The sequence below is a fragment of the Panthera onca genome, chromosome A1 (genome assembly GCF_046562875.1).
Source record: "Panthera onca isolate mPanOnc1 chromosome A1, mPanOnc1 haplotype 2, whole genome shotgun sequence".
NCBI classification, from domain to species: Eukaryota; Metazoa; Chordata; class Mammalia; order Carnivora; family Felidae; genus Panthera; species Panthera onca.
The window spans coordinates 45,166,351-45,238,439 of record NC_138339.1 but is presented as its reverse complement, the minus strand read 5'-3'; positions in this window follow the sequence as shown (position 1 = coordinate 45,238,439).

The following is a 72,089-nucleotide window of genomic DNA, read 5'->3' as shown; positions in this document are numbered from 1 at the left end:
TACCCCTACCAACAATACTTCTAATTGCTGTTGGTTCCAGATGTACCAGGCATTTCCTGTTGGGCATACATCACATGTGTTGTTTCCTTCCTGCCTCATTAGTCCCACATTGATTTCTGATTCTGTCTCTTTCTACAGTTCATGTTAGCCCAGCAATGAACACAGGGCTTGCTAAAGAGAGCCAGTGACTCTTCCTTTGGTGTACAATGGAAAGCATAAAGGTTATTCCAACTTAATACAATTGGACTCTGAACAAAGTTGCTACTTGTCCCTAATGGGCTTTAGAAATAGTTTTTTTGTTTTTTGTTTTTTGTGTTTTTTTTTTTTTGTTTGTTTGTTTTTTTTTTTTTTTATGGCAGGGTGTTCATTACTCTTCCTGAATAGATTTCATTAATATCTCTCCCCTCCCTTCCCTGATTCCAGCAATTCTTTTATTGTTCACTTACCCTCTAGGAAACTGAACTAGGTACTGGGAATACAGTGATGTATAAACATGTCCCCCCTCCATGGCACTTACAATGTAGGAAGAGAGACCAAAAAAATGTTAAGAATTTACAGTACTACATATCTGATGGAGGAAATTGAAATTGCTAAGAGAGCACAGAGGGGGCACTTAACAGCATACAGTGATAGCTCACCTGAGGAATGAAAGTTGAGTAAAGGTTATCTAGGCAAGGAGAAGCTAGTTAGGATTTTTTAGCGAGGAGAAAATATGCCAATAGATATCAAATCATTCTTGTAAGTTTGCCCCTTACCGTGAGAATAACAGGGATCCATAGAAGGTTATTGAACAGGAAGGTTATATGACAAGAGAAATATTTTAGTATTATTAGTCTGTATGCAATGAATAAGAGAGCACAAGCCTTGAAGAAAGAATATCACTGTGGAAGTCTCTGCCATAAACTAGAGAGCTGGTAGGATTTGAAGTGGAAGCCACAGGATTTGGTGTTTGGATGTGAAGTTGGGGGCAGCGTAAGAGACAGTGAATCATCAGTATTGACTGGGTTCCTGTACTGGGTGAATGATAGTGCTTTCTAATAAGACAGGGATCCTGAAATAGAAGGAAGATTTGAAGGGAAAATAAAGATCTTAGCTTTAGATGTTGAACCTGAATTGCCTGCAAGACTTCCTTTGTGGGTATATTTGGTGGAAAATGAAGTACTATGGTAAGTATTCAAGAAGGTGCTCTGAAGCCATAGATTTTGGAGTCACCAGCAGGTAGAAGATATATTAAACTGTAAAAATAAATGACATCATTTATATAAGGAAAGTATGGAAGGTAAGAGGGAGGCTAAGAATGGGACTCAGAGTGTTACAGCATCAAAGTTCATGAAAAGAACTAGAAGAATAGCTCAGAGAAGAAAGAAATCAAGGACTTGTTGCCAGACAAACTTAGAGGTAGATTTCCTTTCGGGGGGATGGTCTAACAGGAATATTCTAATAACTCATGGGTGTAAACATAAAGAGACCTACTGGTCTGTCAGCCACAGGTCTTGGATTTTGTGCAGAGATGGTAGCAAGCTGAACACAAAGTCATCGTTATTGTCAACATTATGGTCAAAAGCAAATGTGGATACTAAACCCTTGAAAGTCAATTAACTGGATGATGTGGGCTATATTTATATGATTTAATGCTGACAGATTAATTTCCATTATAGCTTAGTGGCTTTTTTTTAACAGTTTATTTATTTTGAGATGGAGAAAGAGAGTGTGTGAGTAAGCACATGAGTAGGGGAGAGACAGAGAAAGAGGGAGAGAGAGAATTCCAACCAGGCTCCACGCTTTCAGCACAGAGCCAGGATATGAGGCTCAGTCTCACAGACTGTGAAATCATGACCTGATCCTAAATCAAGAGTCAGACCCTCAACCTACTCTGCCACCCAGGCACCCCTAGCTTAGTGTCTTTATGACTCAATATTTTCCATTTCCTTCTTAGTAAGTTGAGCTTCTAACAAGCACCCTCCACTCCAACTCTAAGTGATTGACGAGTTTGGGAATATGTTTTTCCCCCAATATTTTAATTATATTAAATATACGGTTATATCAATGAAGAAAAAGACTACAGGCATTTATTAATGAGGTATAAGATATGGAAGAAGAATTATGAGCCTTTGAAATGTTGGGTAAAATAAATCTACACGGTGATTCAGAAGAATTAGTTTTAAATTCTGACTCTGCCCTTCTTCTGTGGGAAGTAGAGCACTTCTCTAGTCTCAGTTTACCTATCTGTAAATGTAGAAGACGGGATTCAAGGATCCTCTTTGTCAGTAATATTTTGTGATGTCTGAATGTCCTTACATTACTTACTGCAAAATGATGGGTGGGCAGTGTATTTAGAATTCCGTGTGGTTCCTATCCCTACCTAAGGCTTATGACTGTCATTCCTGGACATTAGAGCTGGACAGCATGTGCATTCATGACCTCCTAAACTTCTGACTCTTGAAGAGAATACATTTTTTAAATTGGTTATTTAAAAGTTAAAGTCATCTTAGTCTGCAAAAAATGGGAGGTGTGTGGTATTTTCCAAATAAAAGGAAGTGATAAATACGTTATTCTGTGCTGAACACACACTATGTCCCCTACTTTATTTTTTTCAAATAAACAAGTGAACATACAGCACTTATTATATACCAAATACTTTCTAGGCACAGGAATGTGAATATGATTAAGACATGGCTCTTAAGACTGCAGTTTGATGAGAGAAAAAGATAACCAATAATACAGCATAAATGTTCTGACGGATATGTAAATTACTTTGCTATAGAAAATATGTGATATTTAGTCACCCATCCAATCAACAAATACTTAGTGCTGACTATGTACAGATCTTGCTCTAGGAATCTTGATATGGTAGCTATCAAAATAGAGAAGGTTCCTACTTTAATGGAGCCCAAAGTCTAGTATAGGAAGAGAGAAAATGAATCAATAACAAATGAAATAACAAGGCAATAAAGACTTCCAGATGATTGTAAGTACTATGTGGAAACAATATTAAGTAGGGAATAGGGAATGATGGTGAGGATTATAGTTTTGTATAAGATGACCAGAAAAAAAATTGTCTATAAGAGAAGGTTTAAGCAGAGAACTAAGGAAAGTTAGAGTGATGTGAGGTCTAGGAGAACACTGGTCCAGGTAGAAGGAAAGGCAAGTGCATAGACCTTAAGACACAAGTATGCTTGACCTGTGTGAAGACTAGTGAGGAGAAAAGTGTGGCTAGAACAGTCTGAAAAACTAGAGGGATGAATTTTCCATTGGCTGTGGGAAAAGCAACTGTGTCAGGGAGGGGAAAACAGGATTTTGACTTTGAACATGTTAAATTTGAGATTCCTGTTAAATACCTAAAAGAGATGATATAAAAACATATAAATATATGATTCTGGAGTTCATGTGAGGGTGTCCTGTCTGGAGATTTGAATGTAGGTGCTTTCAGCATATAAATATACTTAAATATTTAATATGACTGAAAGTTATCTATCAAGGAATGACTATCAGTAGACATATAAGAGAATCAAAAGAACCAGCAAAGATAAACTGAGACAGTCTGCTCAGGAATGTAGGAGGAAACTGAATAGTAGTGACCTAAAAGCCAAGCGAAGAAAGAGAAAGAGTTTTGAGAAGAAGGGAATAATCAGTAGTGTCAGTGATTCTGATGGCTCAATACTGACACAGAGAGGGGAGAATTGCTGAAGAGCAGTGGAGGAGGGACTTGAGGGGTTCAAGGTTGAGGGCTGGATGCATGAGAGACAGGTGGCCTGAGGTAACTGGTTGTGAAGATGGAAAAGAAGGGGCCTGAACAGGAAGTAAGCATGATGAGGCTGACCAATGGATTGGATACTGCGGGGGTGTTTTAAGGTCTAGAGAGGAAGTGTAGAAGATTCCCAAGCTTAATATCTGAGTAACTAGAAGAATCAAATGATGATTCTGTTCATTAATGGAGGAAACCAGTGGCAGAGGAGCTCTTTTAGAAGGGGAAGAAGATGGTAAGTTTTTAGGACAAGCTGATTTTGATATCCGTTTAGGACATCCAAGTGAATTTATACATTGGGAAGTTGCATATGGAGGTGAAGTTCAGGAGACAGCTCTGAGGGGTTTCATGTGTATTTCATCATTACTGATGTACAGGCATACAGGTGGATGTCATTACTGATGTACAGGTATACAGGTGAATGTTTGGGAAAAGGTGTCAGAGGATCATGTGATCCAGAAGTCCTGTGATAAGAGGGAAGTATGGAGAAGCTGGGAGTCAGCCGTCCTGAGTTCTAAGCCCAGCCTATCATGGACCAGTTGTGTGAGTTTGGACAGTGGTGTGGTCAGTGAGTTCTCTCCTGTGTGAGGTATGGAGAAGAGCAACTGTGAACTTTTTGAGGATCCAGAGTACTAGTAGATGGAGAAAGTATTCAAATTTATTCTACATGCTTATGTCATTACAACTACTACACACACACTAATGAGACTGCTACTACAACAAACACGACTATTAATTTTATTAACAATAATAAATGCCCAAGTATATGTTATAAATGAGGGGAAATCAGTCTCTTGAGGTGAAATTTGTAGAAGGAATCTCTTCTCCCTGCCATTAAAATGTATGTCTCCAATAAACATTAAAAAAAAAAAAAAGGTGGGGGGGAGGCACCTGGGTGGCTCAGGTCATGATCTCAAGGTTTGTGGGTTTGAGCCCTGCGTTAGGCTCTGTGCCGACAGCTCAGAGCCTGCAGCCTTCTTCGGATTCTGTGTCTCCCTCTCTCTCTCTTTGCCCCTTCTCCACTTACACTCTATCTCTCTCAAAAATAAATAAACGTTAAAAAAAATGGATGCCTCTCTGTCTCTCTCTCCCTTTCTCTTAAACTCACGGGAGATGTACTGCATTTCAGTGTATCCAAGAAACTAAGCACATGCCCATTAACTCAACTGAATCATTTTGGGAGGAAACAGACAGTTTATAAGATGGCTTTAATAAGAACCCACTAGGCTGAATTCCCCTTTGCTCATTTCACTCTGTCCTACAAAACACCTTTTAAACCTCTGCTTTTGACAAACACTTGGTTTGGGTTTCCTTAGTTTTCCTAACAACTTTGCCTCCCTGATGTGTGCTGTCTTGCTGTGGAGGAACAGAGGCAGAAGGTGGTGGAGGTGGCTGTGCTTTTCAGTGCTCACCAGCCTGTCTTCCCTCACTGTCACTTGTCAACCTACCATAGCCAGCTCAGAGCTCAGTCCGAATATCCTCAGCAGCTATTCCCAGGACCGAGCAGGGATGCCCTGCAGGTGAGAACTGAAGGCTGGACCAATTCCTCTTGTGATTATGTGGATCTTATTGATTGATTGATTCACTTCTTTTTTCAGTGGGCAAAGGTAGCAGGACAACTATAATGATGTGAATGAGGATGATGATCCCTAGCATTTAGCACCAATGGCAGGTACTGTGCTAAGAGGTTTAAATACAGTTTATCAACTAAGTTTCACAAGAATAATATGTAGACTCATGATTATTGTTCTCAGCTGAGAAAAATGAATTAAAAAAATAGTGTTTTCAGGTACACCCCGTAGTTAGTAGAGCTGAATCTTAAATCCAAGTCTTTAAAAAAAAAAAAGTTTGTTTGTTTTTTTAGTGTTTATTCATTTTTTTACAAAAGGAATAAATGTGAATAGAAAACAAAGAGCTAAAATAAGAAAAATAAAACAACATATCCCTACTATGCAGAGATTACCATTATTTAGGCTACATTCCTTTATGCAGCCCCTCCCATCCCCCCACTCCTCCCCCCCCCCCCCCCCCCCCCCCCCCCCCGCACACACAGATTTCCCATTGCTTTCCAAATACTGACCTCCATGCTATGACACCTGGGTATAAAAAACTTTGGCTTACTCATTGAGTTTCATCTACTTCCTACCTTACAGACAGGTAAGTGCTCTTAGGGAAAAATCCTGTAATTGCAAACCTTAACAAGGTTGAATTCCTTCAGCTTCTGCCTACTCTTGTTTGCATTCTAGCACCTTCAAATAGTCAGTGTTGTATATTGTCCAGAGTTTATAATTGTTAATTGGCAGGAGTACCAATTCATTACACACTCCCCAGCCCTTTCTGGCACCAAAAACTCTCTCATATTGTTTCAATATTTGTTTCTGTTACAACTGAGGTTAAGTGTCTGTTTCATATAGGGTCACTGTATATTTCATGTGGACACTCTGTTCATTTCCTTTACCAATTTTTTTCTATTGTGTTGTTTCTCTTTTTCTCTTGTTTTGATTGTTCTTTATATATTAAGGACTGTTCTTTATATATATTAAAGATTAATGTTTTATCTATGACATCAGTGAGAAATATTTTCCCTTTAAAATATTTTTATGTTATTAAATGTTGAGTTATAAAGTTATTTTAGGGGTGCCTGGCTGGTGCAGTTGGAAGAGTGTGCAACTCTTGACCTAAGGGTCGTGAGTTTTAGCCCTCAATGGGGTGTAGAGATTACTTAAATAAATAAGACTTCAAATTTTTTTAAAAAATAAAGTTATTTTGGGGCGCCTGGGTGGCTCAGTCAGTTAAGCGTCTGCCTTCAGCTCAGGTCATGGTCTCGCGGTCTGTGGGTTCGAGCCCCGCGTCAGGCTCTGTGCTGACAGCTCAGAGCCTGGAGCCTGCTTCCGATTCTGTGTCTCCCTCTCTCTCTGACCCTCCCCTGTTCATGCTCTGTCTCTCTCTGTCTCAAAAATAAATAAACGTTAAAAAAAAAGATTAAAAAAATAAAGTTATTTTAATTATACTAAAACTTACAAATATTTTATATATAGGTTTTCAATTTTGGATGTATATTACAAAGGCTTTATCCACTCTGATTTTAAAGGAGTATTCTCCATGTTCTCTTCATGTACTTAATACAGATTCCTTTCCCTCTTGCATTGTGACCTTTAATCCATTTGAAGATTTCCTTGGTGTATCATGTGAAATGATGATCCAACTTAATCTTTTTTTTTCTAAAATATATTCATTTTCCTTAGTATCAGTTAAGAGTACATGTTGAGCTCACTCATTAGAAATGTCTCCTTCAGGGGCGCCTGGGTGGCGCAGTCGGTTAAGCGTCCGACTTCAGCCAGGTCACGATCTCACGGTCCATGAGTTCGAGCCCCGCGTCGGGCTCTGGGCTGATGGCTCAGAGCCTGGAGCCTGTTTCTGATTCTGTGTCTCCCTCTCTCTCTGCCCCTCCCCCGTTCATGCTATGTCTCTCTCTGTCCCAAAAATAAATAAAAAACGTTGAAAAAAAAAAATTTAAAAAAAAAAAAATAAAAAAAAAAAATAATAAAAAAAAATAAAAATAAAAAAAAAGAAATGTCTCCTTCAGTATATACTAAACTTTTGTATGTTTGAGGGGTAATTCTGGATTTAATGCTCTTTTCAATGGGTATTTCTGTCTATTCATGTACGAATATAATTTTAAGTATTGAGTCTTTATGGTGGTTTTTAATATTTTATAAGACTATTCTACCTTATTGCTCTTATCTTTCAGCATTTTCCTGGCAATTTTTTCCTTGTTAGACAAAGTTTTTCCTCCACCAAATTCCATACTTTCATCTAGTGTATTTTATTGTCAGGTACTGTGTCCATTCGTGTATTACATGATTACAGAGAAATTTATTGCAGGCCTTTCTATGCTGGCCTTTGTGTTAAGTATAAGAAATAACGCATCTGTGTGAGGCACCTGGGTGACTCATCTGGTTAAGCATCTGACTCTTGGTTTCAGCTTAAGTCATGATCTCATGGTTCTGTGAGTTCGAGCCCTGCATCAGGCTCCACACTGATAGTACAGAGTCTGCTGGGGATTCTCTCTCTCCCTCTCTCTCTGCTCTTCCCTCCCTCCCTCCCTCACACTCTCTCTCTCTCAAATAAATAAACTTAAAAAAAAAGAAAAAAGGAAAAACACAGGTGAGAGTCCTTATTCACTGAGCTTCTAGTAGATCCGTGGTACTTTTAAAAATGTGGAATATGCAAGGAATAAAAATATTGTGAGCTCTGTTGTGTACATCTGTAGTCTCAGACATTCCAAAGGTTATTGTGAAGAGCCATCATGTTTGAGAACCAATGGCCTCTGAGGAAAACCAACACACTATGGCCTCCTTCTGTCTGACCAGAAAATGTCTGGTCATTTCTCTTTAGTTTCCATGATGTCATAAATCAGTACGGTCAACATGGAAAGGGGCATCACAGATCCTAATCCAGTCTTCTTACTTATGGAGAAACTTAAACCCAGATGTGATATGATCTACTTAAAACTGAGTCAGTGGCCTATTTGATCAGAAACCCAACGTTTATCTTCAGTTCCATTTTTTTTTCCCTGACAATTACACCATGCAGAGACCTCATTGAACAAACCAATATCTCATGATTGAGAGGTGTGAAATTAATTTAATTCATATGTAAACATTTGAAATCATTCACCAGGCTAGGATTGTTTTCACTCAATATTTTGAACATTGTTCCTAAATTTACTCATTATCTATTTGTTCCTACATTTATTCATTTATTGACCAACACAGTTTCTGAGGGTTATATGTTCTGGTTGATGTAATGAAATATCAAACTTTGAATCTGTATTCAAATGATTTTAATTTGAATGCATATGTAAGATACATGCACATGAACTATTAAACTTACAATTTGGGTAGAGTACAAGACAATTCAAGGAATGTTACAAAGCATTTACATGCTACATGAGTAAAATAGATAAAGTCACTGTTGGTTGGGAGTAGAGAATATGCTGTGTAGGAGGTGATTATTTAGCTAAATATGGAGGGGTGATGAAGGGCACTGATACGAGGAGATATTACACATATAAACTCAGCAATTATGAGAAGCACTGAGAGCCTTTTCTCTCCACATCTGTCCTTTAACAGAGCTTTTCTGTTTGTAACTATGTACATTTGTTTTGCAACATCTTTTGTCTTTCCAAAAGTGGAAATTATTTGATAAAAAGTTATTGATAAATACACTACACAAATAGAAAAGCCTCCCTAAAGAACTAACATCATCAAGGCAGATAGTGTTTGATAAGAGTGAACTTTCCAGATTATTGAAGCTTGCCCTCAAGAATGTTAAGACTATGCTTTAAAAAAAAATTACCCACTGTGGGTATAAATTTGTGTATAATGAAATTTAGACTTTTATCATGCAACTTTTGAACTGTTCCTGGAGATAAGAATAAGAAATATGTCTTCTTGTACTCTGCTCAATTGAATAGCCCTGTTTGTCTTTAATTTCTGTCAATTGCAATGCGGATTAATTTCTTTTATCTTTTAAGTTTCTCTGTCCCCTCCCTCACTGTTATATACTTCAATATTTTAGATATTTATTTCTAGCAATCTGGTTTCTCTTCTAAACTGTTATTTTGTCCCCCCTGTTAGCTATACAAATTAATGGCAAATGGATCCAGGATGGTTTGTAGCGTAGGGGAAAGGGGCTGGATTGAGAGGTAGGAGTTATTGATGGCTTTGCCAACAAACTAACTGGGGATGTATAACCTTGGGGAATTTACTTTCATTTTCTCATGCCTGGGTTTTTCAGTTGCAAAATCCTGAATGTGATTATGTATGGTTTTCAATTTCTTTAGGGATCACACTGGATAGGACGCAGGGGCTAGGTGAAGGTACTCTTAACTTTTCATACTCCCTCTCACCATATTATAGTCAGTCTATTCTAATTTATCTTTTGTATCTTGAATATTTTTATGACAAGCACTCAATAACTTTTTAAAAATTGTGAATGCTACTGCATTAGAAAGTCAATGGCTACGATTTATTCATATATTGAAAATCTCTATTCTCCAATTTATCATAGGCTTTTACATATATTATCTCTAATTTTCACAAACTCTTACAGGATGGTAAAATACTGTCATTTTCACTTTACATTTGAGAAAACTGAGCCTCAGCATTAGAAAAAAAAAAAAAAACAACCAACTTTCCTAAGACCATATAGCCAGTAAATGGCAAAAATAAAATTCTAGCTCCATGCTACAGTTTGGGGGAAATTTCACCTTGTCTCCTAGTATGGCTCCTTTCACTTGCGTATAACTACTATTACTAGATGTGGTATAATTATATCTATTCTGAAAAACCTCAAAGTGAATTAGTCTTCTATGAGAAAATTCTGTTAACTTTAATGACATTTGCCCATGCTTTTCTTTGACCTTTCCTTGTCTTTTTCTCTGATTCATGACCATGCATCTAAAACTGCATTACATTTGTAGTTTAAAACATTTATAGACACATCAATTGACTATAAGGGAGAACATGGACAGACAGAAGAGGAATACATGTTTGAAGGAGGACAAAAAAAAATCCCAAATTATATACTTAAGATAACATGAATACTACTTTTGTCAAAATAAGTCTTTTTTTTTTTTTTACTTTGAAAACTAGATCTTCTATGTAGTGGGTAAATTTCCATCCCACAGTGAACTTTGATGTATTTTCTGATTTGTAACTTGGGTTTGCCAAGTCTTAAGAGAAAGTTGCCTCTGTTGGCAGGAAGGAAGAATTTAAATAATGAACTGAATCCAGAGAATTGTGAATACACAATTGTGCTGTGCACACATGCGCCTGCCTTTGTCTCTGAATAGCAGTAATTACTAGTTCCCTGTACCTCTTATTCTTTTCACCCTGAGCTGTCAAACTTCTCACCTACCTCTTAAAAAAAAATCAGGAGTGGGTAATGTTCTTGCCTTTTCAATGAAACAGCTCCAATTTAAGAGAGCAACCAAGAAACGCCCAGATACTTTGTCCCCAGTCACCTGGCTTTCAGCCTAAAGAAACGTTTTTTTGTGTTTTTCTTGTGTTGTGTGTGTGTGTGTGTGTGTGTGTGTGTGTGTGTGTGTGTTTTCTCCTTGTCAAGAGATAGTGTAAAGTCATGACTTGATCTTCAGTGCTTTAATAGAGCATCTTACTGCTCTTTCTTCATTTTTCTGAACTCTGATTTACACAACCAAGCCTGATTATGGTCTCCTTTCCAAGGTTTCTTCACTTGGAAAGTATACCCTTGAGTGAGCCCTATCTTCTCTATTCTACTTTGTGTTTCAGGGAGTCATGACCCAGAATTTCTGAGCATCTTTTACAGTTCGCTGAGGTTCCTGTCCTCCATAAAGCACCACTTTCTTTAGAAGTGCATGGAGGCTGAAAATAAAATATAGTATGGCCATATTAAATACTTTATCCTACTCAAGTCTCCTAGGCAGAGTTCAAAAACCTAGGAGGTACTATGGCATAATAATCACAGAACTTAGAATCATATAAACTTAATTGAAATCCAAGATTAATCTTCACTACTAGTTGTATGTTCTTGAGAAATTCTTCTTATTCTTAAATAACAGCTTAATGGAAATATAATTCATATACCATAAGCTCATTTTTTTAAAGTGAACTGCTTAGTGGTCTTTAAGATACTTAAAAGGGACTTGTGCAAGATGGCAATGTAGGAAGATCCTGAACTTACCTCCTCCCCGCAGACACACAGCTACATATGGATCATTTCCCTCAGAAAAAAATCTGAAAACTAGATGAACTACTTCACCAAAACAAAGGACAAAAAGACCATATCACATAATAGGGAGGGATCTCAACAGTACAGTGCTTTTCCCAGGGAAGTGGGAAGTCAGTGTGCCACATTAGCTACCACAGCCCCTGGGATCTGCACTGGACAGACAAGCCCCTCAAATGTCTGCCTTAGAAAACAAATGGGGTTAATGTCAGTGGAACCCTAAGCACTATAGGAAACTGGAATTCTCTTTTCAAAGTGCTTGCATGTGGTCTCACTCACCCAAGGTCCAGTGACAAACCAGCAGTTTGAAAAGCACCTGCATGGTACTTGAAGGAGATTCATTTGCTAATCTAAAAGCATTGCCGGAGGGCCAGAGGACTGTTGAAACTCCTTGGAGATGGAGGTACTGATAAATGCCAGTTTTGTACTCTTCACCTGCTCAGCTAGCATGGCTGCACAAGCTCATGCAACACCCTTCTGTTACCTTGCTAGGACAGGTAGGACAGGTGGTGGCAGCTCTCTCAGCTGCCTTGCTGAAGCTGGAGAGAGTGGCAGGAATAGCATCCCCCCAACTCCCTGACTGGGGATGGTGAGCATGAGCAGTTGTGCCATTTTCTCATTCCCAGCCTGAAGCTGACATGTGTGCATGGACAAAGCACTCTCCCACTTCATTTCTGAAGCCCACAGTCCGTGCAGTCAGGACATTCTCTTGCTGCCTTTCTGAAGTCCCATGAGTGTACTCCATTGCTAGCTAAAGCAGCAGGCATATATAGTCAACATGGGGGGTATCCTTTGATCACCTGGCCCTGATGGCCAAAGAAACTGGTTTTCCTCCATGAGAAAGTAACAAATGGAAAGACGGTTGTTGGCAGGCCAAGGCACTGCACAGAAAGCAGACTGAAACACAAAGCCAATCATCCTGTGAAAATGGTCTGTTAACTAACCCTGGAGCTTCAGTCTAAAGGATAATCTTCACAGGCCCATACATCTAGAGACTAAGGTGGCATTGCCCAGGAATGTAATCAGGGAGACACCATCCTTGCACATTCACTTGGCTTTATTAGAACTTGATGAGACCTCCCAGAAAGGGACTTATACACTTGTGTGGAGTACTGATATTTGCAACTATTGAACACAGAATACCTCCAGAACTCTTGGTATTGTGTTCCATAGGACTGTATTCCACAGTTCCCCAGGACTATATACATTTACATGCTTTAAAAGCTGCCACTTGAGGGTCTGACTTCCAATCAGCCTGAGACTGGGCACTAAGTGAGATTCCTCCCCTTGGAACACTGATAGTTTTTGGCACACCCTCAACAACAGGTGCACATCAAGAACAAAACAGGTGATTTAGGCGATTACAAAAGTTTGAGAGACAACCAAGAGCTAGGGCAAGGTTAAATGGGAAGGTGAATTACCTACACAAAACCATTTCTCCAAGACTGAGAGAGGTAGCTGCTTTACCTAATGGATAGAAACAAACACAGAGTCATGAAAAATGAAGAAACAGAAATTTTCCAAATAAAAGAAAAATAAAAGACATTAATGGTACAAAAATTATAATTTACCTGGTAAATAATTGAAAGTAATGGTCATAAAAACGCTTACTGAACTCAGGAAAAGAATGGATGGACACAGTGAGAAATTCAGCAAGATAGAAAATATTAAAAAGTACCAAACAGAGGTGCCTGGGTGGCTCAGTCAGTCAAGCATCCAATTCTTGGTTTTGGCTCAGGTCATGATCTCACAGTTTTGTGGGTTTAAACCCCACATCAGGCTTGGAATTCTCTCCCTCTTTTTCTGCCCCTCCCTGACTCATGCTGTCTTGGTCTCTCTCTAAATAAGTAAATAATCTTTTAAAAAAAAGTACCAAATAGAAACCACAGAGCTGAATATTATAATAATTGACATGACAAATATACTAGAAGCGTTCAATAACAGACTGAATGAAACAGAAAAACATGGATCAGTGACATAGAAGACAAAGCAATTGAACTCACCCAGACAAAGCATCAAAAACAAAAGAACAAAATTAGTGAAGGAAATTTAAAGTATCTATGGACAATGTCAAGCAGCATAACTTTTGCATTAGAAAGATCGTGGAAGAAGAGCAAGAAGAAAGGGGTAGAAAATATATTTGAAGAAGCAATGGCTGAAAACTTCCCCAACTTAGGGAAAGCAACAGGAATCCAGGTCCAGAAAGCCCAGAGATTTTCAAATAAGATGAATCCCAAGAGATCCATAACAAGAGACATAATAATGTCAAAAGTTAAAGAAAAATTCTTAAAAGCAGCAAAAACAAAACAAATTGTTAAATGCAAGAAAAACCTCATAAGCAATTAGCAGATTTCTCAGCAGAAAATTTGCAGGCCAGAAGGGAGTGGCATGACATATTCAAAGCCCTAATAGGAAAAAGCTTACAATGAAGAATACTCTACCCAACAAGATTATCATTCAAAATCGAAGGAGAGATAAAGAGTTTTCCATACAAGCAAAAGCTAGACTTCATCTATACTAACTTGGCCTTATAAGAAATGTTAAAGGGACTTCTTTAAGCTTCTAAAGAAACTTGTTTAAGAAAACATGAAAGTAAAAATCTCACTGGAAAAGATAAATATATAGTAAAGGTAGTGGATTAATGACTTATTAAACTACTGTATAAGTTAAAAGACAAAACTAGGTTAAATTAACTAAAACTATAATAATTACATAAAATGAAAAGATATAAAATGTGACCTCAAAAACATGAAACAGTGGGAGTAAAAATGTAGTTTTGAAATGCATTCAAATTTAAGTTGTTATCAATAACAACTTAAGTTGTTATAATTTAAGTTGTTAAAATAGACTTATATAGGAGCACCTGGGTGGCTCAGTCAGTTAAGCATCTGACTTCGACTCAGGTCATGATCTCTCAGTTTGTAAATTTGAGTCCCATGTTGGGCTCTGTGCTGACAGCTTGGAGCCTGGAACCTTCTTGGGATTCTGTGTCTCCCTCTCTATCTGTCCCTCCCCCACTCACACTCTCTCTCAAAACTAAATAAACATTTAAAAATTAAAAAAAAAAGATTTAGGGTAACTAAAATGGATTAAAACAACCACATATACAGTGCTTATATGAGACCCACTTTAGAAGTAAAGACACAGACTGAAAGTGAAGGGATAAAAAAAGATCTTCCATTCAAAAGGATCTGAAAAGAAAGCTAGTATGCTTATACTCATATCAGACAAAATAGACTTTAACACAAATAATCTAATAATAGACAAAGGGGGTGCTACCTAATGATAAAGACCTCAATATAGCAAGAAAATAAAACATTTATAAATATATATGCACCTAACATAGGAATACCAAAATCTATAAAGCAAATATTAACAGACATGAAGGGAGAAACTGACAGAAATACAATAATAATAGGAGACTTTAATGCAACACTTACATCAATGGATAGATCATTCAGGTAGAATATCTACAAGGAAACATAGACCTTAACACATTAGACCATATGGGTTTAATATATAAAAAGCAGCATGATACAGATTTTCCATAAGTGCAAATGGAACATTCTCCAGGATAGATCACATGGCAGGCCACAGAACAAGTCTTAATAAATTCAAGAAGATTTAAATCATACCAAGCATCTTTTCTGACCACAATGCTATAAAACTAAATATCAATTACAAGAAGAAAACTGGGAAAACTACTAATATGTGGAGATTAAGCAACATGTTACTGAACAACTCCTGAATCATAGTAGAAATAAATGCCTAGAGACAAATGAAAACAGAAATGTGACATAGCAAAATCTATAGGATGCAGCAAAAGTGGTTCCAAGAAGAAAGTTCATAGTACTACAGGCCTATCTCAAAAAAAAAAAAAAAAAAAACCCACAAAAAACCAAAAAAAACCCCAATAACAACAAGAAGAGAAATCTCAAACAATTTAACTTTACTCCTAAAGGAACCAGAAAAAGAAGGATAAATAAAGCCTAACGTTAGTAGAAGCTAGGAAATAATAAAGATCTGAATGGAAATAAATGAAATAGAGAATAGATACTAGTAAAGATCAATAAAGTAAAAGCTGGTTCTTTAAAAAAAACAGAATAGACAAATCCTTAGCTAGATTGCCCAAGGAAAAAGGAGAAGCCTCAAATAAAATCAGAAATGAAAGAGAAGTTACAAATGATACACAGAAATATAAAGGATCATAAAAGATTACTATGAACAGTTATAGACCAACAAATTTGACAATCAGGAAGAAATGGATCAATTCCTAGAAACATACTAAGACTAAACTACTAAGACTGAATCATGAAGAAATAGAAAATCAGATTAGACCAATTACTAGTAAGGAGATTGAATCAATAATCAAAAGCCTCTCAATAAACAAATATTCAGTACCAGATGGTTTCACTGATGAATTTGACCAAATATTCAAACAAGATTTAGACCAGTCCTTTTCAAACTCTCCCCCAAAAAATTAAAAGTGAGGGAGCATTTCCAAACTCATTTTACAAGGCCAGCATTGCTCTAATAGCAAAACCAGAAAAAGATGCCACAAAAAAAAGAGAGAAAAATTATATGTCAGTATCTCTGATGAACACGGGTGTAAAAATCTGCAACAACATATCAGAAAACTGAATTCAACAAGATATTAAAATTATCATATCCAATGGTCAAGTAGGTTTTATGCCAAGGACGCAAGGATGGTTTAACATCCACAAATCAATATCATGATACACCACATTAACCAAGTGAAAGATAAAAATATGATTGTTTCAACAGATGCAGAAAAAGAATTTGATAAAATTCACCACTTAAGATAAAAACTCTCAACAAAGTGGGTATACAAAGAATTTACTTCATCATAATGATATATATTAAGCCCACAGCTAATACCATACTCAGTGATGAAAAACTGAATTTTTTTCTCAAAAAAACAAGACAAGGATGCCCACTCTCCCCACTGTTAATTAACACAGTATTGGTAGTCCTAACCATACAAATTAGGCAAGAGAAAGAAATGAAACTATCCAAAGTAGAAAGAAAGAAGTAAAACTATTTGTGGGTGACGTAATACTATATATAGAAAATGCTTAAGACTCCAGAAAAAAAAACCCAAAAACTGTTAAAACTAATAAATTAGGATACAAAATTAATATGCAAAAATCTGTTGTTTGTTTAATAAAAAAACCATCAGAAAAAGAAATTAAGAAAATAAACCTATTTATGGCATAAGAAGAATAAAATATCTAAAAATAAATTTACCCAAGAAAATGAAAGATCTGTACATCAAAAATTATAAACACTGATGAAAAAATTGAAGACAACATCAGAAAATGTAAAGATACTCTGTGCTCTTGGACTGAAAGAATTAGTATTGTTAAAAAGTCCAAACTAGTGAAAGCAACCTACAGATTCAATGCAATTTCTACCAGAGTATTTCACACAATTAAAATAATTCTAAAATGTATATGGAATCACAAAAGACTGCAAAAAGCCAAAACACTCTTGAACAAAGCTAGAGGTATTATGCTCCCATATTTCAAACTGTATTACAAAGCTATAGCAATCAAAAAAGTATGGTATGGCACAAAAAAAGACCTGTAGATCAATAGAACAGAATAGATAGCCCAGAAATAAACCTATGTGTATATGGTAAATTTTTGACAAATACACTGGTAAGAGGACAGTCTCTTCAAAAAAATTTCATATACACTGGTAAGAGGACAGTGTCTTCAAAAATTTTTGGGGGGGAAAAACTGGGACAGCTACATGCAAAAGAAGGAAACTGGTCTGCTATCTTAGACCATATACAAATACTAACTCAAAATGAATTAAATACTTGAACGCAAGACCTGAAACCATAAAACTCCTAGAAGCAGACATAGGCAGTAAGTTCCTTGACATCAGTCCTAACGATGTTTTCTTGGATCTGACTGCACAGGCAAGGGGAATCAAAAGCAAAAATAAATAAATGGGATTACACCAAAGTATAGAGCTTCTGCACAGCAAAATAAGTCATCAGCAAAACAAAAAGCAACATACTGAAAGGGAGAAAATATTTTCAAATCATCTGATAAGGGGCTAATATCAAAAATCTATGAAGAATGTATACGACTCATTACCAATTAAAAAACAATCCAATTAAAGAGTGGGCAGAGGATCTGAATAAAAATTTTTCCAAAAAAGACATACAGATGGCCAATAGGTACATAAAGAGATCTTCAACATCACTAATCATCAAGGAAATGCAAATCAAAACCACAATGAGATTTTACCTTACAATTAGCAGAATGGCTATTATAAAAAAGACAAGAAATAACAAGTTTTGGTGAGGATGTGGAGAAAAGGGAACCCTTGTACACTGTTGGTGGGAGTATAAACTGGTGCATTCACCAGCAAAGAAAACAATCGGCAAAACTAAAAGGCAACCGACAGAATGGGAAAAGATATTGGCAAACGACATATGAGATAAAGGGTTAGTATCCAATATCTGTAAAGAACTTACCAAACTCTACACCCAAAAACCAAATAATCTTGTGGAGAAATGGGCAAAAGACCTAAATAGACCCTTCTCCAAAGAAGACCTCCAGATGGCCAACCGACACATGAAAAAATGCTCAACATCACTTATTATCAGAGAAATACAAATCAAAACCACAATGAGATACCACCTCACACCTGTCATAGTGGCTAACATTGGCAACTCAGGCAACAACAGATGTTGGTGAGGACGCAGAGAAAGGATCTCTTTTGCACTGCTGGTGGGAAAGCAAGCTGGTGCAGCCACTCTGGAAAACAGTATGGAGATTCCTCAAAAAACTAAAAATAGAACTACCCTATGACCCAGAAATTGCACTACTAGGTATTTATCCAAAGGACACAAAAATGCTGATTCAAAGGGGCACATGCACCCCTATGTTTATAGTAGCACTATCAACAATAGCCAAAGTATGGAAAGAGCCCAAATGTCCATCGATGGATGAATAAAGATGTGGTATATATGTGTGTGTGTGTGTATGTACATATATATGTATATATACATACACACACACACAATGGAGTATTACTTGGCAATCAAAAAGAAAGAAATCTTGCCATTTGCAACTACGTGGATGAAACTGGAAGGTATTATGCTAAGTGAAATTAGTCAGAGAATGACAAATATATGACTTCACACATATGAGGATTTTAAGATACAAAACAGATGAACATAAAGGAAGGGAATCAAAAATCATATAAAAACAGGGAGGGGGACGAAACATAAGAGACTCTTAAAGATGGAGAACAAACAGAGGGTTACTGAAGGGGTTTGGGTTGGGGGATGGGCTAAATGGGTAAAGGGCATTAAGAAATCTACTCCTTAAATCATTGTTGCACTATATGCTAACTAACTTGGATATAAAGTAAAAAAATAAATTAAATAAATTGGTGCAGTCACATGGGCAATAGTGCAGAGGATGTTTTAAAAATTTTTTTAAAAAGAATTGCCATATGATTCAGCAATTCCCCTGCTGGGTATCTATCCAAAGAAAATGAAAACAGATTCAAAACAATATAGTACCCCTATGCTCATTACAACATTATTCACATTAGCCACAAGATGGAAGTATAGAAACAACCTAAGTGTGAATGGATAAAGGACATGTGATCTCTCTTTCTGTCACTCACTTGCTCACTCTGAAATAAGTGTTGCTCAGCCATAAAAAAGGATGAAATCTTGCCATTTGCAACAACACAAGTGGACCTTGAGGATTTTATGTTAAGTGAAATAAGTTGGAAAAAGACAAATCCTGCATGATTTCACTTATATGTGGAATCTTAAAAACATCAGACACAAATGAAATAAGACCTAGCCTCGTAGAAAAGAGAACAAACTGGTTGTTGACAGAAGAAAGTGTGAAATGAGTGAAGGGTGTCAAGAAACACAAACTTCTAGGTATAAAAATAAACAGGTCATGGGAATGTAATGTATAGCATGGGGAGTATAAACAATAATATTATATTAACTTTGTATGGTGACAGATGGTAATTAGAATTGTGATCATTTTGCAATGTATACAGATGACAAGTCAGTATGTTGTACACCTGAAACTAATAAAATGTAAGCCAATATCTCAATGAAAACAAATGAAAAGTACTCAGTTATGCATCCATCGTCACCATCTATTTCCGGACTATCCCATGCAACCCGTACACATTAGTGACTACCTGTACACATTAGTGACTACTCAAAAAAGCAACCCGTACACATTAGTGACTACTCGTGTTCTTTCTTCCACCCACCCCGTGGAGCTACTAATCTATCACTTCGTCTATTCCTGACATGACACGTATATGGAATAATAGAATATAGCAGTTTTTATGTCTGGATTCTTTGACTTGGCATAATATTTTTGAGGTTTGAGTATTTCATACCAGATATTAGTGCACCATTCCTTCATAATATAGAATATTTGGTTACCACATTTTGTTTATTCATCAGTTGATGGACATTAGGGTTGTTTTCACTTGTTGGCTATTACATATAATGCTGGTGTACATGTACAAGTTTTGTGTGAATATGTTTTCCATTTTCTTATGTATGTACCTAGGAATGGAATTCTTGGGTCATATACTAACTGTGTTTAACTTTTTAAGGCATGCCAAATTGTTTTACATAGTGGCTGAACTATTTTATATCCCCACCAGCAATGCATGAGGATTTCAAGTTTACCATAGACCCCAAAGCACTTGTTTTCTGATTGTATTATAATAGCCTTCCTAGTGTGTGTGAAATGGTATTTCATTATGGTTTTGATTTGCATTTCCCTAATGACATTGAGCATCTTTTGTGTGCTTTCTGGACATTGTATGTCTTTATTAGAGAAATGCCTATTCAAATTCTTTGCCCACTAAAATTGGGTTGTCTTTTGTTAAGTGGTTAGAGTTCTTTGTATATTATAGATAAAAGTCTTTCATCAAATATGATATGCATACATTTCCTCCCTTTCTGTGTGTTGCTTTTTTTTTTTATACTTTGATATCTTTTGTATTGAAGTGTAATGAACACACAGTATTATTATTTGTTTCGGATGTATAAGGTAATGCTTCAGCAATTCTATGCATTATTTAGTGCTTACCATAAGTGTAGTTATCACCTGTCACCCTATAATATTATTTCAATATTCTAGATTATATTTCCATCTGCTATACTTCTCATCTCATGACTTATTTTATAACCTGAAGTTGTACTTCTTAATACCCTCCACCTATTTCACCCACCCTCTCACTCACCTTCCTTATATCAACCACCCATTTGTTCTCTGTATTTGAGAGTCTTGCTTTTTTTTCTTTGTTTTGCTTTTTAGATTCCACATATAAGTGAAATCTTATGGTATTTATCTTTTTCTGTTTTATTTCACTTAACATAATAAATTCTAGGGCCATCCATGTTGTTGCTAACGGCAAGATCTCATTCTTTTTTATGGCTTAGTAATACTCCATTCTGTGTGTGGGGGGGGTGGGTGTGGGTGTGGGTGTGTGTGTCTACACACACATCTTTATCCGTTCATCTATCAGTGGACACTTGGGTAACTTTTATACCTTGGCTATTTTAAATAATGCCACAATAAGTATAGAAATGTAATACTATAAATTGTTAATAAACAAAATGTAGAAAGAACTTATACAATTCAGCACCAAAAAACCCAAATAATTCAGTTTACAATGGGTGGAGAACCTGAATAGACATTTTTCCATAGAATACATCCAGATGGCCAATAGACACATGAAAAGATGCTTACCATCACTAATTACCAGGAAAATGCAAATCAAAACCACAACAAGATAATACTTTGCACCTATCAGAATAGCTAGAATCAAAGACGAAATAAATATTGAAGGGGTGACTGGCTGGCTAAGTCAGTTAAGTGTCAGACGTCGGCTCAGGTTATGATCTCACAGTTCATGGGTTGAAGCCCTGCGTCAGGCTCTGTGCTGACTGACTGGAGCCTGTTTGGGATTCTGAGTCTCCCTTTCTCTTTGCCCCTCCTCTGCTCATGCTCTCTCTCTCTCAAAAATAAACATTTAAATAAATAAATAAATAAATAAATAAATAAATAAATAAATAGATTGAAGAGGATGTGGAGAAAAAAGGAACACTTGTGCTTTATTGGTGAGAATGTAAATTTGGTGCAGCCACCATGGAAAATAGTAAGGAGATTCCTCAAAATGTTAAAAATGCCTTATGATCCAATAATTCCACTACTGGGTATCTACCCAGTGGAAATTAATTGGAAGCGTGCCTGGGTGGCTCAGCCGGTTAAGTGTCCGACTTTGGCTCAGGTCATGATCTCATGGTTGGTGAGTTTGAGCCTGCATTGGGCTCTGTGCTAACAGCTCAGAGCCTGAAGCTTGCTTCAGACTCGGTGTCTCCCTCTCTCTCTGCCCCTCCCCCGTTCATGCTCTGTCTCTCAAAAATAAGTAAACGTTAAAAAAATAATTTAAAAAAAGAAAATTAATTGGACATTAATTTTATTTATATATTATATATAATTAATACATATTGATGATATATATTTAAACAAAAAAAACTTACAAAAAAATTTGGTGAAGCCCAAATTATATTTCTTCTTGTGTTATTTTTGTTATATATCAGAAACTATTGCCTAATCCAACACCATGAAGGTTTACCCTATATTTTCTTATACAAGTTTTACAGTTTTAGGTCTGTGATTTACTTTGAGTTAATTTTTGTGTTTGGGATGAGAAACCTCATTTTTTTTCCCTATATGTTATCCAGATGTGTCAGCATTATTGGTTCAAGACTACTCTCTTACCATTGAATTGTGTTGGCATTCTTGTCAAAAATCAACTGACTATAATGCAAAATTTTATTTCTGAACTCTCAATTCTATTCTGTTGACCTACATGTCAGTTCTTAATGCCAATACCACACTGTCTTGATTACTGTGGTTTTGTAGCAAATTTTGGCAGACTGTTTTGGGTATTCAGGGTTTCTTGCATTTCCATATGCATTTTAGAGTCATCTTGTCAATTGCTGGTGGAAAAAAAGGCAGATGAGATTTTCACAGAGATTTCATTGAGATGTAGATCAGTTTGTGGAGTATTGCCATCTTAATGGTATTGAGTCTTTTCATCCCAGGGCATGAGATGTCTTTGCATTTATTTAGGTCTTTAAAATTTTTGTTCAATGGTGTTTTACAGTTTTAGTGTAAAAATCTAATATTTCTTTTATTAAATGTATTCCTGAATATTGTATTTTTTGTATGACATTATAAATGAAATTGATTTCTTTTTCAGTTTCATTTTTATGTTATTTATTATTATTGTAAAGTGATACAATTGATTTTTGTAGATACCTATTGTAACCTGAAACCTTGCTGAATATGTATATTAGCAATTATACTTTTTGTTGATTCCTTAGAATTTTCTAGATGCAAAATTATATTAACTGCAAATAAAGATATAGTTTTACTTCTTTTTTCTAATCTAGATCCTGTTATTTATTTATTTTTTACTCAAAATCTGTTAAGAACCTCCATTACAATTTGAATAGAAATGGCAAGAATGGATAGTCTTATCTTGTTCCTGATCTTATGGGGATAATTTTTAATCTTTCACCATTAAATGTGATTTTAACTGTGGAATTTTGCAGCTGTCTGTGTTTGTTTCTGGAGGATACTGTTACCAAAAATGAGGTAGCTTAAACAAGGGAAGCATATTCCCTCATTGATCTGTAGACCAAAAGTTCAAAATCTGGTAAAGCTCCTTCAGGGGCTGTAATGGAAAATCAGTTCCTTGAATTTTCCAGCTTCTGGTGATTGCCCTGGCACTCCTGGACCGTGGCCCCTTAGCTCTTATCTCTGTGTCTGTGTTCATATCACATTTTTTGCTGTGGGTCAGTATCTTACAAGGATATGCACTAGATAATCCAGGATAAGCTCCTCCTCTTAAGATCCTTGACTTAATTACATATTTTGCAATATAAGGTAATATTCATTCTTTGGCCATATAAGGTAAATTGGTCAGGTTCTGACACTGTGACGTAGAAATATCATTTCAAGTGCCATCATTCAACCCAGTACAATGTCCTTTAGTGGATTGAGGAAGTGCCTTCCTGTTCCACAGTTGTTGAAATTTGTATTTTATTTCTTATCATGAAAGAAACTTGGATTTTGTCAAATGCTGTTTCCACATTGAAATGATCATGTGATTTTATTGTCTGTATTCTGTTAGTGTGCTGCAGTACATTGGTTAGCTTTGGTATGTTACAACAACCTTTGCATTCCTAAGATAAATCCTACTAAGTTACAGTGTATAATCCTTTTTATATGTTGCTGAAATCAGTTTGATAGTAGTATGTTGAATATTTATTTGCACATCTATATTCATAAGGGATATTGGCCTGTAGTTTTCTTTTTTTATCATTTCTTTGTCTGGTTTTGGTATCGGAGTAATACTGTCTCAAGAAATGATGTTTAGTCCTCTTCTGATTTTTGGAAGAGTTTGTGTAAAATTTCTGTTAATTCTTTCAACATCTGGTAGAATTCATTCATGAAGCCATTTATCTGGACTTTTCTTTGTGGGCAGTTTTTGTTTACTAATTCAATTTTTTTACTTGTTATTGGTCTGTTTATATATTCTAATTTAAAACATTTTTAATGTTTATTCATTTTTGAGAGAGAGAGAGAGCGCAAGCAGGGGAGGGGCAGAGAGAGAGGGATACACAGGATCCGAAGCAAGCTCCAGGCTCTGAGCTGTCAGCACAGAGCCCAAAGTGGAGCTTGACTCATGAATCACAAGATCATGACCTGTGCTGAAATCAGATGCTTAACCAACTGAAACACCCAGGTGCCCCTATATTTTCTAATTATTGATTCAGTTTCAGTAGTTTGTGTCTTTCTAGAAAATTGTCCTTTTCATTTAAGTTGTTTAATTTGCTGGCCTACAATATTCATAGTATTCCATTGTACATATATTTGTAATATCTGAAAAGTTGGTAGTGATATCCTCTGTTCAGTTCCTTATTTTAGCAAACTGTATCTACTTTCCTTCTCTCTCCCCACTCCTCCTTGATCAGTCTAGCTAAATGTTGGTCAATTTTGTTGATTTTTTTAAAACATCTTTTTAAAAATTTTTTTTAAAGTTTTTATTTAAATTCCAATTATTTAACATACAGTGTAATATTAGTTTCAGGTGTACAACTTAGAGATTCAACACTTACAATATCTAGTGCTCATCACAGCAAGTGCAAAAAAACCCTTCAAAACCAAAAAAAACAACCTTTTAGATTCATTATTTTACTTATTGTTTTTCTATTTCATTTATTTTATCCTCAATTTTTTTTATTATTTCCTTCCTTCTGTTTGCTATAGGTTTAGTTTCCTTTTCTTTTTACTTAAAGTGTTTTTTTTAAGTTCATTTATTTATTTTGAGAGAGAGAAAGGGTATATGTCCAAGCATCCATGGAGGAGGGGCAGAGAGAGAGGGAGAGAGAGAATCCCAAACAGGCTCCACACTGTCAGCACAGAGCTGGTCACAGGGCTTGATCCTCAGAACTGTGAGATCATGACCTGCACCAAAATCAGGAGTCAGATACTTAATGGACAGAGCCACCAAGGCAGCCCTACTTAAAGTTATTTGTAAAGTAACAAGTCAAGATTTTTTTTAGTAGGCATTTGCAGTTATAAATTCCTCTGTGAGCACTACTTCAGCCCCATTTCTGAGTCTTGGTATGTTATGTTTACCTTTTTGTGCATCTAAAATGTTACTTAATTTTTTGTGTGTGTGATTTCTTCTTTGACACATTGGTTATTTAGAAGTTTGTTGTTTGGGGAGCCTGTGTGACTCAGTTGGTTGAGCATCTAACTTTGGCTCAGGTCAGGATTTCAAACCATCTGATGTCTTCTTTTGAAAAATGTCTATTTATGTCTTTTATCCATTACTTCACTGGATTTTTTTTTTTTTTTTTTTTTTTTTGGTGTTGAGTTTAATAAGTTCTTTACAGATTTTGGATACCAACCCTTTATCTGATAAGTCATTTGCAAACATTTTCTCCCATTCCATTAGTTGCCTTTTAGTTTTGCTGATTGTTTCCTTCCCTGTGGAGAGTGTTTTTGTTTTGTTTTGTTTTGTTTTGTTTTGTTTTGTTTATCTTTATGAGGTCCCAATAGTTCATTTTTGCTTTTGTTTCCCTTGCCTCCGGACACATGTTGAGTAAGAATTTGCTGTGGCTAAGGTCAAGAGGTTTTTGCCTGCATTTTCCTCTAGAATTTTTCTTGTCTTACATTTAGGTCTTTCATCCATTTTGAGTTTATTTTTGTGTATGGTGTCAGAAAGTGGTCCAGGTTCATTCTTCTGCATGTCACTGTCCAGTTTTCCCAGCACCACTTGCTGAAGAGACTGTCTTTATTCCATTGGATATTCTTTCCTGTTTTGTCAAAGATTAGTTGGCCATACATTTGTGGGTCCATACTTGGGTTCTCTATTCTGTTCCATTGATCTGAGTGTCTGTTTTTGTGTCAGTACCATACTGTCTTGCTAAAGCTTGTGAGCTCAAGCTCCACGTTAGGCTTGCTGCTGTCAGCATAGAGCCTACTTCAGATCTTCTGTCCTATCCTTTTTGCCCCTCACTGTTTGCATTCTCTCAAAGATAAACATTTAAAAAAATAAAAAATAAAAAAAATAGAAGTTTGTTGTTTCTCATGGACTTCTGAATTTACCAAATTTCCTTCTGTTGCCAATTTGAAATTTCAATATATTATAGTTAAGAAAAATACATTGTATAATTTTAATCATTTTATATTTATTTAAACTTACTTAAATTTATATAAATTTGAAATTTATATTTTAAAATCTTTTTGCTTTCAATTTACTTGTATCTTTTAATTAAAGGTATCTTTTAAAGACAACATAGAGCATTAGATAATATTTTAATCCCCTTTACCAATCTGTAGGTTTTAATTGTAGCATTTAATCTATTGAAGTTTAATATAGTTGTCATTATGTCTGCCATTTTGATATTTGTTTTCTATAGGTGTTACATGTATATTTCTCCCCTCTATTTCTCCATTACTGCCTTCTGTGTTAAAATAGATATTGTAGTATATCATTTTAATTTCCCTATTGCTTCTTTTTCTATAAATATTTTAATTATTTTCTTATGGCTGCCTTGTAGCAATGAAAATCTTCAAACAATCTAGTTTGAATTAATACCAAATTAATTTTAATTGTACACAAAAACTTTGCTCCATTTCCTCCTCCATCTTTGATATTATCATACAAATTACATCTCTGTATATTAGAAGACTGATAACAGTATTATAATTACTATTTTACACAATTGTCTTTTAGATGAGATAGGAAAAGGAAAGAGTAACAAACAATAATACATTTCCATTGTCTTTTATATTTACCTATACATTTACCATTACCAGTGCCTATTATTTCATGAGGATTCAAGTACCTGTCTAGTGTCCTTACATTTCAGCCTAAAGGATGTTTTTAGTATGTGTTGAAAAGCAGGTCTACTAGCAGTAAATTCTCTGATTTTTTCTTTCCTGGAAACATCATAATACTTCTGTCACTTTTAAAGAATAGTTGGGCCATATATAGAATTCTTGGTTAGTGATGTTTTTATTTCAGCACTTTGAATATGTCATTTTACTGCCTTCTGGCATTTCTGGATTTTGATGAGAAGTCAGTTGTTAATTTTATTGAAGATCCCTTGTAGGTGATGAGTCATGTTTCTCTTGCTGATTTTAAGATTCTCTTTGTTTTTTAGTTTCATCAGTTTGACTATAATGTCCCTGGGTGTGGATCCCTTTGAATTTTCCTTCCTGGAATTCATTAAACTTCTTGAAAAATATACATTAATATTTTTTAAATCAAATTTGGAAAATTTTTGACCATTATATTTTCAGTAATTCTTTCTGCCCTTTTCTCTCTCCTTTCCTTCTAGTTCTCTCGTTATGCCAGGTTCCTTTCAGAACCTGGATAATCTGAACTTACCTGTCTTCTACTTTACTGCTTCTTTCTTCTACCACGTCATATGTGCTGTTTGGCACCTCTGCTGAATTTTTAATTTCATTTATTTTTCTTTTCAACTCCATAATTTTTTAACAATAACTTATCCATTCTCTATTTTGTGTGACTTATTTGCATAATTTCTTTTAATTCCTTTGGCATGATTTCCTTTAGTTCTTTGAATATGTCTAAAATACCTTATTTAAGGTCTTAGGCTAGAAATCCAATGTCTGGGCTTCCTTAGGAACAGTTGTCTACTGACTGCTTTCACATTTCTTATGTATAAGTTACACTTTCCTGTTTCATGGTTTGTCTCTTAATTTTGTGCTGAAAATTAGAAATTTTAAATAATATGATATGGTAACTCTAGAAATTAAATATTTTCTTCCTCAGGGTTTGTTATTGTTGCTTGTTTGTTTAATGACTCCTGGACTAACTTTTTAATGTTTGTACTCTTTGTCATGTGTGGTCACTGAAGTCTCTGCTCATTTAGCTCAGTAGACAGACACTTTCTTAATTGCCTCAAACAAATGAATTATCTGGTCTTTGCTGAGGGGTTTTGTCTGTTGGAGTATACATTAAACCCTCCAGCAGGCAGTTTACAACTCAGCCTTAACATTCACATTCAGCTAGGAAGTGCCTGAAAATCACACAAAGGTCTTTATCAGGTCTTTCCTTGGCATGCCCATAGCTATGAGCTTATGCATAATCTTCTAGATTCCTAGGGGTATGTCAGAGCTATACAAAGTCCTCTATGAACATGTTATTGTTCATTTTTACCACTAAAATTTTTAGGCAGTCTCTTGTTATACACACTGGTAAGGCCACCTTGGGCAGTTGCAGTGTTGAATAATTGTAACTGAGTATTAAGAACCTTACCCATATGGTATTTGTTAAAAACAAAGTGAGCTCTGAATGAGCTGAAGTAAAGACCAGCCCTGAGAATAGAGCTTTTCAGCATATTAGCTGCCAGACATGTCAAATAGTGAAAAATTTCTGGAGATGAGCCTTTTAGGGATCTTCAAGTTTGTTTTGGCTCTTCTAGTGGCTTCTATGTTGCTGGTGTTCATAGCTACTCTAGGTTTTAGTTGGTTTTCCAAGCTACCGTGGTACAGGGAAAATGTGATGGGATGAGGGTAAGTTAAAATGTCACAAAGCTTGCTATTCTTACCAATATTCAGCCCTTTTCTTGTATGAACACTCCTCAGATCATTGCTTGCCTTTAGTTAATTTCCAGAGTTCTGAATATGCTGATTTTGACAGTTTTTGCCAATGTCTTCATTGGTTTTATGGAGGAGCAGTTCTTAAGAACTCAGAGGTTCTTATTCTGCCATTCTAGAAGTCACCTCCTTAAGAAAGTCTTCTGAACCTACTGAGGCTTCATTCTTCTGTAAAATGAGAATGATAATACCTACCTCATAAAAATCATTGTAAATATTTAATGAGGGTAATGTGAATAAAGACTCACAGAAACCATGTCACGTCATAGGCGTATTACATATGCTACTGCCTTTTTTATTTCCTCAGTTGAGAAATCTAGAGAGTGATAACACAATTAGATTATGATGACCTAACATCATACTTTTGTCTAGAAACTTCTTTCAGCCTATATTAGAAGTTTATCCACCGGTGGCAAATGATAGACACTTGATTCAAACAGATTAAAGTCAAAGTAAAGGGAAGGATTTATTACTTTACATGTCTGAAAAATTCATTGCTATACTGACCTTAGGTATTACTGGATTCATATATTCCATATTGCCACAAATACCATCCCTAAGCAACTTTTCTTTCTTCTCTGATGGATTTATTGTCGGGTAGACTCTTTCCTATGGTGCCAATTTGCTAACCAGAAACAATGGTCCAGAATTCTATCAGATTGGGATCCCCAATAGAATGAGATCACCTCTTTCTCATTATTTCTAGCATACATTTGGAATTATTCTAGTTGGATATATTTAGGACATGTGTCTCTTCCTACACACATCACTGTTGCAGGGAAATTATATATGTCAATTGGCCCAACCTGAGTTATATCCCATTCTTGGACCTAGGAGTTAAATCAGTCAAATATATATACATATTTATGAATACACATATACACACACACACACACATATATATATATATATATATACACGTATTCATATATATATATATATATATATATACACATCATATATACCTATACACACATATATACACACATGTGCATGTATATATGTGTGTATGTATATATGTGTGTATATATAAGTATATATGTAGTCTGAAATTGATGTAGGGATACTTTCTCAAAGGTTAATTTAATTCTGAGAAGAATGAAACAAGTCTTTGACCAAATCTGCCATGTCTCATAATACCTGAATAGTTTTCTTTCTCTAGTCCCATTCTCTCCAAACAAGTTAAGTCAAAGAGTTTTCAAAAGTATATAATTCCATTAGAGGCATAGGTCCACTGTGTATGCATGGAATATTGTATAGGAATAACACATGATATAGGACATATTGGAAGTCTAAATGTTCAGTGTTGCCATTGATGGTGTAGTAGGTTAGAAATGAAAAGATATAAATACTGAAGCCATTATGAATTTTTGTTAATGAAGGAGGTGGAACTTCAGCTGACTTCTTGAAGGATGACCATTCAGAAATGCACAGAGTAACAGGGGCACCTGGGTGGCTCATTCGGCTAAGCATCTGACTTTGGCTCAAGTCATGATCTCACATTCCATGAGTTCAAGCCCCATGTTGGGCTCTGTGCTGACAGCTTGGAGCCTGGAACCTGCTTTGAATTCTGGGTCTCCCTCTCTCTCTGCCCTTCCCCCACTCATCCTCTGTCTCTCTCTGTCTCAAAAATAAATAAACATTAAAATTTTTTTTAGAAATACACAGAGTAAGAGAAAACTTGTTTCATGTAGGTGTATGGATGATAATAGTGATGATTAGGTTCATTTACTGTGTGTTGAGTCTATGCCAGGCATTGCCACTATGTTAAGTGCTTTGCTTGTGTTTTTTCATGGCATATCTGCTATTATTTCTGCTTAATGATAAAATTGAGACTTGGATAACTTTTTTAGTACCCAAGGTTGCTAAACTATTAAAGGGTAAACCCATTTCTAAGCCAGGTGACATGAATCCAGTCTTATTTCTTTTTTTTTTTTTTATTTTTTTAAATGTTTATTTATTTTTGAGAGAGAGGAACAGGAGGAATTCTTTTAAAATGTTTTTATTTGTTTTTTGAGAGAGAGAGAGAGCACACAAGCAGGGGAGGGGCAGAGAGAGAGGGAGACACAGAATCTGAAGCAGGCTCCAGGCTCTGAGCTGTCAGCGCAGAGCCTGATGCAGGGCCCGAACCTACAAACCATGAGATCATGACCTGCGCCGAAGTGGGACACCACCCTGACGCCTTGAATCCAGTCTTATTTCTTAATCACTTTTTACTTTGGCTCACGGTACACAGATGTACACGTTCATTTGCATATATACTTCTCACTGGTTCCCAACCACCTCATTTCAAATACTGTTGCTTTGAGATTGACTAGAATCTTGGCCATTGATACTTAGGTTTCTCTACCCTCCTTGCGATCTTGCCCTGCGATTAAGGAGCCCACAAAATGATGGCCTGTAAAAGCTTGAAGTGTCTTTGAAGATTGTGTAGCCCCTGTATCCTCGGATTTTGTTGTCCATAAAACCCCCCAGGGAATACATAAAAAATGTAAATTCTTCATTCTCATTATAACTCTTGAATTGGTGTGGGATCACAGTACACTGAGTTTTTGTAAATCTCCTGAGTTGACCTTGATACATCCTAAGTTTTGAAGACTGATGATTCACCCCATTTGGTTTTCAAGACTGACTGTATCTGGGAAGCTTTTCAACCTTATCTCTAGGATTCAAATTTAATTGAGCTGGTGTAGGGGCCAATCACTGTTTTTGTTTGCTTGCTTGTTTGTTTGTAAACTACTTAGGTAATTTTAATGTACATCCAGGATTGGGAACCATTAATCTATGCCTCTTAAAGATCTAAAAGCTGAGAATAAGCAAAAGGAGAAAAAGTGGCCAAAGTCACAAGGCCCATTGGTGGCAACACCAGAATATGAACCTGAGTTTTCCTGTCTTTTTGTCTGGGATTCTTTGTGAAAACTCTCTCACATCATGTCATTTCCCTGAAACAACCTTTCTGTTTGTGTTGTTCCCACGTTTGTGCAGGCATACATGACATGATTAGTGTCCTCAGGCCTCGGTAGAGCTCAGTTCAAGAAGAAATACAGGAGAGGGGAGTGAGAAGCCCCTCAAATTGTATTCCAAGTTAGCTGGACCATCCAAACAGAAACTCCTGCCCACTGTGTTGGGATACCCCACTCTATCCTCATCCCTGAAGCCTTTGTGGACTTCCCAGCCTTCCTAGGAAGTGGTTAAAGATTCACAGTCTCTTGAGCCCCCACAATTTGTCCCAGTCACTGTACTAGACTTAGAAAAGTATCTCTTGGTCCCTGGTAAGTGGGTAATTAAAAAAAAAAATCTTTGATTTCATTGTATTTTCTGTATTTTACTTTTATGAACTCAGGCTTTCCTGAACCAGTCTGTGGCTCTGTTGAACTCCTGAAGTGGCTTGCAGTTTGAACCTCTCTCTGTCCCTTCCTTGCTCATGCACGCACACATTTCTCTCTCTCTCAAATAAAAATTAAAAAAAAATGTTTTTGAGTGACTGACATAAATATGGATCACAGAGAACCACAAATCAAAGGACACTATCCGATGAAAGGAAGGTAGAGTGAAACTGGAATGGTGGTGGCGTAAAATTAAAGCAAGGGACTACTAATCAGGAGGCCTAGATCTATTTACTCTGCAGACTTTCAGGCCCTGAGAGGTAAATATATCTACGACTTTCTACATCTTTAAAGTGAGGAGTCACTTTAGACTAACTTTGATGTTCTTCCCAGCTTCGATACCCAGTGATTTGAGGTACATAATGTCTACTCCCAAAAACTTCTTTTGAGTGATTTCCATGTCCTCAGTGACATCTAATGAGTGACCAAGTGACTAAGGGGATGAGGTATACTGGGAAGGTGATTAAAATTTGGCACTCTATATTTTTTTGTTTAAATCCTCAAATCCTTGTAACATAGTGGTATTACCTCAATTGCTAGATAAGAAAGTATGGCTCAGAAAGGTTTAGCCAGACTTTGTTTATGAGTGGAATCATATGGTATCTAATGGTTGCCAAAGAAGAGGGGATGGGGGATGGGCAAAATGGGTGAAGGGTAGTAGGAGATATAGGCCTTCAGTTATGGAATAAACAAATCATGGGAATAAAGGCACAGCATAGGAAAATATAGTCAATGGCATTGTAATAGTGATGTAATGGGACAGATGGTTGTCACACTTGTGGTAAACATAGAATAAGGTAAAAATGTGTCATATCACTAAGTTTAACACCTGAAACTAATGTAACATTGTGTGTCAATAGTAAAAAAAGAAAAATGTAGCCAGGTACCAATAACCCTGAGAATACCCCAAATAAAAATAAGTATATTCCACTGGAACAGAATTAAGTAATCAAAGTTTCTTTCTTTTTTAGTTATTTTTTTATTTATTACACTTTTAATTTCTTATTTTAGAGAGACAGTAGGGGAGAAGGGCAGACGGGGAGAGAGTAAGAGAGGTAGAGGGAGGGAGAGAATCCTAAGCAAGCTCCATGCTTGGCACGGAACCCAACAGAGGGCTTGATACCATGACCCTGGAATTACGACCTGAGCTAAGATCAAGAGTCAGATACTCAACCAACTGAGCTACCCAGGCTCCCCAAGTAGTCAAATTTCTTAGAGGAGGTATCAGAATGGAACAAAATAAAATAAAAAATCATTTTGGACAGATGAGCAATACTTAATGATGTTTTCAAAGAAAATAATGTACAGACTCAAAACATGTTGGCTAACAACAGTGGAAATATAATAATGAGGACGAAAAAGAGAGGTGGAATGACTACCTTAGTGGATATTTACTTCTTGCCAACTATTATGGAAAATGTCTCCAGTGGATTAACTCCTTTATCTCTACCTTACAAAGAGTCGTATGAAGTTGGTGCTTTTGTTGACCCCATTTTCAGGTGAAGAAACTTAGGATTAGAATCACATAAATAAAATGTCCAGTTTGTACAACAGATGATGGAGCTGAGGCAACCCCAAGGAGTCTGACTCCGAAATGTGTAGACTTTGCCACACACCTGTACTATATGAAAGCTTGCCTATATTGATGTAGAATCAAGAAATGCTTCATTAGAGAAGGTGGTATTTGAGTTGTTGAAGTGTGAATAGGATTTTGTCTGGAGAAAATGTGACAGGACTCCCATCTGAAGGAGAGGCATGAGCTAAAATATGGAGAGGTATTTCTAGGAGAAGTCTTTGTGGTCTTTACAGGAACAATGTGTGAGGAATGAATAGGTGGCAAAGGCTAAAAGATAATTTGGACCTTGGTATTAAGCAGTCTCTAATATGTTAAAGTGTTTGAACGTTTTCCTATGGGCATGGGGAGGTGATTGAAAGTCTATGATGACAGCTGTGATGTGTTCTGATCTATGTTTGGAGAAGACTCTGACTGCAAGATAATAACTCTGACCTTTCTCTGCTTGTGTTCCCAGCCCAGTGGGGCTTCTGGTTTGTGCCAGTAATCTCTGTGTGAGAAATCCAAACACTGACATGTTTTCCAGTTTGACTGGACATCTGAGGTTTTGACCTATAACTGATAGCGGGAGAGCTAGCATAAAAGTTTGCTGCATCCTCCTATGATCACTAATTTATTTATACATTCATTCACCTGTTGTTTCACTGACTTGTTCATTTATATGATTATTTGTTCATAAATATTTATTGAGCAATCTTTCCTATGCCACATGCTATTCTTTGTACTGGGAATTCAAAATTGAATGCAATACAGTCCCTGCTTTCTGATGTGTCATTGTTTCATAGCAGAGTTAGACATTTCAGCCAACAATTGCAGTATAATGAGCTAAGCAAAATTAGAGAAGTGTGTAACGAGCTTAACAGGTAGAAGCAATACACTCTGCTTTAATCATATCAAGGAATATGATATGACTGGGGAGTTTCTCAAAAAATGGAAAGTAAGCATGGAAGGAATATGCTCAGAACACTTGAACACTAGTACTTGAATGACTTGATGGGAAGAAGGCAAAGGGGTAAAGAAAGAGGAACTCATTCTAAGCAAGAGAATTAACATGTTTCTAGAGATGGGTAATAATGAGGAAGAGAAGGAGAAGTAGAATGACTACCTTAGTGGATATTTACTTCTTGCCAACTTTTATGGATAATGCCTCCAGTGTAAATTGCCTGTTTTAAGGATCCATATCTAAGAATATGTTAATTCATTGTGTAACAAAAATTTTAAGTTTATTCATTATGTAACAAAAATTTTAAGAGTGATGATATAAGCCCAGACAATGTGTTAAGACACTAGATTCATTGAGACCTGGCCCTACCCTCATGAAGCTTACTGAGTAGTGTAGAGACTGACCCTCATTAAGTCATTATACAGAAGTATAATTAAATACTTTGATAAAATGAGAAGACAGAAACACAGAGCAATGAGTGAGATGCCTGAGAGTATGCATAATTTGTGATGCCTGGAGCAGAGTGAAGTGGGAAGGGCAGTGACCAAACAGGATAGAATAAAACAAAAACAAAAATGAAAAACAGAGGACCGATCATGAAGGGCCTTGTATGCCAGGCATAGAAATAGGGACTTTATTCTATAGGCTTGTAGAATCATAGGTGAAATGTAAGCCAGGAAGAGGCATGCTTAATTGTATATATTTGAGATACTCCATTTTTACAACAGCTTACACAACTGATTTGAGGTAGATATGACTAAAGACAGACTAATTATCAGGCTCTTTGAGAAATTCTAGTAGATGATGAGAGTAGTCTGAAGCCATCAATGTGGGGAGGGAGAGAAGATTAAAGAAGTGGTATAAATATTAAGGGCTTAGAGACAATGGAACTTGCTGAACAGTTAAATTTGTGGCATATTTCTCAAGGTGTGATTGGGAACTTACTTGCATTAGAAGCTCCACCCTAGAGCAGCAGAATCAGACTCTCAGAAGCAGAGCCCAGGAGTCTGCATTTAGCCATTCCCCTCCCACCCCTACCAGCTGACTCTGAAATGCATAATGTTCACTGTTCCCTGATTTAAAGGGATGTGGAGAATACCTACCTGTAAGATGACCTGTGGTTTCTGGCTGAGGAGTCAGAGGATAGTGGTATGATTGGTTCTCAATCTCGAATGTGCTCAGGATCCCTTGGGGCATTTGTTAAAATGCAGATTCTAGGCTGCCCCACCAGAGATTCTGTTTTTCTCTGGCCTGGATGTGAATCTAGGGAATCTCATTCAAAAATACTACAGGTAATTCCAAAGCAAGAGACATCATTTGGAGAGAAATCGTGCCTAGTTACATAACCTAGCTCACCTCACCATGTTGCCTCCTTGCCCTGCTTCCTTCTAACCACTCCAAATCCCTTGCCAGTGTGAATACTAAGAAATAAGTCCCAACGGGACAGATCATCCCTCAAGGTCCTTTTTTCTTTCCCTGGACTATGAACCTTCTGAGGGCAGGGGCCAGGTTTTTCTCAGTCTCACTCTAACCATAACACTCTGCAGGTACTAGGTTACTAACACATTTGTTATTCAAACTGCCAACCTGGCAAAGTAACAAATATTTGTTAAACAAAATTTCAACCAGGGAAAATGCCTCATATGAGAGAAATTATTGAAACAGTCCATACTGATGAGTAGTAGCATCAATAGGAGCTTAAGAGATTGTCTTTCCTGAATGTAGTATTTCCTCTATAAACAGCTATATTTAGCTTGCCCCCTATCCCATGTAAAATAAAATGAATGCAGCTGAAATGGACTCAACTACCACTAATGTGGTAGCTTGGGTTGATAGCATCTTTCTGGAGTCTTCAAAATTAGCATCGTAATTGTTCACATAAAATACCTGCTTGGCATGAGGTACTGTACTAATTTAAATTTACACCTCAGTAAGGGAAGTCTTCCAAGTAGATATTCTGGCTGCCTATCAGTCCTAAGAGCCTTGCTATGGTACCTCTCTAGGACAAACATTACATTTTAAACTGCTTTTGTTGGAGGCTGCATCTATCCAATTCTTTTATCCCCACCCCCAAATAATTCCATAATCATATATACAACTTACTTGTTGGTTAGATCAGAAAATGTTTATTGCAGTGATCCATCTTTTTCCTTTCCTTTTCCTGATGCTTCTGGAAGCTGCAGAATCTGTTGCTCAATTAACTAAAGGTCAGAGAGCTGTCAGCCTTTTCTCTCCCTGCTCCCTCACTGTCAGTTCAGTGACAGTGAGAGGAGCAGAAACCTCCAAGATGGGCGAGCACCACCAGAAATAGTCTCTGGTGAGTGGTATGTGGCCACGTTTCTGCACAGGCAGCAGATCCGTGTGACTAAGTCCTCAGGCATGTACTTGGTCACACTTTCCCATCAAGGTTCACAGAGAACCAGAGATGAGTTGATAAAACAGGATGCCAAAGGCTTCACATTTAATCACTAAAGCAGCACGGGAGGTTAGCCTAGAGACTAGAAGCCCCCACCAAAAATTCAAAGTTCCTGGGTCAAGTTCCATCTCTGTGACCTTGGTGAGCCCAGCATCAGCTGCTTCAGATCTATGTTCTCCAAGCTAATCCTAAAAGGAGTTTATTGACCCATTCATTCACTCATCAGGTGGGGCTGATGTTTTGTAAAGGGAATTATCTGCCTCTGGAATCATTTGCAGTTCATTCACTTAACCAAGATGGCGAGCACCTGTAAGTTTTTTTGGGAAATTTGCCTTACGGTAAATATTTTGGGCTACATAGACATACAATTGCTATTGCAACTATTCAAACACTTTCCAATGTAAGTCAGCTGTAGACAACATGTAAACAAATGAGTGTGGCTGTGTACCAATAAGACATTATCTATAAAAACATGTTCTCTAGTTTGCACACTCCTGAACTAGGCCATCCTGGAATTGATGCAAATATTAGATATTTCAGAAAACACCTAGCTACACATGGTATGAGTGGCTTGCTTAAAAACATCCAGAGTCTGGAGATGGTTCTCCATAATGAAATAGAAGTACTCCTAAATAAGGGTGGGGCTGAATTTTAGCCCTAGGGCTGCCTCTTGCTAATTGTGACCAAGGATAATCATTTAAGCTCTCTCCTAGGTTTCCTTTTCCTGGACTCAGAGACTAGCAAGGAACTTTTCAAGGAATGATCATGATATGAGATATTTAAACTCTAGTTAAGGGGTAAACAAGCAGAGAAATTTGGTGAGAGCCAATGGGTAATGCATGATCACTGACATAGAAATCAGAACTACTAAAGACTTTACTTACCGCTGATGTGTACAAGATAAAATTGATGTGTCTGTTTCTCAGAGGAAGAGGCTGTCTCTGTTGAAAGCACAAATCATGAGAAATGCTCTTCAGCAAGCAAGGGAGCTAGAGAAAACAAGATTACAAATTGGCCCCGGAACTAAGATATTTTTTGTAGGTTCAATGGAAAGTGCAATAAGCAAAACTCTTGTAATCATAGCACTCGTTTATTTGAAAAGGGCCTTGGCAATTACCAAAGTAGTCCTTCCTGCATCAGGAAGAAACTGTTCACTGGCTGTCACTTTAGTGACTTTCTGGCAACTGTCCCGTCAACCCATCCGTCACCAAGATCATGTTTTCTATATTTGACTGCTCTCTGCTTTGTGAATAATATGTGGCTGAAACTAGTCCAAATGAGAAAAGCAGACAAACTGCCCAATTTGTATATTGATCAATCAACAAAAATATGTTGAGCATTAAAGTAGGTTCTCTGGGGAGCAGAGTTATTGGGGAAAGGGCTTACTGAGTGTCAGAATACATGCACATGATAATTCACGGTTGCCAAATGAAAGATATGAATGCTCGTTTCTAGCCAAGTTTAGGGGAGAAAGAGTTGACTTTTGCAGGTGGGTGGGGAAATTTAGAGGACAACATGGAAAATCATTGTCTTTAAGATAGGAAGGAAGTTTATGTGGTATGGATAAGAGAAAAGCATGTTAAAAATACCTAGAGAACAGACCAGTGGATGAAGGAGCAAAATGGAAAATAATTCTGGGAAAGTAGGTTATGTTGGAAAGGGCCCCAAGTTACACCATGAAAGGCTTGTATATTTTGGCCCTGCAGTAACAAAGTATAAATGAGTGAAGTAAACCGAGAAGGAGGAAGAGAGAAAGGGAGGAAGAGAAAGTGAGCAAGAAGCAGGTCATCAAGGACACTGCTCCTACTGATAATGTGCAGGTGGAATCCAGTTCTAGACTATTTTGTGCTCCATTGATGTAGGCTCAGTGTTGCCTATCATGTAATCATTCAGGAACAGAAGATCTGTGGCTTTAAGTGAAATATTCTGTATTTCAAGGGTGGCCAATGAATTATTTCTTAACCACTATAATGAAACAAAACAACAACAAGGGCAAAACCCCAAACACTTAAAGGTATGACTTGCTGGCAGCATGTCTGTAGCCTCCAGGCTACCCAAAAAGCCTGGGGAGTATTTGACAGTTTGGGGTCTGGGAAGGACAGCACCTAGAAGGAAGTGATTGGGAGAGATTCAAGACCTGGTGTGAGACTATCAAGGTAGTCCATGTGGGAGCAGATCATATGAAGTGAGGAGGAAAAAAAAAAAAGGTGGGGGGTAGATGGGGCACAGTGCATGCTACAGAGGAAAGTATGGTAAGATTGGATCCTTCTCAGAGAGCCAAGAAATATCCCGTGTTGTTTTCCCCCATTGAAAGGACTTGCCAATGTTTTGTGCTATGTGTGACACATTCTGAGTTGACCTTTCTTTGAGCTGCTTTTATGTTTTAATTGCTCTGCTATTATTTTATTTCCCAGTTCACTACTTTAATTCTTCCCTCAGGTAAACTTGAGGGCATGGTCAGGTGAAGATTGTAATCTTTAAACTTGTCAAAGAGGAACTCATTTTACAGCCCATTTTTGATGTGGCTTTTGCCCCCTACATTTCAAGTTAAGGAAGATCAAGGGCTTGCAGCTAAATCACTTTAGAGATAAATGAGTTATAGAAAAATGTACTTTGGATGAAGAAGAATATTCTTATATTCTCTTCCTATGTCATTGTTCTTCTCTTTGAAGAAGATTTTCCTAACCACCACAGCCTGTAATAATCCTTTTTTACACTATTTTTTTTTTCTTTTTGTTGCTTTGGAAGTTTCCAAGGTATAGTTTTCTTTCAAAATTTGTTCTGAATAAAAGAATGTATGCTCATTAAAATAATGTTATTTCAACATTATTTTGTTCTGATTGTTTGTTCTGATTAAAAGAATGTATGCTCATTAAAATAATGTTATTTCAAAAAAAGTACAGAGCAGAATTTAAGTATCCTTACTTGTCACGTGTATGTTTTAAATTGATGTCTTCTATATATTGTTCCAAAACAGGAATTTTCTTATTTAATAAACATATGCACACATATATAATATTTATTGATAAATATAATATATATATTTGCATAAATATAAAATTACATTGGCATTTTTAACAGATGCATAATATTCTATTCAGTTTATCTGTGCTTATCTATGATATGCTTTCTTTATTGCCATCTTCATAGCTATATGTTGTTCCCACATTTTCAGTAGTCTGATTGAAGCAGGCATCTTTTATGTTCACTCTTATTTCCGTATCCAGTAATTTCCTCAATATATGGGATTAAAATGGTTGTGTTGAAAGATATAACTTTTAAGGATATTTGACAAAATTTCCTTATAAATAGTCACTTTTACCTCTAGTAGCACATGGGAGTGTAGGTTCCTTTCCCGTTCCCTCCATGAGTATTAGCAATGGTGACAATGTTTAAACTTCTGAGAGATAGACAAATTTCTATAAAAGATTAAATTGTTGTATCTCATTTTGGGATTACACAGTGACATAAAAATCTTTGACAAAATTTGTACTACCCTATTAGATTCTATATACTTATGAAATTATTATTTGCATTTATAACTATCATCTCTATCATGGACTCTGTCTTATCTTCATTCCTTTGTATGACAGTATCTTTCCAGCTTATTTTACACACCCCCTCAAAGTAATTTAAGAAACCATAATATTTGTAAAATAAATAATTGACATGATTTTTCATCTTTAAAGTAGCACCTATTGACAGTCTACTCTGTTAATTTTTTACTCCTGCTGGGAAAAGCCTCTACATACCCTACAGATAAAATAGATGTTCAACAGGGGGAGGTTCCGGAAGATGGCGGCGTAGGAGGACGCGGGGCTCACAGCGCGTCCTGCCGATCACTTAGATTCCACCTACACCTGCCTAAAGAACCCAGAAAACCGCCAGAGGATTAGCAGAAGGGAGTCTCCGGAGTCAAGCGCAGACTAGAGGCCCACGGAAGAGGGTAGGAAGGGCAGCGAGGCGGTGCGCGCTCCACGGACTGGCGGGAGGGAGCCGGGGTGGAGGGGCGGCTCGCCGGCCAAGCAGAGCCCCCGAGTCTGCCTGGCAAAAGCGGAGGGGCCGGACAGACTGTGTTCCGACAGCAAGCGCGACTTAGCGTCTGGGAGGTCATAAGTTAACAGCTCTGCTCGGAAAGCGGGAAGGCTGGAGGACAAAGGGAGGGAGAGCTGCTGAGCCCCCAGATGGCAGAGCTCAGCTTGGCGGGGAACAAAGGCGCCAGCGCCATCTCCCCCGCCCATCCCCCAGCCAAAATCCCAAAGGGAACCAGTTCCTGCCAGGGAACTTGCTCGCTCCGCGCAAACACCCAACTCTGTGCTTCTGCGGAGCCAAACCTCCGGCAGTGGATCTGACTCCCTCCCGCTGCCACAGGGCTCCTCCTGAAGTGGATCACCTAAGGAGAAGCAAGCTAAGCCTGCCCCTCCACCCCCCGTGCACCTTGCCTACCCACCCCAGCTAATACGCCAGATCCCCAGCAACACAAGCCTGGCAGTGTGCAAGTAGCCCAGACGGGACACGCCACCCCACAGTGAATCCCGCCCCTAGGAGAGGGGAAGAGAAGGCACACACCAGTCTGACTGTGGCCCCAGCAGTGGGCTGGGGGCAGACATCCGGTCGGACTGCGGCCCCGCCCACTAACTCCAGTTATACACCACAGCACAGGGGAAGTGCACTGCAGGTCCTCACCACGCCAGGGACTCTCCAAAATGACCAAACGGAAGAATTCCCCTCAGAAGAATCTCCAGGAAATAACAACAGCTAATGAACTGATCAAAAAGGATTTAAATAATATAACAGAAAGTGAATTTAGAATAATAGTCATAAAATTAATCGCTGGGCTTGAAAACAGTATACAGGACAGCAGAGAATCTCTTGCCACAAAGTTCGAGGGACTAAGGAACAGTCACGAGGAGTTGAAAAACGCTTTAAACGAAATGCAAAACAAAATGGAATCCACGATGGCTCGGCTTGAAGAGGCAGAGGAGAGAATAGGTGAACTAGAAGATAAAGTTATGGAGAAAGAGGAAGCTGAAAGAAAGAGAGATAAAAAAATCCAGGAGTATGAGGGGAAAATTAGAGAACTAAGTGATACACTAAAAAAAAATAATATACGCATAATTGGTATCCCAGAGGAGGAAGAGAGAGGGAAAGGTGCTGAAGGGGTACTTGAACAAATTATAGCTGAGAACTTCCCTGAACTGGGAAAGGAAAAAGGCATTGAAATCCAAGAGGCACAGAGAACTCCCTTCAGACGTAACTTGAATCGATCTTCTGCACGACATATCATAGTGAAACTGGCAAAATACAAGGATAAAGAGAAAATTCTGAAAGCAGCAAGGGATAAACGTGCCCTCACATATAAAGGGAGACCTATAAGACTCGTGACTGATCTCTCCTTTGAAACTTGGCAGGCCAGAAAGGCTTGGCACGATATCTACAGTGTGCTAAACAGAAAAAATATGCAGCCGAGAATCCTTTATCCAGCAAGTCTGTCATTTAGAATAGAAGGAGAGATAAAGGTCTTCCCAAACAAACAAAAACTGAAGGAATTTGTCACCACGAAACCAGCCCTACAAGAGATCCTAAGGGGGATCCTGTGAGACAAAGTACCAGAGACATCACTACAAGCATAAAACATACAGACATCACAATGACTCTAAACCCATATCTTTCTATAATAATACTGAATGTAAATGGATTAAATGCGCCAACTAAAAGACATAGGGTATCAGAATGGATAAAAAAGCAAGACCCATCTATTTGCTGTCTACAAGAGACTCATTTTAGATCTGAGGACACCTTTAGATTGAGAGTGAGGGGATGGAGAACTATCTATCATGCTCCTGGAAGCCAAAAGAAAGCTGGAGTAGCCATACTTATATCAGACAAACTAGACTTTAAATTAAAGGCTGTAACAAAGGATGAAGAAGGGCATTATATAATAATCACAGGGTCTATCCACCAGGAAGAGCTAACTATTATAAATGTCTATGCGCCAAATACCCGAGCCCCCAGATATATAAAACAATTACTCATAAACATAAGCAACCTTATTGATAAGAATGTGGTCATTGCAGGGGACTTTAACACCCCACTTACAGAAATGGATAGATCATCTAGACACACAGTCAATAAAGAAACAAGGGCCCTGAATGATACATTGGATCAGATGGACTTGACAGATATATTTAGAACTCTGCATCCCAAAGCAACAGAATATACTTTCTTCTCGAGTGCACATGGAACATTCTCCAAGATAGATCATATACTGGGTCACAAAACAGCCCTTCATAAGTTTACAAGAATTGAAATTATACCATGCATACTTTCAGACCACAATGCCATGAAGCTTGAAATCAACCACAGGAAAAAGTCTGGAAAACCTCCAAAAGCATGGAGGTTAAAGAACACCCTACTAACGAATGAGTGGGTCAACCAGGCAATTAGAGAAGAAATTAAAATATACATGGAAACAAACGAAAATGAAAATACAACAATCCAAACGCTTTGGGATGCAGCGAAGGCAGTCCTGAGAGGAAAATACATTGCAATCCAGGCCTATCTCAAGAAACAAGAAAAATCCCAAATACAAAATCTAACAGCACACCTAAAGGAAATAGAAGCAGAACAGCAAAGGCAGCCTAAACCCAGCAGAAGAAGAGAAATCATAAAGATCAGAGCAGAAATAAACAATATAGAATCTAAAAAAACTGTAGAGCAGATCAACGAAACCAAGAGTTGGTTTTTTGAAAAAATAAACAAAATTGACAAACCTCTAGCCAGGCTTCTCAAAAAGAAAAGGGAGATGACCCAAATAGATAAAATCATGAATGAAAATGGAATGATTACAACCAATCCCTCAGAGATACAAACAATTATCAGGGAATACTATGAAAAATTATATGCCAGCAAACTGGACAACCTGGAAGAAATGGACAAATTTCTAAACACCCACACTCTTCCAAAACTCAATCAGGAGGAAATAGAAAGCTTGAACAGACCCATAACCAGCGAAGAAATTGAATCGGTTATCAAAAATCTCCCAACAAATAAGAGTCCAGGACCAGATGGCTTCCCAGGGGAGTTCTACCAGACGTTTAAAGCAGAGATAATACCTATCCTTCTCAAGCTATTCCAACAAATAGAAAGGGAAGGAAAACTTCCAGACTCATTCTATGAAGCCAGTATTACTTTGATTCCTAAACCAGACAGAGACCCAGTAAAAAAAGAGAACTACAGGCCAATATCCCTGATGAATATGGATGCAAAAATTCTTAATAAGATACTAGCAAATCGAATTCAACAGCATATAAAAAGAATTATTCACCATGATCAAGTGGGATTCATTCCTGGGATGCAGGGCTGGTTCAACATTCGCAAATCGATCAACGTGATACATCACATTAACAAAAAAAAAGAGAAGAACCATATGATCCTGTCAATCAATGCAGAAAAGGCCTTTGACAAAATCCAGCACCCTTTCTTAATAAAAACCCTTGAGAAAGTCGGGATAGAAGGAACATACTTAAAGATCATAAAGGCCATTTATGAAAAGCCCACAGCTAACATCATCCTCAACGGGGAAAAACTGAGAGCTTTTTCCCTGAGATCAGGAACACGACAGGGATGCCCACTGTCACCGCTCTTGTTTAACATAGTGCTGGAAGTTCTAGCATCAGCAATCAGACAACAAAAGGAAATCAAAGGCATCAAAATTGGCAAAGATGAAGTCAAGCTTTCGCTTTTTGCAGATGACATGATATTATACATGGAAAATCCGATAGACTCCACCAAAAGTCTGCTAGAACTGATACATGAATTCAGCAAAGTTGCAGGATACAAAATCAATGTGCAGAAATCAGTTGCATTCTTATACACTAACAATGAAGCAACAGAAAGACAAATGAAGAAACTGATCCCATTCACAATTGCACCAAGAAGCATAAAATACCTAGGAATAAATCTAACCAAAGATGTAAAAGATCTGTATGCTGAAAACTATAGAAAGCTTATGCAGGTAATTGAAGAAGATATAAAGAAATGGAAAGACATTCCCTGCTCATGGATTGGAAGAATAAATATTGTCAAAATGTCAATACTACCCAAAGCTATCTACACATTCAATGCAATCCCAATCAAAATTGCACCAGCATTCTTCTCGAAACTAGAACAAGCAATCCTAAAATTCATATGGAACCACAAAAGGCCCCGAATAGCCAAAGTAATTTTGAAGAAGAAGACCAAAGCAGGAGGCATCACAATCCCAGACTTTAGCCTCTACTACAAAGCTGTCATCATCAAGTCAGCATGGTATTGGCATAAAAACAGACACATAGACCAATGGAATAGAGTAGAAACCCCAGAACTAGACCCACAAACGTATGGCCAACTCATCTTTGACAAAGCAGGAAAGAACATCCAATGGAAAAAAGACAGTCTCTTTAACAAATGGTGCTGGGAGAACTGGACAGCAACATGCAGAAGGTTGAAACTAGACCACTTTCTCACACCATTCACAAAAATAAACTCAAAATGGATAAAGGACCTGAATGTGAGACAGGAAACCATCAAAACCTTAGAGGAGAAAGCAGGAAAAGACCTCTCTGACCTCAGCCGTAGCAATCTCTTACTCGGCACATCCCCAAAGGCAAGGGAATTAAAAGCAAAAGTGAATTACTGGGACCTTATGAAGATAAAAAGCTTCTGCACAGCAAAGGAAACAACCAACAAAACTAAAAGGCAACCAACGGAATGGGAAAAGATATTTGCAAATGACACATCGGACAAAGGGCTAGTATCCAAAATCTATAAAGAGCTCATCAAACTCCACACCCGAAAAACAAATAACCCAGTGAAGAAATGGGCAGAAAACATGAATAGACACTTCTCTAAAGAAGACATCTGGATGGCCAACAGGCACATGAAAAGATGTTCAACGTCGCTCCTTATCAGGGAAATACAAATCAAAACCACACTCAGATATCACCTCACGCCAGTCAGAGTGGCCAAAATGAAGAAATCAGGAGACTATAGATGCTGGAGAGGATGTGGAGAAACAGGAACCCTGTTGCACTGTTGGTGGGAATGCAAATTGGTGCAGCCGCTCTGGAAAGCAGTGTGGAGGTTCCTCAGAAAATTAAAAATAGACCTACCCTATGACCCAGCAATAGCACTGCTAGGAATTTATCCAAGGGATACAGGAGTACTGATGCATAGGGGCACCTGTACCCCAATGTTTATAGCGGCACTCTCAACAATAGCCAAATTATGGAAAGAGCCTAAATGTCCATCAACTGATGAATGGATAAAGAAATTGTGGTTTATATACACAATGGAATACTACGTGGCAATGAGAAAAAATGAAATATGGCCTTTTGTAGCAACATGGATGGAACTGGAGAGTGTGATGCTAAGTGAAATAAGCCATACAGAGAAAGACAGATACCATATGGTTTCACTCTTATGTGGATCCTGAGAAAGGTAACAGAAACCCATGGGGGAGGGGAAGGAAAAAAAAAAAAAAAAGAGGCTAGAGTGGGAGAGAGCCAAAGCATAAGAGACTGTTAAAAACTGAGAACAAACTGAGGGTTGATGGGGGGTGGGAGGGAGGGCAGGGTGGGTGATGGGTATTGAGGAGGGCACCTTTTGGGATGAGCACTGGGTGTTGTATGGAAACCAATTTGACAGTAAATTTCATATATTAAAAAATAAAAAAAAAAAATAGATGTTAAACAAATAAACGTAGCCAATGTCTAGAACTGTACTTTCCAAAACAGCAGCCACTAGCCATATGTGTCTACCAACATTTGAATAATAGCTAATCCGAATTGACATTTGCTGTATGAAATACAGTGATTTTGTAGACATAGGAAAAATATCTCACAGCTGATTTTGTATTGATTGCATTTTGAAATGACAATATTGTGTATATATTGGATTAAATGAAACATGCTAATCAACTTCACCTCTCTTTTTTTATTCTTATGGCCACTAGAAAATTAAAAATAAACTGAGGCTCACTTTTGTAACTTATGTTGTATTTCTGTTGGACAGTGCTGCTCTAGAGCTTTTTACAACATAAATATTAAGACCATAAGAGGCCAACCTGAAGTGTCCTGTCAGATGGTCTTTAGGTCAGAATTTGATCATTCTTTTGCAACAAGAAAGCAAGCAAAGCACCCAAATACCCATTGTCATTCTGGCTGATGTTTGCCTTGTCTTTCATCTGAGGGAGGCTTGATGAAAGGAAATAGCTTCAACCAGAATAGTTTATAGCCCCTTTGGAAAGAAGCTTAAATTGAAAAGGAAGAGATAAATTGAAATAGCTCTGACTTTGAACAACTGCTCATGTCACCTCAAAGCCACGGTCACTGTGTGATCTGTCGGCTGGCTGTAGAAAAAGGGTGAATCACTGGTCTCCTCAAAACTTTGGGTATTGAAAAATCCCAAAGGCAGCAGAGAATTAATAAAAAGAAAGCTTGGCTTGAGCTGCAAGGAGGGAGCTTCCTCTGGTCCCCTGGTTCTTCCTTCTGTGGAGACAGACGAAAGAGAAGTCTCTTCATACAGGATTCTGATTATTGTCTCTAGTAATCATGTTTCTTTAGTGGAAATGTGGCTTCCTTCCCATTAAAATGAACAATCCCAGCACTTTGCAGTTGACTTCCTCATTTTATAGATGAGGTAAGTGATTTGGAGTGATGAAATGAATGTCCCAGCATCCTAGAACAATTATTTGTTGGAGCAGAATTCATATTCAAGTCTTCACATTTGGGATACAAATCTCTTTTCTATCAGTCTGTAGCCTCTCAACACAATCCTTTTAAGACTGAAATATCATAGCTTCCCCCCCGCCACAGTTTTCAATTCTAAAATTGAAAATGAGCTTACTCAGTTGGCTCTAGACACAAAGCCTGTTCTCATCAGATATTTTGAACTCAAGTTCTATTTCTTTCTTTAAAATTTTTTTTTATTTATTATTTTTGAGGGAGAGACAGAGACAGAGAGACTCTGTCTCTCCCTCAAAAATAATAAATAATAAAGCAAGCAGGGAAGCGGCAGAGAGAGAAGGAGACACAGAATGAGAAGCAGGCTCCAGGCTCTGAGCTGAGCGCTCAGGACAGAGCCCAACGTGGGGCTCAAACTCACAGACCACGAGATCATGACCTGAGCTGTAGTTGGCCCCCCCCAACCACTGAGCCACCCAGGCGCTCCATCAAGTTCTCTTTCTTATATAAGCTTTTGTCCACAATAATTAACATCTTGATTTATATTACTGTTATTTATTTTCTGTGTTAATGTACCCACTGGGAGTGGCAGGGGGATAGCTTGAGCTCATCAAAATTAGACTGGGTCCCAATAACCACTCCCAATTTACATATTAGAAGACAACAATCAGATACTTACACACCACATATCCAGTCCTTGCCAAGTATGTGAATTATGTGGCAGCCTACAGAGTATTTCTAGAAGAAATGAGAAAAAGATCCTTGCCCCACATATGTTCTCTAGCAGTACTGCATTTAGGGCCAAAAACCATCCTACTAAAATGAAAGGACCAACGAGACAGCTACTGTCTTAGCCATAACATCTTTTGTATAGATTCTTCCTTTCCCACGTTTAGTGAATTTCTTCATTTTTATATCCATCTACACACCTACCAAATATGTATTGACTTTCTGCTATCTGCATTCTTCTTGCTATTCTAGGAGAAACATATGCACAAGACAAAGCCCTACTGTCAAGAATCTTACAGTGGGGTTATGGTTTTTACATTAAGAGAATCAGAATTTTGAGGGAAAATAGTGAATGTCAGGCTCTGGCAAAGTGACTGGGATGGAATGCTGTCTTCTTGTGGAGACTTTGGCCATTTACAGGGAGGCATGTGACCTGAGAGCCCCAGTAGGGATGATGAATGAATACCTGACATGGGAGGAAAGCAGAAACGATGCACAGGTATAGGATGACAAGCTTGACTTCTTCCTAAATTTCATTATGGCAGTCTCATAAAAGAAGAATTACAAATTTGGATTATGCAATTCTGAGAGATTCATTAGACCCTGTAAACCTGGACTTTGGAGAGGGACCTGTTCACCATGGTCTGTAGGTCTGGGGAAAGTTTGTCTTAGGTTAGACGAGATATTTTGACAAAAATAAATGATTTTGTTCTCTCCTCAATTTGCATTTTCTTTGAAACCTAGAAACAGAAGGCGTAGCAAGCTCTGGATTAGGGAAACAAAGTCTCTTCATCTCTCAGTAAATAGCCATTTCCTAAACAAGTCTGATTCCTTCCCCAGATGCTTGGAATTAGCAAGCCTGGTGGTTCTATTTCTAGGATTATTCATAATGGGCCTCTCTTTCCTCATTTCCTCCTCCTCTTTTTCTCCTCCCTTCTGAATATACTGCTGCTACTATGTTGCTCTAGTCTCAAACTCAAAAGAAGCTGATGCAATAGCAGAAAAAAACTACCACTGCATATTAAGTCTTAGCTAAAAACGATGCTCTTCTAGAAAGTCTGCACTCCATTACTTGGAGAATTTTTACTGGCACTTGTTTAGGAACAGTAAAGAATATAAAAGAAGATTAAGTGTTCGTACCCTGAAGTTGCACATACTTGTTGGCTACAAACAGCTCTGTAAACAGTTGTTTGGGGTTGGAAGTCATGAAGATGTGGATGTGATTCTTAGTTAAACAGTGTGATTTTGAATCAGTAGCTCTCCCATTCCTGGTCTCTTTCTCTACTTTTAACTCAAGAACTGAGTCCCTTTTAGTATTGATAATCTCTTGTATAATTAGATAATAATATGAGGGAGCATATATTGAGTCCTCAAAATGAAGCAGAAGCTATGCTAATGATAGAAATCAGAATCCTCTGACTTAATTCTTACAGCTAGTCTGTGAGGTTAGGTACTGTTGTTATCCTCACTTTATAAAAAAAGGAAACTGAGGACTACTGGCCCAAAGTTATGCAGCCATTGAAGGGTAGACCTGGTTTGAAATAAGGCAGTTGGGCTCTAAAGCTTAACTGTAGGCCACTAATTTCTTCCTATACAATCAATTGCTTGATTGCATGCTAAAGATGTACCAAGATTTACCATACGGATAGTGATATTGAAGTTAGAAGAAGTTGGCTGGAGTTCTCCAAGTTGGGGTTTTAAAATATAAACTTTGGATTTGGGGGGCTATTTTAATATGCAAGGAAGAAAAGTGCCAGTCTTTCAGATTGGGTGTGCCAAGTGTAAAGGGGTGAACAGCAGGAGTGGGAGAGTTTAAAGATTATTTTGGATTGCCAGAAAAATCCTCAGATAGATGAACTGAGTAGGTAATAACACTGGCTTATAGCTGACCTCAAATATTAGGCTCAGTAAATAGAAATAAATTCACTGGTTCAACAGACACTGACATAAAGAACACACAGTATTTCCATGGGTACTTAGCCTAATAGAGAATGAGCATTCCCTCTGGGCTTGGATTGTTGCTTTGCCATTTGCTAGTTCGGGGCCTTGAGTTTATCATCTCTAGCCTTTGGTTTTTCACTTACGGAATGGGAATAATGATACATATTACATAGTTTTGTGAGAATTCAATGTTAAGTGTTCACAATAATATACTCAACTGAGTAAATAATATGTTTCGTATACACTATCACCATTATTGCTTGCATTAAAAGAGATATATAAAGCGTCTGATACAACGCCTAGCACTTTGTATGCACTACGTGAATGTCAACTCTGCTGCTACTTCTATCATAAGACACTGCCCCAAATTGTTGGTAAAAAATATAGGTATTCATTAAAAATACAATGTAGTTATTATGGAGATATTACAAGATACACTGTAATCATAGGTCAAGAGATACCAAAGTCAGCCAAGAGAATGTGGATGATCAGGGAATACTTGACACAGAAAGCCACATTTAGGAAAAACGTCTTAAAAATAAAGAGAAATGAAACTAGTTGAAGTAATAGTTGGAGGGTATTTTGACAGAAAGCCAAAGCAGGAAGATGTTAGATATTATGGAGCACAAACTAAACACAAAATAGGAATGCACTGCTTGAGACATGTGACGAGGGGCAGTGGCAGGAGTTGAGGGTGGATAGGTGCACAGCAACCAGATCACACTGGACCTAGTAAGTCATATGAGGCAATTTAGGATTTCATCCAGAATATAACAGAAGAATAGCATCTGACTGACATGATCATGAAAAGACTATGGGAATGTCATACTGCCCAAAGGAAGGGAGCTGCTTTTTGCATTTCTAAAAGTTCCAGTGGAAGGCATGGAGTCCTCCAAATCTAGATGGCAAGACTCCTGACTGCAGTAGGGAATTAAGGGTAACAATCTTCATTCTGAATTCTGTTCTCTCTCCAGTGGAAGATGGCAGTCTTTGGCTTGGATCAAAGGAGGCAGAGTTACATGGGAATAGTATGTCACATTGGTGGCGATAAATACAGCTTGACGCACAAAAATATTGATTCCAACTGTCAGCAAATACTTTAAAAAGGTCAGACTCTAGAGTCACAGAATATACTGTTTACCTTGTCGAAAAAGAAGTTGATATACATTAAAGCTGAATGATGAAATGGAACAAACATGGGCTTTGGAACTATATTGACTTGGTAGCCATGTTACATTCTTGTATTTTTTTCCCACTTGCCATATAACTTCAGACACGTTACTCCATCTCTCTGAGGCTTTTTCCTACTTGCAAATTGGGGATTAATAATACCTCCTTCAAAACTTAGGGCAAAGATCAAAAGAGACAATGTCTTTGAAAGCACTCAGTACGGTGGTCATGTGGCAGATGTTCAACAAACATGTTTCCTTCTTCTACTCATTGTTCATAGAACTTTTTGAGTGCCTTCTGTGTTCAGACACTAGGATGAACACCGTCCAGGAATAGAACAAGTGCCCTTGAAGCTTACATTCAGTGGGGAAACAGAAAAAAGCAAAGCAAAGCAAAACAAAAACCAGCAATGAGCAGACAAAAAAGTGATTCCTGGTGGTGATGAATGCTATAAAGATAAGAACAGTGAGGTAAGGCAGGGTACCTTGGAGGGTATGCTAATTTTGTAGGATGGTAAGGTGTGTCCTCCTGGGTAAAGTAACACTGAAGTTGAGATGTGAATTGGAAACAAAGCCTCATATGCTTTGGGCACATAATCTGGGCACATGCTCTCCTGGCAAAGGGAACGGCTCTTCCAAAGGCAGACCAAAGGCCAGGTTCCTGGAGTCTAATGCATGAGGGGGAAAACAGTGCATAACAAGGTTGGAGGGATAGTCAGTAGCCTTCTGCAAATAAGTGTCACGCTAGTAGAGCAAGACACAGCTGCCAGAGAGATGATGCACAGTTAGAAGATTTGCAGCCCCCAAAGCAGCACTCTTCCTGTGCATGGTAACTCCCCTCCATGATGCTGCCAAGTGAGCATTTAAGAGCTGCTTGGACATCTGGACTAGGTAGATAATTTTATCATTTCCTTTAACCCAGAAGTTCTCAAAAGCACTAGCTTAGATTTTTAATCTTTTTAAATCTCTCAGTTTGTGGCATATGTTCACTTTTGAAGATAAAAATTTTACAATAGAATCATACAGCTTAGAAGCTAATGGTAAAGAGACATAAGTGCATGTAAGAGAGTTATTATAGCAGTTACAAAATTTTCTGTGAGAGTGCAGAAGAAGACAGATAAAACCTAAACGTGTAGTCTGAGAAGCCTTCCTGTAGGAAGTTACAAGTCAAATGTTGTGGGTCTCCAAAGGTGGAAGTGTGGTTTTCTTCCCTCTGTTTTTATTTTCTTATACATTTTTATCAGTATAAATGTATTCAGATTTCTTCTGACTCATTTCTTTTATGTTTTTTTTTTTTTTTTACAATTTTCTGAGATAATACTTCCTAATTTACCCCAATTCAGGATTAGGTATGTCCATGTCTTCTATTTTACCATTCTGTTTTGTGTTTCTTTTATAACCTCCCATGAAGTGACGTGACTTCATCTACAATAGAAAATATCAATTCCAAACATTTTCAGTAATTAAACATTGAGATTTGTAGCTGTATTAGATCCCAGGACCTTCTGGGCTCTTTTCTCGTTCCCACCCCAAAGGTGCATGATCACCTTCATTAAAGGCAAAGACAAATAGGGAAAGTTTTCTCATCTTGCAAAGCACAGTCAATCTTTTCCTGTTTTTCTCTTCCACACATATGTATTTATTACATATTTAGGCTTGATACTAAGGAATCAGACGTGCAACATAAAGCATATTATCCTGGTGGGCAGGCAGGGGGGAGGTGAAGCAAAGGGTGTAGTATGGAAAGAACAGCATGGCCATTTCTGGGTTGCTTGAGAAACTTGGCAGAATGGGACCTCTATCAGGCTGTGTTCTGGGTAGAGAGGTCATTTTCCTGGAAGCAGATGTGTAAATAGGTACTAGCTCCCAAGTATCTAGAGGAAGGTTTTTTTTTTATTCGCTTGTAGACTGAGTGGTCATAATTATTTGTGCTGGAGACGGACGACATGGTCGTTAGATACCCAGAGATATATGAATTTTTTAGGCATTCATTACCATAATTCTAGGTTTTAGCATTTTCTATTACTACTCTAGGTCTTACTTGCAGTTCATCTCTTACAAACCATTTTCCTCCAAAAGAAAAAAAAATTAAGATCCTTGGGATCTCAGCAACTTTTGCAGAAGTCTGTGGGTAAGTACTTTCATCCCATTTACTAGTCAGTCTCTAGCTCACTCATGATGGAGAGTTAATCTTCTGAGATTCAGCAGCAATAATATTTTCTTGGATGTAACTTCTTATGTTTTCTGATGATAGTAAAAGTTCATTATACAAAAACTGGGAAAGTGAGCATAAATAATAGAATACAAATAAATAACACGGCATTAATAATAGAACAGCTATAACTTCAGACTTCTGAAAAATGTACTTGATTACCTGTATTTTTCTTCCATTATATATTTGTTGATGCTAAGAACCCCTTGTTCCTCATAAACTTTTAAATAATGTTAGGTGCCTAAATGTCCCATTGTGAGGAAGAGTTGGATATGTCCAAGGTTCATTGCGGTGGTTTCTTTGTGCTCCAGTTGAATTACTGTGATAGAAGCAGGATATGAGACAAGTTCTGGATAGATTCTGGAGCCCAATCACCTGGGTTTGAGTCCTGGCTCACAATAGCTGTGACCTTGATCATTACTCACAGTCTTAGCACCTTGGTTTCTTTATCTATAAAATGGAGATCATAATAGTGCAGTATAGTACTTTGTCCAGTGAGTTAAGATGTAGAGACTAGAAGGATACCCACCACATACACAGTGTTAATAATTCAAGCTATTACTATACAGGTACATAAGCTCTAATATCTACAGAAGCCACACAGAGAGTATAAATGAGTCATGTATAAAAAATGAAGCTCTTTTTTTTGGTCTTTGATTTCCCCACATTGTATTAAAAGTAAGAAGATAACACTTCTGAACTGTGAAGGAAAAAAAAAAAAAGCCCAGTGCAAGCATCATATGTGCAAATGACCTTGACATACCCTTGGAGAACAATAGGAGTGATTGACCCATGGAAGGGAAAAGAGGACCTGGGAGACTGTACTCAGCTCTAGATAATTGCTGTCAAGAGAAGCTGGAAAACTAGATTCATATATGGTGTTTCCCAAGATTTAAGGGAAATAGACCTAGGCAAGACCTAAGGCAAATACTCTTTTGAAAATTTTATGTGATTTAACCAATGCATGCTTTTGGGTTGCATTTGCTCCATGAGGTTCCAGTTTGAGTCCCCTGAAATTTTTGCTAAGTGGTGGATTCTGAATTCTTGGCTCTAGTTCCTGGACTCCTTCTATGACACCTGGCTATAATGTCATACATTTATTGAGCTCTATAATAATCAGAGAAAATAGCACCCCTTCCTGGTTCCTGTCCCTCCCCCACCCAACAATTGCTTTCCTTACTTGGGAATTCTAATATCTCCCTAATTGCTGTCCACTGACTGATAATGGAAACTCTCTGAGTTTTCCATCTGACTTTTCCAATGTCTGCTTGCCACTCACTCTGTTTAATTGCTCCCTCCTGTGGAAACACTGGGCTGTTCCTGCTGCTCATTAGAGTGGGGAATAACAAGTCTTTGGGTTTTTTCCTGGCTCTTACTTCCTAAGAAAGGAGATGATAAATGTTTGGTGCTTTGGGGACTGCTTCCTGAACCACCCTGAGGCAACAAATGCTTATTCAGGCCTAAAGAAAAGAGGCAAACACTCAAGGAATAGCTTTTTAATAAAACGTTTTATGATCAGGGAAGGCAAGAGAGGGAAGCAAACTCTCCTTCACCTCTTGGGGATGTCCTTTCACCATGACAAAGAGCAGAGACAAAGGTGGAGTAGCAAGGGACCAGAGCACAACATTTAGAATCAGCCAAAGGGCTGCCTCGAAGCAGTCGGGTTGACTATGATAACTGCTACAGTAGCTGGTCAAATAGAATGAAATAGGGAAGTTTTGACAACCCTGTTGCCCTCCAAGTCTCAGGCTCTCTTTTTTTCACACACTTAACCTTGGGTTTTTAGAGACAAATCTTAGGTAGCAGTCATTCTTCATCCCACCCTCTCTAAAGAGGCTCCATTCTGTTTGCCTTCCTTTCTTGTAATACTACCCTATACGTACAATTGATTCTTCTCATTTGCCCTCCAGCTTCCTTATCTGTATGTACACATGATTGGCCAAATTCTAGATTATTTATTGGGCAATTTTTGCTGAGAATGGAATCGTTTTACTTCCAAAGGCATGTGTCTAGATGTCCCTCTCTCTCTACACTCTCTTTTATTCTTGAGCAAGAGTGGTGAATGGAATTGGGGTCTGCTCTCTTGGAAGTGACACAACTGGTTTTTCAGGATCCCTTCTCTATTGTCTTGAGCCTTTCCTTGCATGTATTGTAGCTGTGGATCTGAGGTGGTAAGTCTGCAGGCACAGTTTAGGAGTAGGCAGAGGTCCTTAGAGCTCCATTTTTGTGCATGTGTTCCAGCCCCATTCATCAGAGATGCTTTGCGTCATGGTTAGGTTTCCAAGATCATTATGCAGCAAAGGGATATTTGTTTTATGTTTACTGATGTCCCTGTGCCTCTTTCTACTTTTGGGAGTCTGAGGGAGTGGTAGCTGTGCTCCATATATCCTCCTAATACCATCAAACCCCTGTACATTTTTTCAAACACCACCTTCCTCTGAAGAGGCAAAAAGTCAGCCTGGTGAAGAGAACAGTATTTGAAGCTGTTATGCCCAGAATTCGTGATCCCCAAAGACCACTAGGGAGCCGAGTCCAATGCAAAAGCAAAAGAGCCTTTATTTGAGCTAGCTCAATCCCCTACCTGCACCGATGCAGCGGTGACATACCGGGGAGAGAGCGAGTTTCAAAAGGACAAAGGTTTTATTGGGGCCTAGGGGCAGTTGGTGAGGTGATGGCTGTGGCCTCAGCTGATTGGCTGGAGAAGGGTCGGTGTCCTGTTACGCAGGTCACTGGGTGTGTTTTGACCAGGAAGTTTGAACGGGTGAGCGGGAGGTTACTCAAGGGGAGGAGGTGTGGTCTAGGTGAAGGACACAGAACAAGATGGAGTCGGGCCGGCGTAGGCCTGCCCTTTCATTCCCCCCTTGTCATGTAGCTTACAGACCCAATCATGGGACCGGCTGCATTTATAGTGACAAGGGGAACAGAGTTTGGAGGTTTACGCAAAGTTCTGGGAACCAAGTGTCCCTGGGGTGGCTCTGGGAGGTCTGATTAAATATTGTCCCTGAGCTGGTGTCTGTGATCTGCCAGGTGATGTTTTGGGGGGCGTGGGGACTCCCGGCAGCATGAGCAATGACATGCAGAGTTAACAGAGTTACCAATATTAGGTGGGTGAGCTTGAGTGGGTTGTGTTGGTCCTGATTGACAGCTCATTGCGTGACAAAGTCCTTCCGGGTCGAGGAGGGGTCCGCTGGCCGAACGTGGGTGTGATGGACCCAGATCGCGATGCTGTCTACTTTGAGAGCCGTGGGGGTTGTCAGAACCACGATGTAGGGTCCTTTCCAGCGCGGCTCGAGGGCCTCTCGGTGGTGCCTCTTGATGTAGACCCGGTCTCCTGGCCTGTACTGATGAGGTGTCGGGGTTGGGCCAGCCTTGCAGATGGCATGGAGACACGGCCAAATGTCCTTATGCACCCTCTGGAGCCCTCTCAAGGAAAGAAAAAGTTCTTGATCTTTAAACTCAGCAATAAGTTCAGCTCAAAGGCTGGGAATAACAGGGGGTGGCCTGCCAAACATGATCTCGTAAGGAGTAAAACCCAGAGTGTAAGGAGTGCTTCTAACCCGGTAAAGGGCGTACGGTAGGAGAGTCACCCAGTCCCCGCCAGTCTCCATGGTTAATTTGGTAAGGGTCTCTTTTAGGGTTCTATTCATTCTTTCTACCTGTCCTGAGCTCTGGGGCCTATAAGCACAATGTAATTTCCAGTTTGCCCCCACCACCTTGGCTACTGCCTGTGTTACCTGCGAGATAAAAGCTGGTCCACTGTCTGATCCTACCATGGCAGGAAAACCATACCTGGGTAAGATGTCTTCTAGTAGCTTCTTAGCCACCGTCTGAGCCGTTTCATGCTTGGTTGGGTATGCCTCCACCCAGCCAGAGAAGGTGTCTGTAAATACTAAAAGATATTTATAACCATACTTTCCTGGTTCGACTTCAGTGAAGTTGACTGACCATTGGGCTCTTGGTCTGGTGCCTCTGAGCCTGGTTCCTTTTTATATTTGATGTGGCTCTCACATTGGTGAGTTGGCAGGTCTTGCAGGCAGATACAACTTTCTCTATTTTGGTGTCCTATTGGTGAATCTTGATTCTGGCATGTCGGATTAAGTCTTTTAATTTTCAGGCCCCCATGTGAGTAGACCGATGCATGTGCTCTAATATTGAGACTCCGAGCCGGTCTGGCAGTATGAGCTCCTTGTTAGGTGTATACCACCGTCCCTTTATCTCCTGGGCCATGGGGAGTTTCTTGATCCACTGTAACTCCTCCTGGGAGTATTTGGGCTGGTCTGGTAAAACTGGGTCTCCAGGTCCGGTAGTTGTTAAGCCATTTTCTAGCTCCCAACATTAGCGCCTTGGTAAGGGCGACGAGCTCTGCTTGCTGGGCTGATGTTCCAGAGGGTAGAGCCTCCGCCCATGCGGTGTCCGTATGCACCTGCTGCACCCGAATACCTGTGTCCGTCCTGCACAAAGCTGCTGCCATCAGTGAACCAAGTAGCCTCGGCATCGGGGAGGGGCCGGTAGGTCAGGTCCGTCCGGAATCCATGTACTTCTTCCAGGATTCCCGCACAGTCATGTAGTGGAGCACCTAGGTCAGGGTCGGGCAGCAGGGTTGCAGGATTGAGGGCTGCACTGGGGTGGAACCGCACTCATGGAGGGTTGAGTAGGAGGCTCTGGTAATGAGTCACACGTGTGTTGCTCATCCATCTATCAGGAGGCTGTTTCAGGATCCCTTCAATGGCGTGTGGGGTCGTGATCCAGATCTCCTGTCCTAGGGTCAGTTTGTCTGCATCCTTGACTAGGAGTGCTGTTGCCGCAATAATTCTTAGGTATGGCGGCCAGCTGGCAGCCACTGGGTCTAGTTTCTTAGACAGGTAAGCCACTGGGCGGTTCCAGGGGCCTGAGGCTTGAGTTAGAACCCCTTTTGCTATTCCCTTATGTTCATCTAAAAAGAGGTGGAAGGGCTTCGTAATGTCTGGTAGGCCCAGGGCTGGGGCACTTAGGAGGGCCTTTTTTAACTGATTAAAGGCAGTTTCTTCTTTTTCAGTCCATTTAAATGTTTTCCCCTCTTTGGTAGCTTCATATAGGGGCCTGGCGATCTCAGCAAAACCCTCTCCTTGCATATCTGAGCCTTCTTCGCGGATGCCGGGTACCCTAAGGCCCTCAGGGTAGCCAGCAGGTCCTGGGTCCCTCGCTCACAGTCTTTGGCCGTGTCGACAGCAATCAGGATGTCATCTACGTACTGTAGAAGGGTGAGGCCAGGGTGCTCCCTTCTGTACTCTCCCAGGTCCTCGTGTAGTGCCTCATCGAAGATGGTGGGTGAATTTTTGAATCCCTGAGGTAGCCGTGTCCAGGTGAGTTGCCCACTGTAGCCCTCCTCCGAATCATGCCACTCGAAGGTGAACAAGGGTTGGCTCTGGGGTGCCAGCGGCAGACTGAAGAAGGCATCCTTTAAATCTAGTACAGTATACCAGACCCTGGAGGGCGCCAAGGAGCTCAAGAGAGTATATGGGTTGGGAACAGTTGGGTGTATGTCCGCGACCCTCTTATTTACTTCCCGGAGGTCTTGTACCAGTCGGTAGTCATTTGTGTGAGGCTTTTTGACCGGCAGTAGGGGGAGGTGTTCCAGGCAGACTGGCAAGGAACTAGTACCCCTAGGCTTTGTAGTCTCTGGATGTGTGGCTGGATCCCTTTCCAGGCCTCCTGAGACATGGGGTATTGTTTGATCCTTACTGGACTCTCTCCTGGCTTGAGCTCTACCAGGACCAGGGTCCTGTGAGCAGCTAGTCCTATCCCCCCCATCTCTGCCCAAACCGAGGGGAATTCTTGAAGCCATCTGTCTATATTATCCTCTCTCAGGAGTGCCTCCTAGTGGAGACGGTATTCATCCTCCAGTTTCATGGTCAGGACCTGGATAGGGTTGCCCTTGCCATCAGTGACCTGAGGCCCCCCTTGTCTGAAAGTTATCTGAGCTCCAATCTTGGTCAGTAAGTCCCATCCTAACAGCGGGTAGGGACATTCTGGTATTACCATAAAGGAGTGGGATACCCGGCCCGTTCTCAAATCTACTGTTCTTTGGGGAGTCCATGAATACTGGCTCATACCAGTTGCCCCTTGTACCCAGGACTTCTTGCTGGCTAGTTTTCCTTGTGGGGTGCGGAGGACAGAATGCTGTGCTCTGGTATCGACAAGGAAGTCAACAGGGGTCCCCTCCACTTTAAGAGTTACCCTGGGTTTGAGGAGAGGGTCTGAACCCCGACTCCCCTAATCACTTAGTTCATCTAGCTCTAGGACTTTTACTCAATCGGTCTTGCTTCCCTTCCCGCCGGCCCTTTTCGGACAGTCTCAGGCCCAGTGCCCTATCTCCTTGTAGTATGTGCACTGATCTTTCTGCAGCCTCTGCTTCCCCCCCTTGGTGGTTCCTTTACCTTTTCTTGCGTCGTCTGCCAGCTGCCGGAGACGGTGGTCTTGTTCCTTGGGGAAGTCAGCAGTGGTAGCTAGTAGTATTCTGGCCACATCTCAAGTCTGCTTACTGCTGGCAGCCGCCATGGCGCGAGCCTACTTGTCCTCAGGAGGCTCCCAGTTATTATATACCTTTTCGGCTACCACCAGTAAGTCCTGCAGACTTTTTTCTCCTAGTCTATCTATTTTCTGTAATTTTCTCCTAATGTCTACGGCCGATTGGTTTACAAAGGCCATGATAACAGCTGCCTTGCTTTCCAGAGCCTCTGGATCCATGGGGGTATAGGTACAGAATGCCTCCATGATCCGTTCTAAAAAGGCAGCCGGAGATTCATCTTTTTCCTATTGTACATTTTCTACCTTGGCCAAATTGGTTGGCTTTCTAGCAGCCATTCGGAGACCCCCCATTAGAGTCTGGCGGTAGACTCAGAGCCTTTCCTTACCTTCTGCCATGTTGAAATCCCACTGGGGCCGAGTTAAGGGGAAGGAGGCATCTATCTGAGCCTGGTTGGTGGTGGGATTCCCGTCTGCACCCGGAACTAGTTTTCGGGCCCCATTGAGGATTCTTTCTCTTTCTTCAGTCGTGAACAGGACCTGCAAAAGCTGCTGGCAATCGTCCCACGTGGGCTGATGGGTAAAAAGAACAGAGTCTAATAAATCAATAAGCCCTGCCGGTTTCTTGGAAAACTTAGGATTCTGAGCTTTCCAGTTGTAGAGGTCACTAGTGGCAAAAGGCCAATAGTGATGGGGCTGATTCCCCTCTGTGTCTGGGGGTCTGGTGGCTTGCAGGGTCAGAATAGTGGAGTCGGCGGCGGAGGCGGATTGCTCCTTCTGAGCCCTTTGTCTGGTAAAGGGCGGGCTTCCCACTGGAGCATTTCTGCCTCCCGCTCTCGGAACAGCGTCTGCCTCCCCTGGAGGGGGAGGATGGTGTTCTTCCGGCATCCTAGAGGGGTTATATGGGGGAGGAAAAATAAATTCTTCTTCAGTACCCCCCTGTAGGACAGGGTAGAGGGGTGCTGAAGGCTGGGTAAGACTTTTCTTCTTCTTTGTCCCCTGCAAAGCAAGAATGGGTTTGGCTCCAGAGGGAGCGGGGCTAGGAAGGGCCTAAGCCAAGAGGGTGGGTAGAGGGGTAGTCTGAGTCTGTCCCATAACGTCCGTCCAGTAAGTCCACAGAACAAAACAGAGAAACACAAAAACAGACAAACAGAGGGCCCCTAGAAAGTCTTCCAACCAAAACAGATGAGGGGATTCCACGTCCCTCCAGAAGGGAGAATCGGAACGTCTTCCGAAACTCCCGGCCCGTGGTCCTCCTGTGCGTCCACTTAGACCGCGTCGGGCACTACCAGAATTCCAGAAATGAGCTCACACAGAAAAGACAGAACAAACAGACAGACACTAACCGTGGCCAGTCAGGCTCTCCGGGTCGGGGGTCCCTCGGGGGTCTTGGGGAAACCGGACGAGCCCCCAAATGTTATGCCCAGAATTCATGATCCCCAAAGACCACTAGGGAGCCAAATCCGATGCAAAAGCAAAAGAGCCTTTATTCGAGCTAGCTCGAGCTCAATTCCCTACCTGCACCGATGCAGCGGTGAGATACCGGGGAGAGAGCGAGTTTCAAAAGGACAAAGGTTTTATTGGGGCCTAGGGGCAGTTGGTGAGGTGATGGCTGTGGCCTCAGCTGATTAGCTGGGGAAGGGTCGGAGTCCTGTTACGCAGGTCACTGGGCGTGTTTTGACCAGGAAGTTTGAAAGGGTGAGCAGGAGGTTACTCAAGGGGAGGAGGCGTGGTCTAGGTGAAGGACACAGAACAAGATGGAGTCGGCTGGCGTAGGCCCGCCCTTTCAAAGCTAGCTTCTCTGGATTCAAATCCAAGCTCTGCCATTCTGCTGCTGAGTGGTATCTTTCTTCTCTGTGCTTCAGTTCCATCTGTATTATAAGGATGGTTATGGTGCTAGGATACTCCTAAGGTTTTCTGGGAAATTAATTAAAATAGTCTTTCCAAAAAGCTGACAGCAGTGCCTGGAACATAGTAAACCAACACTGAGCAAATGTCAGTCATCTTCATCATCATCTACAACACCATTGTCAACGTCTGTACCCCAAGCATAGCACTCCTGATTCTATCACAGTCCCCAGCAGTTTGCCATGTCATAGTACAGATTGCATAAATACGTTATTCTCTCCACATTTTCAGCTTAGGCTGAAGGCCATTTGCTTAGTCACGAAAGGGGTCTCAAGTTCATTATAAGAAGAGTTTATCTTAACTAGAGTAACAAAAGGACAGCCTGTCAATGAAAATGTGCCATGAAAAATCTTGTCACAAATCTTAGAGCTGGAATGAGCCTTAGAGATTACCAGGCTCAAATTCTTTTTATAGATGAGGAAACTAAGTCCCAGAATGGAGAGAAATCTCTGAGTTCCCCAATCTGCAGAAGAATGAATAAGCAGTGCAGCCCAGTCATGGGGCACATTACCAGGGCCCTATCGCCCTTCAGTGCATCCCTGGAGAGCATGCAAAATGCGATAATCCTCCAGAGGCTCACAGGACAATGTAAAAATTAGAGGTGGTAGTTACCTTTACATCCAAGGTAAGAGGCAGTGTGTTCATCGAAATGCCTCTCCAAATGGCTGTATTTCCAATTTAATAGAGGCATACCTCTCATGTGTTAATTAAAGACCACATTCCTATTTTAAGGGATACCTCATAAGGTTTTATAAATAAGTTTAGAGGCCAGTGCTCTATGTCTCCCTACTGAGTAATTAGTCTGCCCTGTTGATGATGAAAACTACCAGCAGGATTAACATAATGATGTATACAGTATAACAAGTGTAGCAACAGATCATAATGATCATGTTGCAACTCTCCCTGTGTATGTTCTGACTTCCATTCTTTATTTGCTAGTTAGCTATGTGTCTTCTTACAGCACTCCATCATCACAAAACTAAGTGATTTGGCCAGTTACTAAATATTTTCTAAAGCCTTAAAGTGTACAACTAATTGGTAACTGGAAGGATGATCTTAAATTGTTTTTCCATCATTCATTAAACACCAACAATGTTCTTGTAAGTGTCATGGGCGCTTACCAAGTGCCCAATAACCAATGGCAATGTCTTTGCAATTTTTAGATAATTATTTGCTAATCAGGGCTTATCTCACAATCAGTAATTAAAACACCACTGAAGGTCCTTTCGGAAATCAACTGACATCAAGCTAATATGGAACATCTCACCAAGAGTAATGAAGTACAGAAAGCACTTAAGCATAGAAGATATTAAACACTGATAAAGATTCTCAAAAAAAGCTAAATTTTAGTCCTTGAGAAAATCAGACCCTTTGTGTTTAAGTCTATGCAGCCATCAGAGGACAGATTGTGCACTTACTATGTATCAACATCATGCTTGTATGGGAAGTAATCCTATTTCCCAAGGTGTTTACTACACACTGGGGTACATGTCCTAAAGTAATGCTCCCATAGGATAAAAAGTGAAAAGATCCTCAGGAAGTACATACAGAGTATGTTTATATTCAGAAATAGGAAGGAGGTAAATGTAGGATATTGGTTATAAACACAGGCTTTGGAGGCAGATTAGGAATCAGATCCTGCCTGGACCAGATGCTGGTTTGGCATTAATAAGTTGTTAAACTCATCAGAGCATCAGTTTCCTCAGTGGAAAATAATAACGTTGACATTATGGAGGACATGAGCCAAGTGTCTGGTGCTTCACACACTGGAAGGATTAGGGAGGTGGTATTTACACTGGTACTTAAAGAATGAAAAAATTTGGATATGCCAAAGTCAGTGGGCTATAAGTACAAATTAGAAGAAACTAAGGCAGGCACCAGTTCAAGCAACCACGGTGTTGTAAGGAGAAGAATGTTAGAAATATAAGGTTTATCAAGGGAATTTGTAAGGATAAGACTAAAAAAAAATCAGGACCGGATAATACAGTGCTATATGGAGACATTCTGTGTAATAAAGCAATTTTCATACCCCTGCCTAAAGGGGGCTCCAAAATATCACAGTCTTACCATTGTTAAGAAAGTGGGCCCAAAGGACAGTCTGCCTGGGTTTTTACTCTGGCTATAACTATTCACTGGCTGGATGATCTCAGGCATTTAGTTTAACTTCTCCTCATTCATAAGGATGGCTCATTCATAAAATGCAGTGAATATCAGTACAAATGCTTACCATGGTTATTCTTCTCATTGCCTGAGTTCCTGATAATGAACTTGTTGAGTGGGATGGAGAAAAATCTTCTCTAACCATCACTGAATGATTTGTAGCTCCATTGTCGATATTTCTGGGGGCGAGAAAGTAGAAATTCAAAACAAGCCCAAGGTGGGCAGTGTGATAAATATTACTTGCACATGAATGTAGGTGACAGCAAACCAGAGTAAACCATTCTTCACTGTCACTTCTGGAGCTGGGGTGACCATTGCTTTGGACAAGCCGATTCAGGACAGGTGTGAGCAGGAAGACGACCCATCTGTGGCCTTCTAGTGAAATTTCAGTCCAATTTTACATTATAAATGTGATTCCAAAGCCACTTAAACCTTGTATTTAGTTTAAAGTAGTTTCACACTATCAGACAAACCCCTGAAAAATAATTTTCAGAGCCAATAACCAGCCCACGGTCCCAGATAAACAAATACCCCAACAATAAACAGCCAAGAGTAGAAGCCATCAGAAGCAATAGCTGTAGAGACTGAGTCCCCATGACTTCAGGAAGTAAAGCTATCAAATACAGTTTACAAAGCAAGTGGGCTTAGTATATTTAATAAAAAAGGCAACCTTGCAAGTGTCTAAGAAGAAGAAGAGGGCACAATGGGTGACTCAGTTGGTTAAGCATCTGACTCTTGATTTTAGCTCGGGTCATGATTAACCTTCAATAGTTTTAATGTATAAGAACAGTTCCCAAGTGGTGGTGAGAGGTCAGGGTTTTACAAAGAAGGAGGAAAGTAATGTTGGTGGTGGAGGCTCACCCACACGTATGCGTCTACTACTCTTCGACAGGCTCCTGCATACAATGTGCAAGTGATTATTACCCATGTGCGGGGGATGTGGCAGTGGGCGCTCAGCTCCAACCGTATGTCCTGGTGAAGAGGCATGTTTTCTTATACACCAGAGGCATCAGGAGTTGTGTCCTTGAATTTATTGACCTGACGGTGCCCAAGCCAACTTGGAGCTGAGCAAAAGAGTAAGTGATGGATTTGGTGATTCTCTGATTTATAAAGCTGAATTTAGTGGAGGAAAAGGTGATGAGATGGTGACCAATGAAATGACACCCCAAGTGCTTCCAAAACTTTAACGGATGGAAATTTAAACAAGTGGAATCATTGGTACAAAACAGGTCTGAAAAGGCCCCCCCTCCCCTGCCCCAAGATACATCTGGTCCAGGCCCCTCAGTATAAAATCTCAGAGGAGAAAAAGTGCCTTTTCTCTACTTGAAGGAACAAACAAGTCTTGCTGGAGGCCAAGTTCTTTCCCAGGTGGGCAGGGCTGAGCACATGCTGGGGAGGGTGGGGCAAAGTCTGCTTCTGGGGTATACCTTTTTTGATGCTTTTGCTTCTGTTCACAGGGACAAATAGGTTCCCTTTGCCGGTGTTTCGGGTGGCACATTGTGTGGCTTCAGTTTTGAGACTAAAAACAAACTCTTCCTGTAACTGAATGGGCCCTCACGTGGAGTACAATACTCTCCAGATGAGAATTGAAAAAAATAAACCTTAGTGACAATTTCTGCCAGTTCCAGACCCCTTGAGCTCAGGGGAGGGTAAGGGTCATGGACTTACCAATCCAGATAGAGTGGTTTGTACAGGGAGCGGGAGATGGGGAGGGGTAGGCATCATCCCACATAACACAGACGTGCTTGAGGCACTGGGCCACCTCGTCCAGTCATGGCGAAAACAACAGTTGGATCCACAGGTTCGTGTAGTGCCCTAGCACAGACTGAATTATGTACCTTGCTCTATCAGGATGCTGGAGGGCCAAAAACTCACCTTCTAATGGGGCTCAAAGATGTGCTTATAATGCTTGTCAAGAGAAGTCAGGCACTTTAGATCTAGTACAAGTACCTTGCAGTTCTCCCCAAGCAATAAAAACAAAAACACTTTTAGATTCAAATGGCATTTCTACCTAAATTCAAACTCTCATATGCACCATCTTGCCTATAATTCACATACTAGCTGGCCTAAGGTAGCAACCTCTTTACAAAGAAGCATCGATTTGGAGCATCCAGTCCCCTGCATGAGAAACTTTCTCCCGTCTTCCTACCAATGTGGCAAAAAGGGGGAATTAGAAAAATGACACTTGCTGAGCAGTTATAATGTGCCAAGTGCTGTGCCAACTACTTTCTTAAATTATCTCTGAAGTTCAGACCATTTACTTGAGGAGGAACTATTACCCTAAAATTCCAGAGAAGTTAAGGGACTTGTCCTAGTTTAATAGTTAATAGGTGACGGAACTGAGAATAAAAAGGAGGACTGTGAATAAAAAGGAGGAATATTGATACTCTTTCCACTATACGTATTTTCAATAAGCAGTTACTCAAGGTGGTGATGTTGATAATCTTGAACCATTGAGAATAAAAAAGGTAACATTTATCTAGAGAAACACAATCTTCCTTTCGGAAGAAAATGAAACCAGTCACAGGTGATGATTATTTAGACTATTAAATCATTGTTCATCTAAAAAATATATTAGGTGTTACTGTGTAATTTCTCCATTCAGGAAGCATTTCAGCATAATACACTAAACTGACTTGGGTACTTAGGGCTTCAAACTGACTATGTTTTTAAGTTTGTATGAATTTTCTTTTTTATTTTTTTCATTAGTATATTGAGACATCTCAGCAGTGAGACAAAATTCAAAGACTACAGCTATTTTTCCATGTATATTTGTTGCATAATCGCTGGCTAATGAGCTTTTTGAGAATAAAGAAAACCAAGTACATGGAAGCAACTCTATTTGTCTCCTTTTGGACAGCTAATGCATTTAACAACATGGTCTCTTCGGGAAAATGTTTGGCTCTGTGCGTTTCTTTTTTTTTTTCTTTTTGTTGTCGTTATTATTCAAAACCCCTCCTGCTTCTCTATAAGAAGATAAAAAAGTGTTTCATGTTTTTAAAGTGCCTAGTAATATCCCTAGGGAAGAGCGAGGTATAATTACTCCCATTTTTCAGATGAAGAAGCACAGAGCTGTTGACTAGTTTTCCTGGGTCAGAGGGCCAATTTCATAGAAAATCTAGAATCTTGGGGTCCTTTTTGTGTTTCAGTATGTTTTGAGATTGTGGGAAACCCACAGCTCATCCCTTGGATGTGCTTTCTTTTAGTGATGACCAGGGATGGATATGGGAAGAACTAATGGCTATGTAATATATCCCATTCCCAGGTCCCACACCTGCATTAAATTAGACTGGGGGAAGCACAGGATAATAGATTATCCCAGATGTCAAGGAACCTTTCAAAATATGCATATTTTCCGATCCCTTCCCATCCCCCAACCAAAAAGAATGGTTCAGGAACAAGGCTCAGAATGTAGAGTTCTACAAAAGCAGGAGGATAGCTCTCATATTCAGCAAGGAGAGTTTGGAAAGTATTATTTTTCTAGTTTACCTGATGCTTTGAAGACCCTCTTTCATATCTCCCTGTCCAGGGATTACTGTGGAAGTAGTGTAGCTTCGGTTTGAATGCTAGTTCTGCCACATGCTAATTGGGTGACCTTTGACAAATTATCTAATGTCTCTGAATTTTGTTTGAACTGACAACTGACATAAAAAGATGAATAATGTAAGGGTAAGATACCCTAAAACAAAATCAAACAAAAACTAAACAGAATAAGAACGCAATTAATCGTTTCTTCCGGTAGAATGGTAGTGGGGGTGGGAGAAGTAATATTGGCCTTCTGATAGTCCATGGCCTTCGTGCCTACGTGTTAGAAAACCCTTACATCGAGAGAACTTCTTCCTTTCAATTTCCAGCCATCAGTGTTAGGCACGATCTTCATAATGGTAGACCGCTCTGACTTCCTCCATGTGAAAGGCCTGCTAAAGTATTTCCTCACATCTCTTCTCTCCCCAACCCAATACTTCTTTTCTCTGGAATTGTTATTGGACTATTTATTCTAGATTTGTGCCTTCAACTGTTGCCCATAAGAAATAATCCTGGTCCAGGGTCTGTGGCTTCAAACTGTAGATGAATAGGTGCTTTTGGGTGCTTTTCTCCATTAACAAATCCTTCTGACCCATGGTTGACCAGTGTTCCCATATGATTGTCAAACAAGAATTGAAGCCATTGCATCTACTACATCAGTGCTTCTGAAACATTTGAATCACCTGGGGATATGGTTAGAATGAAGATTCCGATTCAGGAGGTCTGGGATCAGGCCCTATATCCTGCATTTCTGGTAGGCTCCCAGGTGATGCCACACTGCTACATGGGCTGTACTTTGAGGAATGAGGCACTACATCACTACATGTCCTTCATACCTAGATTTATGTGGTAAATTCTTGCTTTTGTTTAATCCTACAAAAAATAAAATAGTCTCTGTAGATGGATTTATATAATTTCTACTGTCAGAAAATGTCAATTCTACAAGTCAGTGTGCCTTCCTTTTGGCCTTAGCTGTCAAAAAAATACTGCCTGCCTATTATCTCCTCAGTGCTGTTTCCTGCAAGCATCTGTAGTGCCAGATTCTTTCAGATGGGCATTTTCTCTGTTTTCTCTGTTTTCTCTGTTACGGCCCTCTCTTGAAAGTTTTTGTATTAGGCCATGTTTAAATCTCTTTAACAATAAGGCTTTGCATCATTCAGGATTAACAGTGGCAACCTTTGTGTGATGGGAAACTTGGGTAGGAACTAATTTTGGCTTCTACAACTTGCTATTCCACTGGCTACTTGTGTCTTGTTACCGTGTAAAGACAAGCTAAGCAGATTGGAATTGATGTCACAAATTGAAAAAATAACCCCCTTCAACTTCCTATGATATTAGTTGGGCTAGGTGTCACTCTACAAAAGGGATAGTGGTGTGGGAGCTTCGTTTCGGTCCAGGGATTTGGGTAAAGAAAGACAATTTGGAGGTACTTTTGTATTATGTTTTTTCCTTATTTATTTTAAAAATATTTTAAGATGAAATTAAAACTTATAAAGACATTATAAACTACAGAAAAAAAATTTAAGAGTCAGAAATTCCAGATGCCAACAGATTAGAGACATATATCATTGATTTTTCTTTCCTTCCAGAACTTTTTCCTTTTTTTCTATATATGCATGTGAAATTTATAAGACACACACACACACAAATAATTTATTACTGGCTAGAGCATATAAAATTTCTATTTTTGTATGCCAAAACAGTTGAATGTTAGCAGTTTCTTATAATTCAAACTGTATATATATTGATTTATAACCTGGTTTTAAAGGTCAAAGTCTATATAAACATTATCCAGTTCTATCTCCAACAATATCACCAAAAATGGTAATATTAATGCCGTAGTATATATTTTACCAATCTTCTTCTCCTGAACACTTAATTTGTTTCCAACTTGTTCATTATTTTAAGTAACTATCCTTATGAAGTAAATGTCCTTATGAAGAATTGTTGGTATATCCCCACAATAATTTTCTCAGGAGAATCCCCCACAATTGGATTAATGGGTTGAAGATTACACATATTTAAGTATTTCTGACACAATTTAAAATGCCAACATCTGTGTATGAGCTTGTGTCCCATCCTGTATCTGACACTCTTGGTATATTTTAATCTCCTCTAGTTTGACAGATGAAAAATGGTTATTTTATTACTTGCTGTACATTATTTGATGGTGACTTTTGTTCTGTTAGTGTTTTTATTTTATCTTTTGTAAATTGCCTACCGTGTAATCTTCTGCTGTGCATTTTACTTGTTTGGCTATCTTTTTTACTTTCAAGTTATAAAAGTTCTTTTATATTTATGATATTGCCTTTTCAAGTCACAGGTGCTGCAAACATCCCACCATTTTAGTTATCTTTTGGTAGTCTTCAAGGCAGTTTCTTTTTAATTGTGTGATTTCAAATTCCTATGGAGATTGTATTTTATTCTTTTCGAATATAGTTTCTGCATTTTGTGCTTAGAAATTCCTTATACCCTCAAATTATTGAAAATGTCTTCTAGGTTTTTTTTTTTCTTTCTAGTTCCTTTGAACTATTCAGTTAGTCCAAGATTTTTTAGGAAAATCTTTGAGACAAAAATCCAGCTTTCTGTTTCTCTGAGCACAGCTTGTTGAATATTCCATCCTGTAATTGCTGATCTAAAATGACACGTTGATCCTAAACTAAATTCTGAGAGGTAGGTGTGTCTGCTTATGGAATTTTACTTCTTCTCATTCATCTTCCTGTTCTGCATCCATTACCAGAACTGTAATAACTCAATCGTTATACAGATTTTGAATGGCTAGCAAGGTAAGTCACCCACTATTCTTTGTCTTGGACCTTTCTTTAGTTATTCTTTTTAATTTATTCTTTTTATCATTTTGTTCAGTTATGAGGAAAGAAATTCCATTGAGATTCAATGAGAATATCGAATTTAAAATTAATTTAGGGAAAACTAAAATATTGAAATTTTGAACTTTGTTACAATCACGGTCACCCTTTTTACTTTTATGAGGCCTTTTTTATGTCTATATTAAAGGTTATTTCAAATAGGTCCTACACATTTCTAGTTAAGTTTCGTCCAATACATTTTCTGTTTTTTTATATGAATAAGATTTTTTTAAAAAGCATATTTGTTTTAAAAAATCACATTTGTTACTGATTTTTAAAGGATCCTAGGCAAGTTGTTACTGTCTTTTCTTAATAAGTCATCTTACTAAACTCTAGTAGGATTAAATAATTATTCCATTTTCCCTTAGGCTTATTATTTCCAGTACCCCAGTAGTTAATAAAAATTTAGCCTGTCTTTTCCAGTAAGTTTTACATTTCGATTCCATTTACCTTACATAACTTTACCCAATCCTTTGTTTCTAATGTTTATGTATTTATTTTGAGAGAGAGAGCACGTGCATGGTGGAGGGACAGAGAGAGAAAGAATCCCAAGCAGGCTTTGCATTGTCAGTGCAGAACCCTACATGGGGATCGATCTCATGAACTGCAAGATCATGACCTGAGTCAAAATTAAGAGTCAGATGCTTAGTCAACTGAGCCACTCAGGATCCCCTGAGTTTACCAGTCTTATTGTCTAGAATTTTCATAACCTTGTGGTTAATAGCTTAATTTTCCTTTTTCAGATTTTAGTTAGAAGGCCGTTATAGTTTTACTTTAAGTACAATTCCGGCAGTTGATTTGGGATACATTTTTCTTTCCAGGTTAAGATAGTGGCATTCTTTTCATGGATTATTAAGGGTTTTTAGCTGTAATGTGTGTTGAATTTTGTCAGTTGGATTTTGGCCTCTGTTGACATAATTGTCCTTTGATCTATTTATTGACAAGTTGCTCTCCACTCATGTTTCCTAATATCATACCGTTGTTGCATGCCTGAATAATCCATTTGTGGTATATTCTTTTAAAATGGCTTTAGATTACATTTATTTTACATTTAGTACTGCTATATTTTATTGACAGGATTATTTACAGGTATTTATTTTTTTGATATTTTCATTAGGTTTTATCTTCAGAGTTATATTAGCTTGGTGAGCATAATTGGGAAGATTTCTGATTTATTTATGTTTTTGAGGCAGGGTATGGGAGATAAAATATCTTGTGTCCACAGTTTAATCTCCTTCCAGCTTTTCATGTTGTTAGTTACC